General features: G+C 45.7%; 1 protein-coding gene and 1 long non-coding RNA gene across 2 annotated transcripts; one reads left to right on the plus strand and one right to left on the minus strand.

The window, feature by feature from the left end:
* The first annotated feature begins 21,182 nt into the window (after positions 1 to 21,182).
* LOC307211291 (melanin-concentrating hormone receptor 1-like) lies at positions 21,183 to 31,976 on the plus strand. Its single transcript, XM_079967778.1, has 2 exons — positions 21,183 to 21,621; positions 28,188 to 31,976. The coding sequence occupies exons 1-2, from the start codon at positions 21,549 to 21,551 to the stop codon at positions 29,228 to 29,230; spliced, it is 1,116 nt and encodes a 371-aa protein (XP_079823904.1). The 5' UTR covers positions 21,183 to 21,548; the 3' UTR covers positions 29,231 to 31,976.
* Positions 31,977 to 62,034: 30,058 nt separating this feature from the next.
* Positions 62,035 to 64,072, minus strand: LOC307209662. The gene is made up of 2 exons (XR_013835706.1): positions 64,041 to 64,072; positions 62,035 to 62,397 (listed from the first exon to the last, which is right to left on the minus strand). It is a non-coding gene; the product is annotated as an uncharacterized lncRNA (long non-coding RNA).
* Between the last annotated feature and the right edge of the window lie 8,017 nt (positions 64,073 to 72,089).

The raw sequence follows: 72,089 nt of genomic DNA on the forward strand, positions 1-72,089 counted from the left end.
GTGACAAGTTTCTCACCCCTGCTCTAAGAAGCGGGTCCCCCCCCCCAGGCAACTGCTTGGTGGGAAGCGATATTCAGGGACCACCATCGCTACCTGTCTCCCTCCATCAGCAATAAGTGAAGAAATCCAGTGGGCAGCTCAAACAGGTTCTAGTGCTGGGTCATTCAGCTTGCAACGCCCTCACTCACCTCTCCATCAGCTGTGGCCCTCTGTCTCCTTTGTTTTCCTCTGTTCACCTTTCTCTCTCTACTATTCAGGTGTCCACAGGTCTGTGCTGAAAGGCATTTCCTTCTTCCTGTAAGTATCTCTCTCTCTCTCTCTGCCTCCCTTGCTCACTCAGGAAATTAAAGATACCCCCCCTTTTTTTTTTGCTGCTGGTGGATTCCCTATTTAACATTCTCTGTATGCACCAGCCCTGATTCAAAACAGGATTAGACATTCTGTTGCTTTGATGTCAGTGGGGCTTTGCACTTGAGGCAAAGGGGTGGAGGGAAGGGGGGGGACTCTGGTAATGAGCCTTGCAAATTCCACACATCCACTTCCATCGGTTGACAAAACAAAGGTCAGAAGCATTTATCAGAAACCCAGATAATAACTTTGGCCAATTTTTCTTCCAGGTGGATTACCAGCTGGACAGGGCAGGGGGAGGGCACAGAGACTGGAGACCGCCCAGCTTGACCTCTTGTTATGGTGCTTGGTCTTACCCAAAAAATGGGAAGCTTCTGGCAAGCAAAAAAAAAAGGGGGGTACCATTTCTCTCTGCTCCCCCAAACCACAAGCCACTTTGAAAGGTTATAGGTCTGCATCTGTAAAGAGAGACAAGAAGCAATTAATCAAGTATCTAAAAGCAAGACTTGTTTGACAATCAGCAGATCTGAAACATACAACCCGCCACACAGCGGGGAGTAAACACACACACACACACACACACACACACGTGTCAAGTTCAATAGGCAAGGCTGAACTTCCAGATTCCTGTGGGGAATAAAGCACCAGAGGCTATTTGGCTGGGCTGATGGCTCAGAACAACATATGATGGAGATATATTTATGTATCGCCCACTGGGTGAAGCTGAGCTCACAGAAGACAGCAAAGAGGGATTATAAATACACCAAAAAGCAGAGGAGACTGGTCTGTTAGGGCAAATGAGTCATGGCCCCACCAAGCTGAGCCTGCCGTCAGCCAATCCCGCCTGTCTCCTTTCTTACAACCAGACCACTGGAGGCACTGCCTGTCTGCGCTTAGCCTCAGTGCTGGCCTTATAGGAGAGAGGAGGATGCTATAGGTCAGGGGTCAGCAAACTTTTTCAGCAGGGGGCCGGTCCACTGTCCCTCAGACCTTGTGGGGGGCCAGATTATATTTGGGGGGGATGAACGAATTCCTATGCCCCACAAATAACCCAGAGTTGCATTTTACATAAAAGCACACAATCTCGGGTTAAGAACTTAATTCATTCTGGAGGTCTGTTGTTAACCTGAAACTGCTCTTAACCTGAAGCACTCCTTTAGCCAATGGGGCCTCCTGCTGCCGCCGCATGATTTCTGTTCTCATCCTGAAGCAAAGTTCTTAACCCGAGGTAATATTTCTAGGTTAGCGGAGTCTATAACCTGAAGTATATGTAACCTGAAGCATATGTAACCCGAGGTACCACTGTAATGTAAAAACACCAGGCAGGCCCTACAGATAAGCCAGAGATGCATTTTAAATAAAATGACACATTCTACTCATGCAAAAACAAGTTGATTTCCAGACTGTCCACGGGCTGGATTTAGAAGGCAATTGGGCCAGATCCAGCCCCCAGGCCTTAGTTTGCCTACCCATGCTATAGGTTATAGGAAAATACATCAGAAGTTTGACCAATCTAAGTCAGTATTGTCTACACACTGACTGGCAGCAGCTCGCCAGGGTTTTAGGCAGGGAGTCTGAAAGATTGTACAGTATGGCCAATGGTCAGGAATGTTTAGTCCAGAAACATCTGGAGGGTCACAGGTTGTCCAACCCTGGTGTAAGCCTCCCCTTCATGTCTGTCCTCAGCATCTGAGGACACCACTGAACATAAAGTGCTCCATTTAGTTCAGATGGCCATGGCTGGAGTGGTCTTCTCTGAATTTGAAGCAGCTGACCAGGGGTTCCAGCAGTGGATTTGATAAGAGAAGTTGGCTGTCACCAATGGAGGCAAAAGCGTTGAAAAAACTTAATATGGAACTTAAATGGCCAAAATATTGTGAAATTTTAGAGCAAGAGGGCGACAAGTGGAAATTGCAGAGTTTTGAGAATTTAAAAGATAAAGTGCGAGATTGGCTTCACTATTACCAAATAATGGAGGTCTTTAAGTTGGACAGGAAAATTGGCTTCCAGGTGGAAAAATCAAAACTGGAAACAGAGTTGTTAGAACCCAAAACTAAGAATTTGTCAAAAATGTATAACTTGCTGTTGAAATGGAATACACAGGATGAAACAGTTAAATCAGCTATGATTAAGTGGGCACAAGATATTGGTCATAACATTATGTTTGCTGACTGGGAAAGGTTGTGGACCACCGATATGAAATTCACGGCATGTAATGCCCTGAGAGAGAATATTATGAAAATGATTTATAGGTGGTACATGACCCCAGTCAAGCTCGCAAAAATTTACCACTTATCAGATAATAAATGTTGGAAATGTAAAGAAAATGAAGGTACATTCTTTCACCTCTGGTGGACATGCCCAAGGATTAAGGCTTTCTGGGAAATGATATATAATGAAATGAAAAAGGTATTTAAATATACCTTCTTGAAGAAACCAGAGGCCTTTCTCCTGGGTGTGGTAAGCCATGTGGTGTTAAAGAAGGACAGAATTTTTTTTATGTACGCTACTACAGCAGCAAGGATCCTTATTGCAAAGTATTGGAAGACACCAGATCTACCCACTCTGGAAGAATGGCAGATGAAGATGACAGACCATATGGGACTGGCAGAGATGACTGGCAGAATCCGAGACCAGGACAAAGAGACAGTGGAAGAAGATTGGAAGAAGTTTAAAGACTACCTTAACAAACATTATAAAGTTAATGAAGGCTAAATAAGATATGGGTTTAAAAATTAGTGGTTTGCAGGGGCGTTGATTAAAAAAAAAGAATAGAATTATTAAAAACTATGGGAAATATGGGAATGGATTTGCTGACAAAAAAATGAGATTAGAATACAGAAGGGGGAGGTGTGAGGAGGTCGGTGAAAGTAGGTTATGAAAATAAGAGCTGAATTTATACTTGTTTTGTTTTTGTTTTGTCTGTTGGGTTTTGTATGTTTTTTATTGTTGTTTGTATTTGTGTTTATATGTGTTAATTTGAAACTTAATAAATATTATTATATAAAAAAAAATGATAAGAGAAGTTCTTCATGTTGATCAGGGGCGCCAGTTCCTGGGGGCTGAGCCCTATTGGGGCACTCCTATATTTGGGGAGTAGGGGCTGGGCACCCCAATGTTAAAGAAGTGTGGAGGGGAAGGAGGGCCAAAGCAGCCACCTGCCAGTGGCAGAGCCAAGAGGAGACTAAGGAGGAGCCGGTGGCCATTGAAGCCGCACGGCCACTATGCTTGGCTCCGCCCCAGCTCCTCCCAACATCCTGGCATCGCATACACAACATTGCCGCCCCCCATCGCCCTCACAAACTGGCACCTCTTTGTACAGTGCAAGTTTTAGAATTATATGAGAGAGAAAGAGAGAGAGGGAGAGAGATTGGCTGTGTATACACACCATACATTTAAAGCACAAGACTTCCCACAAAGGATCCTGGGAATTGTAGCTTGTTAAGCGTGCTGGGAATTGTAGTTCTGTGAGAGGGAAGCTACAGTATGCTATGGTAAATGTATGGTATTTACACAGCCAGAGAATTCTATATAGATCACATATTATCACACACTGGGAAAGGGATGTACCTTGAAATGCTGCCTTCTTTAAATGTGTTGCTCCAGACAGCCACCTAGGGTCATTCAGCAGTAAGATCATCCTTTGCAGACTATATGCATTTAATAAGAACCGCATTGCTGCAACTCTTCGTTTTACAAAAGTGTGCTGCACCAATGAGGCATCTAATCATAGCCTGCATTTTTAATCAAGGCTTATATTTTGATCAAGGTTGTATCTTAAAAATTAGCTTAAATTCACAAATGTTTCAAGGCAGGAAACCAGCAGGCAGCTGGCAAGCTCTTCCGCAGAGGGGCCCTCTGGTTTATTGCAGTCATAAAAAGGCTGGAAGCAAAAGGTCAAACTGACCATACAAATTACAGAATACAATCAAGCTGCAATTAAGTTGGTAAATAGTAAGAATTATTGTGCCTCCCGTTAGAGACTTGAGCCACATTTTCCTAAGGGCAAGAGCTAATGGAAATAGGGAAAGGGGGGCTTCTCTCTGAAGAAAGTGTTTTTAAGTTTTTTCTTACTTTGAAAACATCTTTGCTTATAAAAAAACTATATATGTTATGTATTAAATATATTGGCTTAAATGTAATTATGCAAAGGATTTAGAAAGTAAGAAATGTTGGATTCTTATTTCATATAGTTGTAAGAGACCACAAGGGCCATCAGCCCAACCCCCTGTCAGGCAGGAAAACACCATCAGAGCACTCTAGACATATGGTAGTCGGGCCTTTGTTTAAAGGAACCTCCAAAGAAGGAGATCTTTCATTGATGATGCGTGAGAATGTGAACACAAAGATCTCTGACATCTGTTTAAAATAAAATTAGCCACCATCTGTTTTAGCCATCTGCTCTATTTTAGAATTAAGGGGGCAAAGGTGATCTGGTAATTAAGGTGCCTTGTAGAGGTTAATGGCTACTTGTTTGCCAATTATAAATATAGCTTTTTGTTTCCCATAAAAGGCAATAGGAAATGGGTGTATCTTTTGTGATTGGTTCTAGCAAACAGCCAATAGGAATTTCAACCAGGCTGATTGGACAGAGGCAGCCAAAGGAGGAGCAAGGGGGCTGGGTTAAGGAAATATAAGTGCTGGCCATAATGGCAGGAGGCCAGGCCAGAGCTTGGTAACCATATACCACTGTGCCTCTCATTTATTTGTCTGACAAATAAATTATTATTTTAATTTATCTATTGCTGCGTTGAATATTTCATTCCAGCTAAGCGTTAACCACAAGCAGGGTGCTACACCAACACAGCTCAAATCTTAGATGTTACAGGTAGGGCCTCTGAGAGGGATTTTATCAGAAGGTGCAAAGTTTATTTGGGGCCCTTTCTGTTCTCCATCAGTCATTCTGTTTTTATCCACACTAGTTTTATGCCATGTAAGGTCGAGAGAGGGGTGGAGTGGAGCGCTTTGTTAATTGTCTGCATTTAAGGCCTTATGCTTTTATACTCCCTCCATGATAAATATAAAGAAAATAAAAGAGGATCAGAGATAACAAAGCAAATTTGAACATTTTTGTTTATGCTTGACTTAAATGTTTTCCAGGCTTCGCCATTCTTTCTGCCAGTTTCAGCTTTATTTGTAAGCAATATTATAAATAAAAATAAAAATTGCAGAATCTAGTTGTGCTAGCTTGATCAAAACAACAATGCAGCAAGAGCTCCCCTGTAAACTATGCAGCTGGTTTGTTGTGAGTTGGCCAACATAAGCTGAGTTGTAAAGGTAAAGGGACCCCTGACCATTAGGTCCAGTCGCGAACGACTCTGGCGTTGCGGCGCTCATCTTGCTTTACTGGCCGAGGGAGCTGGTGTACAGCTTCCGGGTCATGTGGCCAGCATGACTAAGTCGCTTCTGGCAAACCAGAGAAGCGCACGGAAACACTGTTTACCTTCCCTCCAGAGCGGTACCTATTTATCTACTTGCACTTTGACGTGCTTTCGAATTCCTAGGTTGGCAGGAGCTGGGACCAAGCAACAGGAGCTCACCCCGTCGCGGGCATTCGAACCACCGACCTTCTGATTGGCAATGTCTCTGTGGTTTAGACCACAGTGCCACCCGTGTCCTTAAGCTGAGTTGTGCTCAGCTGTAAAATGACTTTACAATTCTCTGTTCGTTATATCTGAGTGACATTGTTTTCTTGGGTTAACCACTAATTCCAAATTAACAACCGCTCTTGTGAGAAAAGCCCAAATTAAAATACACAGAGATGAACACTCACCCAGTCTTCTCTTCATAGCATTAATAAAGCAGAGCACCATGAAATATCTTGGGTTGGCTGAGTGGGTTTTTCGTGATGTTCATGGTGGCAATGAGCTGCTTTGACCTCCTCTGCTTGGAGGAGGCTGCTGTCAGTGCCGACACCCGCTGCCCTTCACTGGCAGATGGCAGAGGGGCAACCCCTTTTTTTTTTTACACAGCAGATCTGCAAACTCAGGTGTACATCACAGCAAGCACTCTATATCATGAAAAGTGGGAATTCCACTGAGTTGTGTGGTTGACCTGAGCAGAAGGAGACCCCAAGGAGCCCCAGAGGCATCTGGGTACCACCCTTCGGAGGAGTATTGGCCCAGGCAAGTTTCACCTCTGGTCTAAAAAAACACATGCCCACAGTCATTATCTAAAGTAATGGCTTCCTCATTTGGCCATCAGTTCTGATTAAGGGAGCTGACTCTTCTTTGCAATGTGAACTGTCACAGACACTTTGCGATGGTGTCAGACCAAGTCAGTGGCAGGCAGCTATTGAGAAACAGAATTACTTTCCCCAACAACTCCTGGGAGACGGGGCAATGGGGGGTGGGTCTCTGCAGGCTGTGTTATTAACTCACCATGTGCAGAGTCTGGTAATGTCTGAAATTATATAAACCTGGCTGTTTTTGCACACAAGGGATTCTCCCTGTTCATGTTTCTCCAGCGACTGCTTGGAAGCTGTTTCAGGAAGGGAAGCAGTCACAGTGCTACATACGAATGCCGTCTTTGCCAACCCGGTGTCCTCTAGAACAGAGCTTCCCAAACTGTGTCATGACACATTAGTAGTGTGTCGGCTGCAGAATGTGTCTTGCAAATGTTCCCCGTGCTCCTCCCAGAGCTGGAAAGGGAGGAAGGGAGCGGGTAGCCTGCCGGTTTGCTAGAAAAACGGATTGCCTGTGTTGCGATATGCAGTGGCGGAGGAAGGGGGTGGGGGTGGTCTGCCCCAGGTGCCATCTCTGAGGGGGTGACAAGAAGGCACCCCATGGGAGGCTTGCCCTGCCGCCCTAGGCGCAGTGATGTGAGCTACTGCCATCACATAGCCGCATACAAAGGATCCCTCTGCCACCACTGCAGTCGTGAGCAGAGGATCCCACTGCCGTCCGTACGGCGCACGACCGGCGCTGTCGGCAAACCTCCCAGTGGTGCATGCGCGGCGCTACTACAAACGTCACATGTGCATGTGCCATATGTACCACTGGGCAGTTTGCCCTGCCCTCCAACACCCCACACCAGGTGCTGGTTAGCCTTCCTTTGCCCCTGGCGATACGATGCATGTCTAAAAAGTGTGTCACCAACATGGAAAGTTTGGAAAGTTCTACTCTAGAGGTTTTGCACTGCAACTCCCATCAGTAACAGTGGTGCTAGCTAGGGCAGATAGGAGTTATATTATAGTATATTATCTGGATTGCACCGAGTTGGTAATAATGCATGTATGCTGGGTATGGGATAGAACAAATGATGGATTCCAGAGTTAACTACATTTCTATGATTTACAGAAATCCAGCTCAGGTTGCAAACCTATGCACAGCCGCTAAGAAATGTATCCCACTGAATTCAATGGGACTTTCTGAATGAACATGTGAAAGATCACATTCCATGCATCACTTACGAAAACAGACCCAAAATGGTAAAAAGATGGGGATGCAGTAAAGGCTGGGATGCAATAACATCTGAAGCCATAGCTGGAAGGAAAACTTTGGACTTTTCCGGGCTGGTGAAGACCCCACCCCATGAGAAGCTTTCCCCCATAAAGGAACCAGGATAGTGTAGTCATCAGAGTGTCAGACTTGAACCTGAGAGACCAGGGTTCAAATTCCCACTTGGCCTTGAATCTCACTGTGTGGCCTTGAGGGCCAGTCACTGCCTCTCAGCCTAACCAACCTTATGGGGCTCTGGTGGGCATTAAATGAGGAGTGGGAGAGAGCCATGTTTGCCACCTTGAGTTCATTGGAGATGAAAAGGTGGGGAATAAATATAAATTATGGATGTAAAAATAAAATACATATTTTTAAAATCAAGTAATTCCCCTGCCTTGCTCTGGTAACTCTGCTGCTGGAATGAATCCATTTCCTTGAGAGAGTATATGCAGACTTGATTAGGTCCTGAAATGAGCAGTATCCATCTTCCTGAGGGAAAGCAGATTGCCTCCTACGCCTCAGACACATGTGAATCCAATTTCGAAGACTTTTGATTAGCTGAGCAGTCTCCTTTATCTGCCAGTCAGGACCTGAATTATAGGCAAGTGTTAATTAAGCAGGGGTTATCTTATTTTCCTTGGCTCTTTTATTATTGGTTTGAGACAAATAGAAATGGGTCAGAGACCAACATCCTCCTGAAGAACACATACACCACTGCAAGTCAGGCCTGTCAGAGCTGTGTGTTCTGGATAGACTCCTCCTAGGGCCTGTCCCAGGAGACTGTTCATGCAGCAAGAAATGCACCTTTGTTTCTTATTCTTTACACACAGCCTTGGCTCGAGGTGGTGCTGTAGTTGTGGAGGTACAGCGGTACCTCTGGTTGAGAACTTAATTCGTTCTGGAGGTCCGTTCTTAACCTGAAACCATTCTTAACCTGAGGTACCACTTTAGCTAATGGGGCCTCCCGCTGCTGCCACGCCACCACTGCACAATTTCTGTTCTCATCCTGAGGTAAAGTTCTTAACCCGAGGTACTACTTCCGGGTTAGCGGAGTCTGTAACCTGAAATGTTTGTAACCCGAAGCATTTGTAACCGGAGGTACCATTGTAATTGCATTTCCCTAGCACTCCTGATCTACTGATGACACCTTGCTTCAAAACTCCTAATAATGCCAGCATCAGGACTCCTCCTTGTGCTGGGTCAATAGGGCGCTCTGATTCAGAGCCGTGCCCCAGAAGGCAAATAGTCATTGGCTGTGTACTTGGGGGAGGGCATGTATGCAAGCAATATGGCGGTGTTAGTACTGCTTGGTGATTGGTGCTTTCTCTGTGTCTCTTTTTGAGCAGTTGCATGGTGATTGCAGTTAGTGGGGGAATTGAATCACGCATGTGGGAATTCTGCTTGTACAGAAAGCAGATGGAAGTGTTTTTTCTCTGTTCCTCGCTAGAGCAGCTATCCTGTTAAAATGGAAATTGTTTCATTAAAGGAACAGGAGAGTCTCTTCTTATCTACCCCAAGGAGCAAGAGGCTTCATTAAAGGGAAGGTTGTAATCTTATATACCCCCTTACCTGGGAATATGTCTTACTGACTTGCGTTAGCTCACAGTGAAATAATCTCTTCTTTTCAGCCACCCTGAGTGTGGAGTTTGCAGCAATTGATGCTGTGTAAAAGCATATCTTCTTCTTCTTCTTCTTCTTCTTCTTCTTCTTCTTCTTCTTCTTCTTTTCTTCTTATCAAAATACTTGTGCAGCAAACTCATAGAGAGGCATCACAGGGAATGAAAGAAATTAAACAGAATTAAGAACAGGAATAGTTTTTGCAGCAAAGTTCCAAGGTTTCTTTCCCCAGAAGTCAGATTTAATTACCTGTTTGTCTGTTAAATTGTAAAAAAATGCTGTCTGTGATGATGCATCAAGATCTTAATTCACGTGGCTAGATTTGTTTGCCACTTGTGTGACATCATGTACACTAGAGTTCCGTAGGTGTCCCTGTAGATGATGAAAATAGTTTTCCTAGAGCTGCTAGATTTCCTTCCCATTGGTTCAAGGAGCCAAGGCATGAGTTCTCCTTGACTTATTCCTGGGTAGATTACACAGTGAGGGGTCTCGCCCACCCACTCCTATTTTCAGGGACATTATTGCTTTCACCAGTTTGACAGTACATCAGTACTACTGTATGGCCCCATTGAAATTCAAGCTTCCTCCATCCCTTCCTACCTGCCATGCTTTAATTCTACTCCAAGACACATTGCCTATATATACCTGTATTGATATTAAAAAACAAAATGTAAACTTTTTTTGTTGTTCAGCATTATCTATTGGTGTGATGTTCATGCCTTTTCTGTTTGCAAAGTGAAAGGAGACACCCCCCCAATTGAGTCACTTTTCAGGTACTCACACTTGGACACATTTGCAAATCTTTGCATGGGGCCAACACCTGGGTTGCTAAGTCTTCTTAATGAGCTCCTAAGGATGCATTAGCTTAGCTTATCTCAACTCACGAATCAGATGTAACAGGGCTACCCATGCAAAGATATCCTTTTACACTGAGACAATCTAGAAAATTAATCCCCTCCAAGTTCTCATTATCAGAGCCAAACGTCTGGTTAATTAACTCTAATAGCGCATTCAAACCGGACTCAGATAATTACCTCTTGTCTCTTGACAGCCATCATTCCAACAGCATAAGCCTGGCTGGAGAATGATGAAAGCTGACTTGGCACCTCTTGGCTAATTTGTCTCCAGTTGATCATTTGAGGCTTTCCCCTTTATCCTTCTCATCCCCCACAGTTCATTACAGCAAGCCAAAGGCCAAGAGAATTGCCTCCCATGTCTTTGTTTTCCCATGCTCAGAGCAGACAAAACAATAAGGAACCAGGGAAGTAGCTGTCTTAATTACAAGGTCATGGGAAGATGGGGTGGTTCTAATGAATTGGTTGCTATCGTCGTATCTACTTTTTAATACGAAACACACACACAATTCATATACATTGCACACTACTCTAACATATATAGACATCAAAACCCGTAGTTAAGAATCATACTTTGAATACGTGACAGTCTTGAAATATTAAATATGTGCTGCAGGGATATCTCTACGTTTTCTGTTTCAGTGTGTACAATAGTCTTCAGCCATAAATCCCAACAAATTCCATCCTCTGTCTTTTTCTCTGTTGAATGCCTCAGCTTTTCCAGTTCGGTGACCTGCCAAACTTTAAGCAGCTTCAAATCCAGGATAATAACTACCTTCTAATGCCTGGTTTGGCCTGTTTTTAGTTGCTACCAAAAAACTGATCAAACACACACTTCCTTTTGCAGTGACGCCTTGCCAAGTCCCTTCAGAATAACCTTTGCGTATGTTTTTTTCTGCTTTGTTTTACAAATCCTTTTTGAATCACAGCAGCCTGGTACCTTCAGGTGGTCCCACTCAAAATGGCAATAATCTGCATCTCTCCTGGCACACTTTAAGCAGTGAAAAGGTACCAGCGGGAGCCACAACACAATGCTGCAGAATGGAGAGCTCCTGTTCCTTGTGCCAGCCCAACCTTTTTTCAGAATACTCCACTGCATCCCCAACCCAGCTGGCAGACACTCAGAATTATGTGGCCACAGTGCATGCTCAGGTCTCATTGAGCTGTTGTGGTTGTAGGTTTTTTTGGATGGTTATCCCCTTAAGTCCCTCCTCCCTGCCTTTGCTCTATTTCTGCAAAACCTGGGGTTCCCACAAGCTTGTCTCCCCCTTGTTTCCCAGTAACCCCATTTTGGCTGCATGACCATCATCAAGCTTCTGAGTTCACAGTTAGTATACAAGACCATGGGGTCAAAGTGATGAAGCTGTGGAACTACAATTCCCATCATCCCTGACCACTGGTCCTGTTAGCTAGGATGATGGGAGTTGTAGTCCCAAAACAGCTGGAGGACCAAGTCTGGAGATGCCTGCTTTGGAAGATGCATTATCCCTTAACATGTTAAGTCAATACTTGAAGCATTCTCTTGAATGGTGCACCAGTTGCCACTGGTCAAATATGGGGAACCTGTAGCCTTCCCAATGTTGCTAGGCTCCAACTCCCATCAGTCCCCAGTCAGCATGGTCAATGGTTAGGGGTGATGGGAAGGCCACAAGTTCCCCCACCCCTGTCCAATTTGATCGGTACCGAGTGCAAAACAAGCTTCCCTCCTCTGGAGTAGTAACTTCTGCCCGTTCATGTGGAAGACAGCCCTGACTCACATAGAATTGTAGAGATGGAAGGGACCCTGAGTATCACCTGGTCCAACACTTTGCAATGCAGGAATATGCAGCTGTCCCATATGGACAGAATTTATTCCATATTTTCTCTGCAAATCTTTGCCTTTCTCTCCTTGCCTTTGAGGTCCTTCATTTTGCTTTCTTTCTCCTCCATGGATAAAGTCATCAGACTGTCAAGGTGGTAGCACTTTGCATGATGGCTAATTATTGCATTATTATTTTTTCAGTTGCAGAGAGTTTTCATCACAGTTAACAATTCAATTCTCTTTTTATAATTGTGGCAGGATTAGTTTCCACCGGTTCCAGCAGTTTCCTTAAGAGTGCTGCACTAGAAATGATTTCAATCCAGCACTTAAACTTTCATAAAAAGGTAAAGGGACCCCTGACCATTAGGTCCAGTCGTGACCGACTCTGGGGTTGCGGTGCTCATCTTGCTTTATTGGCCGAGGGAGCCGGCGTACAGCTTCTGGGTCATGTGACCAGCATGACTAAGCCGCTTCTGGCGAACCGGAGCAGTGCACAGAAACGCCGTTTACCTTCCCGCCAGAGCGGTACCTATTTATCTACTTGCACTTTGACGTGCTTTCGAACTGCTAGGTTGGGAGCCAGTGTGGTGTAGTGGTTAAGAGTGGTAGTCTCCTAATCTGGGGAACCGGGTTCGCGTCTCTGCTCCTCCACATGTAGCTGCTGGGTGACCTTGGGCCAGTCACACTTCTGTGAAGTCCCTCAGCCCCACTCACCTCACAGAGTGTTTGTTGTGGGGGAGGAAGGGAAAGGCGAATGTTAGCCGCTTTGAGACTCCTGAAGGGGAGTGAAAGGCAGGATATCAAATCCAAACTCTTCTTCTTCTTCTTCTTCTAGGTTGGCAGGGGCAGGGACCGAGCAACGAGAGCTCACCCCGTTGCAGGGATTCGAACTGCTGACCTTCTGATCGGCAAGTCCTAGGCTCTGTGGTTTAACCCACAGCACCACCCGCGTCCCAAAATTTTCATAAGACCGGCCAAATTGAAGCTCATAGTCAAATGGGCATAATGGAAGACGTTGACTCCATCGTCACATTAGGAAGGCAGAGTCCCTTGACTGTGCAAGGTTCATGGCCAGTCAATAAGCTCAGAGTGTCTGATTTGAGGAGGAACCACTCCTTTCCCAAAGGACAGCCACTGATTCCAGGGAGATTCCCTTACCCACAATAGAAACAGAACATCATTTGAGCTGGGGCTCCATGAAGAAGGACGGGGAACCTGCTTGAGATGCCTTTATTCCCACTCCTTCATAACATGCAGCAGCAGGATCTACTTTCTGTCCTTTCAAAAAGAGAGTGCCTCTGAGCATATGCAGAGTATTATCTCATCAGTCTTGATTCCCCACAGTCAACCCCCAGTTGCTTGGGACAAGAGGGTACCTGAGAAAACGATTTCTCAGCACGGTGTCCAGTTTCCTTCCAAATTAAATGCTACAAATTATCCACATTTTGGGTGGTGGGTTCTACGGCTTATTCTGGCCCCAATATGTGACTTGCAAAATTTCTGTTTTTCTTCCATGCTGCGGTTGCGTTGCACAGATGAATAAAAACTACAGGAATGTAAAGGCAAATGAGAGGTTTGGCTCAGCAATGAAGCTGAACTGCAAAGGCCAATTTTATTTTTATTTTTTCCTCCTCGGAAAATCTGGTGTCTGTTTCTAAAAATCATCCTTTTCCTCCTCCAGGGTAAAGTGAGTAAGACTTTGTAGCTGAGCCAGGACAGCTGAAATGCTGTTTGAAAACCATAACTTCTAGATTAATAAATGACACTTTTCCTTGGTTTGCTTCTGAATGATCTTTGTGTGAGCTGAGTGCCAGGTGGGCGTGTATTGTATGCTGTCCTGGACTACAGTACATCTTTCCCTTGGATCAGCATCGCATCGGTTTCCCTAGCATAGCACTGGTAGATCTGGTAGACCAGTGTGATTAGACAGAGTGAGCCAACTTTAACTCTTTCACCACTGGAATCTTTGCCATTGCCTTAGAAGGATAAGAATTATTTACGTATTTCTAGCTGTAGTATTTGTCTCGTCTTATCATGCACAGTTATCTGAAAACTGTGTTATTGCTGTTCACATTTATAGCTTCCCTTGCCTTCAGGGAGATCAAGACAGTGGACTTGGTTTCCATTTTGATCACCATTACAGCCCTGGATGAGAGATGTTGACTAGCCTGAAGTCACAGCTCAGTGGAGATTTGATCATTGGGCCTCCCTAGTCCTAGTCTGGCACTCTGACCGTGACACCACACTGGCCCAGTTAATTTTAAACTAGTTTGGAGCACTGTGGTTCTGAGAAATGGCTCAGTAACTGGACTTTGATTTGGGAAACAGCTTTTCTTTTTTTAATGCTTTTTATTAGTTTTCTTACATTTTACAAATTGTTCCATTTGTTACTAACAAATAACAGACACACACACACACAAATTAAAGATTGGAAAATAATGAAAAAGGAAGAACATACATCCATAAATCTACAAGTTCTTAAAAGAAAACTTATGCCACCATATTTTTAATTTCCAATTACTTAGCTTTCCCGACAGAATTTCATCTTCCTCAATGCAGGTCTGTCTTATCTTTTTGTTTCTTTGGTCATTTTCCAATTTTCTCTGTTATCTATATGTTATACTTGTAATCTGTCTTGTAATTTGCAAATTTTAATAAAGCATGTCCAGGTTTTGACTTGGGAACAATGTTTTTTTAAATATTCTTTGTAAGTTTCCTACTCCTTTTTGAACTTTTGGTTTGGCTGTCTCCTAATTGTCTCTATCATTTTTGCCATTTCTAGATATTCCAATAATTTCTCCTACCATTCCTCTTTTGTTGGCACTGATTCTCCTTTCCATTTTTTGGGCAATCAGTATTCTTGCTGCTGTTGTAGCAAACAACGGGAAATGGCTTTTCAACTGATTGCTGGGGAAAATCTGAGAGGAGCTGGGAAACATCTGGAGTGGCATAAATCATCTCTCAAGGGTTGGGGGGGAAAGTGCTTATGTTTGTTCAAATAGGGAAGGGGAAGAACTAGGCACTGAAAGTGCAGTGGCACAGGATGGCAATTCAAATATGCCAAAGTCCCCTAGAGAAAAGCTCACATGCCAAGGACATTTGGGGGGGGGGGGGGGGAGAGAGAGAGAGAGAGAGAGAGAGAGAGAGAGAGAGAGAGAGAAACTGTGTATAGGTATTTATATGCAACTGCTAGAGGCTTCTGAGCCAAGCTGGGGCACTTAGTTTTAAAGGAGAGCATCAATGAATTTGGCCCAATGGAAACTTGGTGGGATGGAGACAACCATTGGGACACATTTATCTTTGGATGCAAACTCTGTTAGTAGGACAGAGGAGGACATGCTGTTGATTTGACATTGTAGTGTTGGACCTGGCTCAGAAAAGGGCAAACAAAACTATCAAGAGCAACTCTGCTGTGAGGGAAGCTCACAACATAGCCACTTTTTAGTTTAGAGAAAAAACGAGTAAGAGGAAACATGACTGAGGTGTAAAAAACTATGCATGCTGTGTAAAAAACGGACCGAGAGATAAAAGGTGTTAAATTCACAGAGGAAAGGGCTATCAGCAACTGCTAGCCAGTTTTCTATATTCTACCATATTAGCCAAGATTCTATATTCTGGCTACAGTATAGTCTGCCTCCCCTGTCAGAGGCTGTATGCTTCTGATTTACATGGGTGTAGCCAAGGGAGCAGCTGCTCCCACCCCAATCAAGTGAGACAACAGAAATACATAACTAACTGACCAATCATGTTGGTTCTGCCGCTGCAACAAAAGTCCTGCCCCCATAACCAAGTCCTGCTCCCCCCTAACAATGATCCTGGCTTTGCCCATGCTTCTGAATACCAGCTGCTGCAAATTGGGGACATGAGGAGTGCTCGCGTGCTCAGTTTCTGCTTGTGGGCTTCCCATGGGTTGCCCACTGTGAGAGCAGGATGCTAAACTTGGTGGGGTTTTGGCCTACACTAGAATGACTCTTCTATAGACAGCCCCCTGCTTCCCTGTGGATCACACTGTGTGGCTAAAGTGCACATTATGCTAAATGGGTTGCTGCAAATTCTCCCCCTCTTTTTAAAATTTCAAATTGCTCTTCCCCTCCAGCCAGGACAGTTGTGCTTGGGGAGAGAAGCTTAACCCTTCCCACGCTCATGCCCCACATGAAAATTGCTCCCATAAAGCTGTCTCCTAGCCTATGGATGTTTCCTTTTGCCTGGGCAACATGGAAATTCTATGAGGGAGAGAGGGACATATATAAGACAAACCCTTGGACAGCAAAAATAAAAAGGGTCAGCTTTAAAGACCAACGCGTTTATTTATTTTAATTCATTCGTTTGTTTTCTTGCCTGCCCTTCCTCTCACAGGAGCCCAGGGCAGCAAGCAATAAAACAGGAAAGCAATTTATAAACAGGTAAAACTATGTCTTTGTTTTAAAATGCATTCATTACTATGTGTTTGTGTTTGTACACGTGGGCATGGTGCTATGCAGGGAGGCAATGCTATGCAAGATGGTGTCAAATGTGTAATGAAGCAGAGAGACCATACAGCAGCTGATCAGCTAATACAAACAAGATGTGACATCAGGGAGCTTACTTTGCATAACTCTGCATGTGAGATATATATATATATATAAAAAAAATGTCCAGTAGCACCTTAGAGACCAACTAAGTTTGTTTTTGGTATAAGCTTTCATGTGCAGACTATTTTTTAATAAATTTTGACTGTGTCAGACCAACATGGCTACCTACCTGAATCTGCATGTGAGATCATTACTGTTTGCTCTGTATCGTTAACCAAGCTAAGGCACAATTAAGGCTCAATGAAATTGTGTCAGATCTCCGGTTCAGCAGCCTGACAAAACAATTGTAGTGCAGATTCTGGTCTGTAGTTCAGAAGGTCCTCAGCGACAAGGTTGTTGTGTGCCGTATCATATAATCTCAGCTCTTCCTATGAAACAATTCCCGTTGTTACCTGCTCTGTCTCAGACACTGTGTGGCTGCTGTAGCAGGTGATGTCTTCCTTTCGTTCAGGTAGTAAGGAGCTGCGTCAGACAGGTGGCGTCACCTTATAACGTCAAGAACAGATGCTGCACTGTTGGCAACAAGAATCGTCTTGGGATTGGACAGCCAGAGTATGAGTCAGAGGCTGAAGGTAAATGTGCAGAGAAAGCCAGCACATCTGCAATTCCCAATGAGTGATTTATCCGCTGTCCTGACACCAGCAGGCGTGTTCTTTGTTACCTGACTGATGCACTTAAGGCCACGTCTGTTTTCGAATGTGCGTGTAGCAGGAGAAAAATATCCACTGCAATCCAGAAAATTAAATGATCGATTTGACCAGTATTTTCCTCAGTCCTCTCTTGTTAAACAATAAGAAAGTGATTAATTGAGACATTAAATGAAACATGGCCTCTCCCTGCAAGGAGCTCTTATCATCGAAACCTTGCCAGCAAGTGAAGTTAGCAAACCAAACACATCTTTTGCAACTGTCCTCTCTGCAGAAGGTGTTGCAGAGGTATTCCTACAGGAATACTTTTATTCAGATGAGGATGAAAAAATATATAGTGACATCTAGGCACACCAGCATATGGCTCTCCTATGTCGTTGGACTCCCAACTCCCATCAACCAGCATTGTCAATAGAGATGATGGGAGTTGTAGTCAACAATATCTAGAAAGTCACAGATTCTTCTGCAAAACACCACAATAATGAGAATACAGTGGTACCTCTGGTTAAGAACTTAATTCGTTCTGGAGGTCTGTTCTTAACCTGAAACTGTTCTTAACCTGAGGTACCACTTTAGCTAATGGGGCCTCCTGCTGCTGCCGTGCCGCCGGAGCACGATTTCTGTTCTCATCCTGAAGCAAAGTTCTTAACCCGAGGTACTATTTCTGGGTTAGTGGAGTCTGTAACCTGAAGCATCTGTATCCCGAGATACCACTGTATACACAGAACCTTCCAGAGTAACAGAAGAAGAAGATTAAGTTTTTGCTGTGAGGGGTTTATAATCTAAAACTCTTAAGTGAAGGAGGCAGTAAAGGGGTGAGAAGATAAAGGCAAGGTATAAAAGGGGTGGATGTGAGAAGATGCATTATGCAATTCAGGGCCCTTGTACTTGATTTATGTTGGGTGGGTGAAGTGAGAGGGGCCTAACAAACAAAGGCTGCTGTGGGGAACCTCTGCCCCTCCAGACATTGCTGAACAATAACTCCCATCAGCCCCAGCAAGCATGGCCAATGGCAAAGGATGATGGGATTGGTAGTTCAGCAACATCTGGCAAAGGTTCCCCACACCTAAGCTAAAAGCTTCACAGAAAAAGTGGGTTTTGAGGAAGAAATGGAAAAGATGAGAGGCATTGCACACGCTACTTTTTTTTTTTTTAAAGTGGTCTTTATTAATTTTCATACATATTATGACATTATAATGTCCTACTGAGCCAATGTCAATGCCCCTTGGCTCTAGGTGGATGTGCCAAGTATCAGAGAATGTGGTCAGGGAGCCAGTTAAGGGAGCAAGAAAGCCCTGAGCACCTGAGAGCTGAAGAGCCCCAAGAGGGAAGATGGCAAGCACAGTTATAAATCAGAAGATCTGCATCCAGTGAGGTGGCAAAGGAAGAGGCAGTGGCCTTAGAACAGTATCATAAATTATACAGGATGACATCCCTGTGAAATGAGAAGCACTTATCTACCTCCATGCCAGATGACTGCAAACTGCCCAGTGTAAACCATTCTAGAAAATGGATGAAATTCATGGGACTGCCAGTCCTTGTCCCAGGCTGCATCATTAAGGAAAGGATTCTAAAATAGGTGGACAAAATTTGCCATGCTGAAAAGCAGACAGTTCAGTAACAGCAGATGGAATAGATTCCTCACTAGCCTGTCAAAATTCATGAAAGCATCAACCAATATGGTTTATCTGGTGTTTTTGCATTTTGACAAAAGCTTTTCTCAAAGCTTTTTGAGAAAAATGGGCAAAATGTGTGGGGTTTGTGTTTTTTTAAGGGAAGCATTTGCCTGAGCCAGAGAACCATGGATGCTACTCCTAGAATCTAGAAAGGGTTTGCATAAAACCCTGCCTTACTGAGCAGGATCTAACCCCCATTTAGCAGCTGATGAATGGGGGTTAAATCCTGCTGCCTTGGCTGCACATGAACAGGTGTGCGCAGCCCATGTTGGAAATAACCCTTCTCTCACCCATCAGCAGACACCACAAGTGACATCAGTTGATGAGCAGGGGGCTGTGGTTTGGGGGAAATGGCCTCATGGGCCAAAATAGTCCCCCTGTTGGGGAATGATTGAACCGTGGACCCAAACTTCCCCATCTTTGGCCTATATAATGGCCACAATGCACCATGTCTGTGCGTGCCTACCACTGAGTTCCATTGCGCTTACCCCCAGGTAAGCGCATATAGGCTTACAGCCTCACTGTGCTCAAGCCCATTGTACAGTGGGAAACATCCTTAGCATTTGAAGCCTTGTGGCAGAGAAAAAGGAGGCCATTCATGCTTTTAAAAAATATTCAGCACACTTGAAATATTCCCAACACTTCATCCTCATCATTTCAGTAGCAGCACCCCTGTAAGGTAGGCCCGCCTCATTCTCCCATATTGCAGATGAGGGTGTTGGGGCTAAGCTAGAATAACCACTTGCCCAAAGCCCACCCCAATATGTTTGGTGACTAGGTGAGATTTGAAGGCAACACTCCCGCTCAGGCCTTCGGCTGCCTGCTCACCCATACTCATCGCCATGAGGGACAATTGTTGACATTTGTCTATCTCCAGAGACAATGGGAGAGTTAGGGTTAAAGTCAAATGGGTGGAGAGTTACAGAGCCTGCTGCGGCTGTAGAGACCCATAGGGGAGAGAAATGTTTTATTGCAGCTGTGGCAGGTGAAGGTGTCCGGCTTAGCTGTTACAGAAACACCATGGCCAGCTGATCTGTCAGAAGTGTCTTGGAAGGGCGGACCCTGCTATAGGTGAGCGCTGATGATTGGATCCTTAAGAGAAGCTCTGTGGGAAAGCAAGCCTATGGAGACCCAAAGGGGAGCCCTTTCTGACATCTATGGGGGAGATCCACTTGGACCTCCCCGAGTCCAGCTTCTGCCTTTTCCATTACTATTCCAGCTCCATCTGGTATGCAGGCTGAGACCCTATCTGCCTGCAAACTGCCTCGCCAGAGTGGTGCATGCTCTGGTTATCTCTCGCTTGGACTACTACGATGTGCTCTACGTGGGGCTACCTTTGAAGGTGACCCGGAAACTACAACTAATCCAGAATGCGGCAGCTAGACTGGTGAGTGGGAGCGGCCGCCGAGACTACATAACACCGGTCTTGAAAGACCTACATTGGCTCCCGGTACGTTTCCAAGCACAATTCAAAGTGTTGGTGCTGACCTTTAAAGCCCTAAACGGCCTCGGTCCAGTATATCTGAAGGAGCATCTCCACCCCCATCGTTCTACCCGGACACTGAGGTCCAGCACCGAGGGCCTTCTGGCGGTTCCCTCACTGCGAGAAGCCAGGTTACAGGGAACTAGGCAGAGGGCCTTCTCAGTAGTGGCACCCACCCTGTGGAACGCCCTCCCACCAGATGTCAAAAAGAACAACAACTACCAGACTTTTAGAAGACATCTGCAGGCAGCCCTGTTTAGGGAAGCTTTTAATGTTTGATGTATTACAGTATTTTAATATTTTTTTGGAAGCCAACCAGATGGGCGGGGTATAAATAAATAAATAAATTATTATTATTATTATTATTATTATTATTATTATTATTATTATTCAGGACACATTCCCCTCCCAGCTGAGCCCCCACCCCCTTTGCGTCCACCCGCTGCCTTCCCCCCAGCCCCATTGGCGCGTCGGATGCAGTCAGCTGTCAGTTGATGTCAGTCATCAGATGGAGGGAGGCAGCATCGCTAGACCGGGTACCTTGGAAAGCGCTTAAGGATCCCATCTCTCTCTCTCTCTCTCTCTCTCTCTCTCTCTCTCTCTCTCTGTGTGTGTGTGTGTGTGTGTGTGTGTGTGCACGCACGCGCGCGCGCGCGCGCGAGCGCACCAATCTGGCTTTTTCGCTGCCGGCTGCAGCCTGCGATTCAGCCTCTGCGGAGGCAGCTAGATGCCGCCCCCAACATACACACGCACACACGTGCACCCGCCTCCTAAACGCAGGCTCCGGCTTGACTTCTTAAAACGCAGGCTCCGCTCCGATCGGCAGGCGCGCAGACCGTCTCCGGCTCTGCAAGCATCCAGACAAGTCGCCCGCAGATTCCTGTGCGATCGGAAGATCGGCTCGTCGATTTCCACACCCCCCCAACTTCTCCCAAGTTACTTCGCCCCCCAAAAGCGAGCTCGCTCTGCAGAAGGAAGTGGCCAGACGCCCAGGTGGCTCCGCTGAGCCGTGGCTCAAAGTGGTCAGAGGGCGATGTTGGAGGCTTGAAAAAACACCAGCAAAGCCCATCAAGGAAGCGGGCAGGTGTTGGGTTGTCTTCTTGGGGGAAGAAATGGCCGTAGAGAACTGCTCCGGAGCCTCCTTCCCAATGAATTCTTCTGACTTCCCCGCCAGGAACAGATCAAGTAAGTCAAGGATGGTGGAGGTTTCAAGCGGGATAACTTTTCTTGAGAAAGGTTTCCCCCCCTTCTTGTTGCAGGGACAGGTAGCAAAAACCAAATTGGTTCTCTTGCCTGTTCAAAACCTGTCCAAATCCAGCATCTCGCTGCTCTCGGGTCCTTTCCCATTTAGTGTCTCGGTAATGATGGGTGAGCACTTTTTTTTAAAAGGCAAAACAGATAAATAAAAATGGAAGCGAGTCACTATCAAAGCTTGCCTTACAGAATGGATCGTGGGGTTTAGAGCCTCACTTTTAGGAATGATGTCTGTGCTGCCTCAGCCGCCCACTCCTGCCTCGCTTCACCCCTACAGTACTTTAGAAAGTTCAACAGGTTGGGGAAATGGCTTCGCTTCAGCACCAGAGGCGGCGGACAACTCCCTCGTTGTGCTTCTTGGTCTTTTTGTTCCCGAGGGCGCAGTATTTGCCCCTGCAGAAGTGCCTCAACGGGGAGGGGGTGGTGGTGGTGGAGATCATCCAGATGTGGTTGGACCACAACTCCCATCACTATTGGCCATGCTGAGGAGAGTTGTACTTTAGCAACATCTGGGGGGTGGCAGAGGTTAGCTGCCCCTGATGTTGGCAACATTCCCTTTTCTAAGTTAATGGGAAATGGCTGGGCAGCATAGGCTGGGGCCGAAGGGATGTTTAATCCAACAACATGTGGAGGGCACCACATAGGCTACCCCTGGTGTGAATGGAATAAAGTGGGAGGGGAGCATGGGGTGCCACCTCTTTTTACGGCTTCGGAGGGTTTGTGTCTCCGCTGAACACATGGAGAGCAATAACAGCTCCTTGCAGACTGACAGGAAACAGTCTTAATGAAAAGCATTCATGTCCTGGATTACTCCCTTCAAGCAACCCCCAAACCTTTCCGCTGTAGACGCCATCCTCTATGTTTCATATTAAGAAAAATTAGCAGGGTTTTCAGCCTAATAATAAAGGCTCCTAATCCATTTACTGGCTTGCTTTCAATAGGATCTTTTAAGATGCAGCAGGTAATGCTTCTGAGGTCATTCAGTTGAAAGTAATTTGTTTTGACTGTACAACACAGACCATTCATTTATTGCTCACAAAAGAAATCTCAAGCATACTGACTGATCCAGCTATGTGCATAAATTATCTGCAACAAAACAGCAAACCCATAAGCCCTTTCACTTCATGGAGGAGCTCACATTAAAATGAATTTTTAAAATGTTTTTTTTTAAATGAGTGGTTTAGGAATTGAATGACTCACACATATTAATCTCAATAATGCTTTAAGATGTTTATGATGTTTTAAAAACCCATGCAGTTTTCTACTCCTCCTGCTGCTAACTCTGTTGCTGACAACAAACACTCAAGGCACCAGTGACTTATCTTATCTGTAGTGGGGAATGAATATTGTGTCTGATTTAAAGATAGGTAAGCTGAGTGCAAAAGGTTGCAATCTGACTAGGGGGTAAGGTTGTATTCACCAGGAAACAAGTCCCATTGAAACCACCATACTAAATTCTGAGCTTGCTTAAGATTGGATGTTAAGTCCTACTTTCACTTGACTTCTGAGTAAACATCCTTAGCTTCATGCTACAGATTATATATGGTACTTGATAGCAATAACAGGGTAAAATGGTGTGTGTCGATTTGGCAGGAGAAGAGATTAGCAGTGGTGTGCACACCTTAGACCAGGGCACCACTTGGACTGCCTAAGCAAGCCTGCTGGTATTCAGATACTGAAGCTGATACTGTCTTGCTGCCACAGTTGAAGTAAAATTCAATGGCCAATCTGCTTGACTTGGGGTAGAGTGTTGGCAAAAGTGGGAATCTTTCCTTCACAGGCAGCAAAATGCCTTAGGCCAGCCTTGGAGTTGGAAGAGAAACCATGTATGCCATGTTGAATTCAATTAAAAATTAGGGCTGGCACTTGAGGAAAAAGAAAGAAATCTTAGGCTCTGTTCACACTCCTGGTTGCTGTGCACTCATTGCATTTCCAGCACTGGGTTTCTAATCCAAAATGCACATGTAACCTGGACTTCGTTATAAGATGCTAGTCTGATGCCCGGTTTTGCAAAGCAGCTTCTCACTGATTGGAGTAAAGACGTTCCTGTCCCATCAATGGAAGTGACTGAGTGTGGTAGAAGAATGACCGAACTTAGGGGTGTAGTGCTGTCATCCACAAGGACCTCTGACCCCCAAGTGTGCCTCATCCCATGCATGGGGTGGTGGGTGGGAGTGGGGTGCAGAGGGTAAAGAACACCCTCTTTGCTCACACAGGGGACTCATGCACTGGGTGCAAGCATGGGGCACCTGGTTCATGCCCCCCAAGATTCTGTGCCCAAGGCCACACACACACACACCCTGGCCACCCAAGCTATGGTACTGGTCAAGCTTCATATACAGACACACCAGTGGAGGATGGTGGTCCTCAGAACTGGTGGGGCAGAAGGAAGGGAGGTCAACAGGAGATGGAGCCAGAACCAGTGATAGGCAGAGCCAAATGATTCCACTTCTGTCCATATTCATCTCCCTCTTGATTCCTACCAAGGCAACACTGAGACTAAGGAGGACGAGGCTGAAAGCTGGGGCCACTCCCTAGCCTGGTTGTCCTAAGGCAGGCAGGTGGGTGCTGGCTGAAGACACAGTGACCTTGGTGGGACAGTGCCCCCCTTGTCCTAATGCCTCCACTGCTACTCGGAGAAGCCCCCTAACCACAACATTTCTTTTCAAATGCTATATATTTTAATTCATGCGTAAACTGTGTTAAACACGTTAAGGAAAACCTCCCCAAAATATGATCTCTACCAAAGCAGATTTATACCCAAACAAATAACAATGCACTGTTCCTTCCAAGACCTGGTAAACAGTGGAAACGTTATCCGTGAAACTGATGCCAGAGGTCCTTTTCTCCTTTGTATGGTTTCTATATTTTCTTACACCATGCGGCTGCTGTTTCCTCTGCTGTCGCTTGACTCTGTGCCCAGCTCCACCAGCCTTTGGGCTAAACACTCTCTCTGCACGCCAGATGGCACTGTGGGAAGATGAGGTGACTATCTACAGTGACTATGTACCTTGCCTTGTGTCATCTGACGAGAGTCACGGGTGCAAAACCCAAGACACTCTCTGTGTCTTTTGCATCAAGCTGTCACACATGAGCAGTGCAGAAGTTTGGTAGCTTGTTCCCTGGAAGGGCTCCTTTGCCTTCAAGAAGTGCTTCACGTTCAGAAAATTAGCAGTTGTTGAAACCAGGGGCCTCTGGAAAACCCACAAGATGACATGAGGGCAACAGCCCTCTTCTGCTGTTCCATGCAAACCAGGATTCAGAGGTATAATGTCTCTCATTCATCTTAAAACAGATTTCTCACATCCAAAGCTCTGTAATGTATTGACTCATTGTAGAAGAGTGAATTTCAGTTGATCCAGGTTTTCTCAGGAGAAGTTGCACATGTATGATTCTACGAGCTGCACCTCACATTTTTGGGTTTCTTTTCATTTATTGCACTGGAAGCAAGATAAGGCTCCCTTACAGAAGCGCCTGTCCCAATGAGCAGGTCAAGGAGGTTTAAGGAGTTCTTGGAGCATGAATTCCTATTGTGTAATTTTAGACAGGTGGCCCCCAGACAGTCTTCTTCTTTTTTGGCGAGGATGGGTATAAGAATGTCTATTTCACAAAGCTCGCACAATGCTTAGAAAAGAAAACCTCAAGAACTTGTCTGGCCTTGAGCACTGAGTGCCTTGAATTGGGAAAGGAGGAAAGTATTTGCTGCTCAGTCTCTGCAAAATATCTCCAGCTAGACCTGCTTTGCAAATCCAGGCTCTTCAGGCAGAAAGATCTTAAATGAACGGCTGAGGTTTGAACATCTCTCTGCTTCCTTAGACTCCATTTCGAGGGCTTCCAGACTGGGACCAAATATTGCACAGTTTGTGCTGTGTTCCTGAAGTTGTTCAGGTTTCCAGCTGATGAACTGTTCCCAATAATCTCTGGTATTCTTGGAAAACAAGGTAGGGGAGCCACAGAACTATGCTGTCACCCAGTAGGTGAGAAGGTGATTGAATATGGGTGGGTCGAGTACAAAAAGGTGGCTGTGAATTAATCCCTCCTGACTTCAGGCAATAAAAAAGCTAGGAAACAGTGTTGGGTATGACTGGAGAGTTAATCATACCATCAAACTGCAGTAATGAGCCCTGGGGCACTTCCCCTGGATTAGCTGGGAAAGAGTGACTGCAGTTCACGCACAACTGAAATGAGGCCCCATTACTGTAAGTCTGAGAAGGCAATTAAGCCTCCTAGAAATGAACTGTGCCAATGTTTGTCTTTTGTTTATGCCTTGAATTTGACAAGGGAGGGAAATGCCTACAAGGGGAAATGGGGGTGTACTGTTTCATTTTGGATGGATGACTCATCATATAAACATCTGGATAGCTAGAAATATCCATTCAAAAATTAACACTCAGATACACTCTGTCTGGTCCCCTTCATCTTAAAATCAATAAGTGATAAAACACAGAGCTCTTTCCCCCCTTTTTTTCTTTTGCAGAGTGTCTTAATCTTTAGCAAAGGCTCAGGTTTTCCTGCTTTGACACAAGGCAGGCGGGCAACAGGCTATTAGAATTGCCAACTTCCTCTCTCTCTCCAGATTCTGCGACTTTGACAACGGGTGCGACTGGAAGAAATTCACCAAGGCAATGCTTTCCCCATCGCTGCATCTCCAGGCTGGGGAAAGCTTAACCTAATCAAATTTCTGTTTATCATGAAACTTTTAAAAACACAGGAGCCACAGGAAAAGTGGGCAACTACTTTCTATGAAATGTTTAGGAAGAGAAAGACTCTATCTGTAAATTCCATGTGTGGTATCTAAAGAAGGAAAGGTCCGCACAATGAGGTTCCTGGCAAAGTCCCTGGCAGGGAAGTCACTTAAGCACCATTATACCCATTGCAGGCTAGATTCTGCTCCCTTGACAGCAGTTATTTGCATAAAATTTGCTGCTTGAGCATATTCTTCTACGCCAGAGATGGGGAACCTGTGACTCTCCTGATATTGTTGGATCCCCAGCTTCCATCAGCAACCATGGCCAATCTTATCATCTTATTTTATCTTAGCATCTAATCTTATCTTATCATCTTATTGTTGCATCTATAACTCACCTTCTTCTCGAAGGAGCTCAGAGTGGTATAATGGCTCCCCCACCCTCATTTAATCCCCACAACAACCCTGTGAGGTAGGTTAGGCTGAGAGGAAGTGACTGGCTTCATGAGTGGGGATTCCAACCCTCATCTCCCAGGTCCTAGCACAATACTCTGACCATTACACCACACTGGCCAATGGTTTGGGATGATGGGAGTTGTAGTCCAGCAACATCTGGAAGGCAGCAGGTTTCCCATCACTGTCCATTCCCTATCCCATTGGTACTCACCACAGCTGCCATTTTCAGTGAATGACCAGATCATGTGGAAAGGATGGCAGAGTTGTAGCCCGCTGGTAGAGCATCTGAGGTCCCGGGTCCAATCCCCAACATCTCTAGGTATGGCTGGGAGGGATCCTTGTCCGGAATCCTGGAGAGCTGCTGCCTATCAGTTTAGAGTAGACAACATTGAGGAAGATAGACCAATGGTCTGACTTGGAGTTCCCTGTGTTCCTGCTCCTTCCATAGCTGTGTAGAGCTGTCTTTTCATGACAGATTTGGTGGGGGAGAGGGAGGGAAGAGATAATAAACTGCACTCATTTGTAATTGCCTCTTCACAACTAGTAATGCTACAGGAGTGCTTCCTCCTTTGCATCCGGCTGCCTGAGTCATGAATAGAGCTGAGGCGATTTGGAAACATTAGGTGCCAAAGCCCTGCCGCCCTTGACAGTGCATATACTGAGCAGTGATATTTTTAGAAGTCACGTGGAGTTAACAAGCTAGCGTCACATCATGTGACACGGGGGACAACAATGTGAAGAGACTGTTGCCCTCACATCCTGCTTGTGGACTTCCCAAAAGATATCTGGTTGTGGGAAACAAGATGGCGGACTAGATTAACTTGTAGTCTGATGAAGTGGGTCTGCTCTTGTGTTGTAACACGTGTAACTTAGGTCTTAAATGTATGGTGCTCACAAATTGGCCCTTCCAGTTGGGAAACTGAATGCTGGCTGTCCAAACAAATATAGCCTCAGAGGGATACAAAGTGCAAGGACACTCGCTATTCTTTTTATATATATATAATTTTTATTAATTTCAACATACCAATTATTATACATTCCACAGAACTTCACATCTTATACAATCTTTTTGGACTTCCATCAGCACCTCTGATGATCCACCATTTTTATCATTTCTTCTGCATTTCTTAAATTCCTATTGCCTTTAATTATCTTAACTCACATTCCACCTCTTTAACCATTTTTGCAATAATTCAAATAATTTACCTCACAAAACTTCTTGCAAACCTACAAACGTAATCTGGTCATCACAATTACTTTTCAAATAGTCCGTAAATTTACACCAGTTTTCTGTGAATCTCTGGTAGGACATTCACTATTCTCTCTCTCTCTTTCTCTGGCTTGTTTTTGGCAGTGGTGGAAAGGCCGACTCCCTACACCAATGTGATCATGCCGAGTTTGTTCGGCATCATTTGCTTCCTCGGCATCGTCGGGAACCTCATTGTGATCTACACCATTATCAAGAAGAAGAAGCTGAGGTGCAAACAGACAGTGCCCGACATCTTCATCTTCAACCTCTCCATTGTGGACCTGCTTTTCCTGCTGGGCATGCCTTTCCTCATCCACCAACTCCTTGGCAACGGGGCCTGGTATTTTGGAGCTCCTTTATGTACCATCATCACCGCTCTGGACACCAACAGCCAGATCACCAGCACCAACATCCTGACAGTCATGACCTTGGACCGTTACCTGGCCACCGTCTATCCTCTGAAGTCCACTTACGTCCGGACACCGTGTGTGGCAGCCTTAGTGATTGGTCTGGTGTGGCTCCTCTCTCTCCTGACTATCATCCCAGTGTGGATGTATGCGGGGCTGATGCCTTTGGAGGATGGGAGTGCCCGCTGTGCCCTTTTGCTTCCCAACCCGGAGACTGATATTTACTGGTTCACCATCTACCAGTTCATGCTGGCTTTTGCCATCCCACTGTTCATCATCTGCGTGGTCTACTTTAAGATCCTCCAGCATATGGCTACCACTGTGGTGCCCTTGCCCCAGAGGAGCCTCCGGGTACGTACCAAGAAGGTCACCCGAATGGCAGTCGCCATCTGCTCTGCCTTCTTCATTTGCTGGGCGCCCTTCTACATCCTTCAGCTGGTGCATCTTGGCATAGACACCCCTTCCGTGGCCTTCTTCTATGCCTACAACTTTGCCATCAGCTTGGGCTATGCCAACAGTTGCCTCAATCCCTTCCTCTACATTGCCCTGAGCGAGACCTTCAAGCGCCAATTCATGGTGGCCATTCGTCCGGCCAAGGAACAGTTCCGGGTCAACAACAACAACAACAGCACAACAGAAGCCAGCGTGTGCCTGAAGCTTGCCGCAGAATCCACCCAGCAGACTCAGTTTCTGGAGGACTTTTCTCCGCACTCGTTGCCTGTGACGGTTGCCGTTCACTGAGGACTCCGTTAGTCCTGCAGCTATGAGACCATGAAAAGCTTTCCTTCACAGTGCTGCAAGGGATGGTGGGCAGGTGGACTGATTAGGGCCGGTACTGTCATTAGGCAAGCTGAGAAGGTGATGGAGGCTTTCTGTGTAGGTGAACTTTCCTCTGATACTTGGTGAGAGATTGCCAGTAACTGCAAAGTATGCAAAAGCAACCACCCCAGTTTGCAAGAAACCTAGGGATGAGTCAGAAGAAGGCATGATGATGAAGCTAAAATGATCAGTTGAACAGCAAATGGACAAGGGTATGCAAATAGTATGAAAGCACAACAACTTCCTGCCTTCTATGGAGCTGAGTAACTTCTGTCTAATGCAGGATAACCAGCATAAAAAAATACATTGGCCATAACCAAAGAGTCAAGCAAGTAGAGATTCATTTTCTGTGTCCATGGCAGTATAAACCACAAACAAATAATGGCCCATCTCCTGCATTGTAACACCTCATACAATGCCCATTGTCTGGAGAAGTGCCAAGAAAGACTTGGATGAGCATAAGGAAGGATCACAGCTTGCCCAAGGATGGAGTAAGGAAAGGCATTAAGGACCTGTCAGTAATTCCTGGCGTCACTCACTGAAGCAGGTGAATGGCAGCAGGCTTCAACTTCGGAGTCTTCTTAGGAGTCATTCAGTCATGTGACCACTGGAGGCTGCTCCTGAATCTCAACAGTAGTGGGGATGCAGTTATGGGGAAATCTCAGCCTCTTGGTTTCTCCCTTTGACACGGCTGCTGCAGAGCTTCTGACCACAAAAAGTGGGACAGTCCTGCTCTTTGCTATGTATACTAATAAAGGAGTGTTGCCACTTCTGTGTAGAAGGGATGGATAACTTGCCAGCATTAGGGCTGTTGTACCTTGAACAGTCAAAAGGTACAAGACCCCAAATGCTTCAACATATGCCATTTGTTTTGTCACAGTGCTGAACGACTTTGAAGAATTGTTTCTGGCAAAATTCCCTCATTGTCTTTGTAACTATTATGCTGTCCCTGCATCGTCCCAACACAAACCATCGCCTATGGTTCTGTGATGAGTAGAAAGACAATGAAACTCATCTAAGCTCTTTTTCTTTCCTTTGCAAAGGTTTAACAGCTTCTTGAAGTCAAGTTGGGGTCTGTTGAATAAAAATAACAACAAACTCTCTAGATTTGGTGTGCATAAAAGTGCTTACAGAGAAAGGGGTCTTTTGAGGAGGTGGAATCAGAAAGAATGATTGCATGCATCTGACCAACATTGCCAGTTTTTCAACCAGCATCTGGAGCTGTGTGTTTTGAAAGAGCTCGAGATTGTTCAGAAATTGGCAGGTGAAGTTTTTCACAGTGTGGAGGAGCTCATTTTATAAGGTGCTAGTGGCTGCAGGTCAAGTAGCCATTAAAAGTACAGGAACAGCAGCTGGTCAGGAAAAGTGGCAATCCCATGCCCAAGATTCACAAGCTACAAGGATGCTGGAGACAACTAGTCCAACTGGAAGTTCAATCCTAACCATGTCTATAGGTGCAAACCAGGAAGCCAGAGGCGGGTGCCCCTTTTCCCAATGCTCCCCATCATTCATCGTTTTATTCCCTTTCAATTAAATCATGCAGTCAGCAGTGAAGAAAAAGCTACCACTTGCAAGCAACTTCAAAGAGGGCTTTGGGAACTATTTAATTGCCTTTTCTCGACTTTTCTCAAATCTCAGGTGGCTAAATGCAGCTCTGATAAGTCGCATCACACTGAACCAGACAGTTTATTGTTAAGGCTCAATCCAGGACTCATTAGCAGCTCTGGCAAAGCTTGTGTGGAGCCAGTGTGGTGTAGTGGTTAAGAGCGGTAGTCTCGTAATCTGGGGAACCGGGTTCGCGTCTCCGCTCCTCCACATGCAGCTGCTGGGTGACCTTGGGCCAGTCACACTTCTCTGAAGTCTCTCAGCCCCACTCACCTCACAGAGTGTTTGTTGTGGGGGAGGAAGGGAAAGGAGAATGTTAGCCACTTTGAGACTCCTTCAGGTAGTGATAAAGTGGGATATCAAATCCAAACACTTCTTCTTCTTGTCTGGATGGTTTGTGCAGCGGCGGAGCATATTCCTGCACTGGCCAGGGCAGGCATGCTCCAGAGGAGGATGGAGCATGGAGGGTGCCCTCCGATGAACCACATTTCAGGGTAGGAGAGGGGTGGGGAAGCTGCTGTCACTCTCCTCTTGCTCTCTGTAGCTGGGTCAGACATTACCCGGCAACAAAGCTCCTGCGGTCAGGTGTGCCTCACCATGGCTGAGGAAGGCTGCTCTCTGCTGCTGGGTCAGAAGAGGTGCCACCGACGGATGCGAGGTGTGCCGCCCACTTGTCTGCCATTTTGTCACCCCCTCAGTCATGACACCCGGGGCAAACCGCACCCCCCGCCCTACGCCTCTGGGTTTGTGCTACAGTCTTTTTTTCCTGTCTGATCAGAAATGAGGGAAGAAATGAGATGATGAACGCAGGAAAAGTACTGTGCAGTTATGTAAATATAAAGTGTTAAGTGTCGTTTGCTGATGTAACACGCTGAAAATGGGAGCTTACATGAGCAACATTATGTTTTGAGCATGTATTTGAAGAATAAAGGAATTCAGAAATTCTGCTTTGTTCAAAAATCCCAATTCTTTTTCGGAACTGCCCTGTTTAGGGAAGCTTTAAATGTTTTATACATTACTGTATTTTAATATTTTGTTGGAAGCCACCCAGAGTGGCTGGGGAAGCCCAGCCAGATGGGCGGGGTATAAATAATAAAACATTATTATTATTATTATTATTATTATTATTATTATTCCCAATATATATATTGAGGGGTTTATACACTGTCCTTCAATAAAATTGCCAAAGCAGCTTACAAAACACATGAATAACATTTACTGCACAGTGCAAGATAACAGAATTTATACAACCTTTCATAAAGGAATCACTACTCACTATTTTAGTGTGTGTTCTTGCATTACAAAAGGTATAAAAAACACACACACAAATATAAAACACGCATAAATAAATAAATACTAAAACAATAAAAGAACATGGAACAGCATCAAGCAACAATAATCCAAGTCATGATAAAACACAACTGAGGTAAAAGGCCCGAGAAAATTAAAAAAGGCCTTTAAAAAGGTCAAAATGGCATCAGGGGAGGTGGCAGGTGAGCCTCCCTTGGCAGACCATTCCACAACCATGGTGCCACCACTGACAAGACTCTTCCCTCAGTCGCTCTTTACTGAACCAGAGTTCTTGCAACCATACAAACATTACCAAAACAAAACAAAACAAAAAAGAAAGGAAGGAAAACCCTGAAGCGTGCGGACAGAACTGAGGGGAAAAAGATTGCTTTTCAAAAATGTGAATACTGCCCCACATTAATTAAAGGTGCATCCTGTGGTGTTAGCGACATCTCAACTCAGTGCCTACAAGGCATTTTCACTTAATGAAGAAAGCACAGAAGAGACAACATAAGCAGTGGATTACGCTCCTCCACTGCTGTGAAGGAATCCCATGAGAGAGATTCAGAAGTCTAAAGCAGCTTGTTAAACAACGATCTGCGGATGCTAGGATGGATTTGTTGTACTGGAACATTAATGTCATGTCCCCATGTCCCCAAGCACACACCTGCAGCAGCCACAGCAACTGAGCACGGCCAGAGACTGGTTGGGAACCAGTTGTATCCCTCACTTGATTAAAAGTGGGGTTCAACTATATTCCGCTATTAAGATTCAAAAGCCTTTACTGAAGCTTGCTGTCCTAGTGATCATTGGTTTGCAGCTTTGTTGATGAGATTGCCAATAGATCTGGGCCTGGGTATACAACAGAGTGAGGCATCAGGGTGCTACAAGAGTTTGTTTGTTTGTTTGTTTGTTTGTTTGTTTGTTTGTTTGTTTGTTTGTTTTAAGATCAAGCCCTCCTTGATGAAACAATTCTCAGTTCTTACAGAATTGTGCTACGTGCGAAAAATTGCCTCAGAAATAAAGTAAAAGCAAACCAGTACCGAAAGCTGCATTACACTTCGATTTTTGACAATGCAACCCAAGACACAGTTTTCCAGGAAATAAGAAAAATGCATATCGATCATTTAAAATAGAAAAGAAGTTTGGTACATTGGGTACTACCTAAGTTCTTCCCAACCCACAGCCTGGTTATTTTATAATTAATTGATTAATTTGCAACATTTCAGGCTCACAAAAGACACCCCTCCCCCCAAAAAAAACTAGCTCAGAAAGCATGATTTAAACATGAAGAACCAAAATAAAACCATCAGCTATTGATTGATGTCTCGTAATGTGTTTCTTCTAATGTTGTACTGAGACCTTTCGATAAAGGGTGGTATATAAATTTAATAAACAACATCAACATCAACTTAAAAAATAACCGAGACACCATAACAGCATCATCATAAGGCAGTTACTCTGAGGATCAAACCATTTCAGAAAGCATATTTAAAATAAAAGCTTTGACGGCGTTTCTGAAGGTGTGTTGGAAAGGGGATGAACGGGCTTCTTGAGGGAGAGCACTTCAGAGTGAAGGTGCCACCACTGAGAAATCCTTGCCTCGACATACTCACCAAGATGGTAGTGGGGCATGGAGCAGTTACACCAGAGCTGGTGAACCTGTGGCCCTACAAATGTTCCTGGGCTACCTCTCCCATCATCTCTGATGGTTGACTGTCCTGGCTGAGTCTGATAGGACTTATGAGTCCAGCAACATCTGGGTATATTTAAATAAGAGATGTGTAAAGAGCCTCTCTCCTATTTAACAGTGGAGGGAGTGCTGTTACAGTCATGTCTTGCTTGTGGGCTTCCCACAGGCATCTGGTTGGTCCCTGTGAGAATAGGATGCTGAAGTTGATGGGCCATTGGCCTGATTCAGAAGTTCTCTTCTGGGATAGCTCAGCTGGTAGAACATGAGACTCATGATCTCAGGGTCGTGGGTTCAAGCCCCATGTTGGGCAAAAGATTCCTGCATTGCAGAGGGTTGCAGTAGATTACGCTTGTAAAGGTAAAGGGACCCCTGACCATTAGGTCCAGTCGTGGCTGACTCTTGTGTTGCAGCGCTCATCTCGCTTTATTGGCCAAGGAAGCCGGCGTACAGCTTCCAGGTCATGTGGCCAGCATGACTAAGCCACTTCTGGCGAACCAGAGCAGCACACGGAAACGCCATTTACCTTCCCGCCGGAGTGGTACCTAGTTATCTACTTGCACTTTGACGTGCTTCCAAACTGCTAGGTTGGCAGGAGCAGGGACCAAGCAATGAGAGCTCACCCCGTGGCAGGGATTCGAACCACCGACCTTCTGATTGGCAAGTCCTAGGCTCTGTGGTTTAACCCACAGCACCACCCATGTCCCAATGACCTTTGTAGTCCCTTCCAACTCTACAATTCTATGCATCTATGAGCATTTCAGCAGGAGTGCCTACACTGGTGACGAGCGTCCCTCTATTAAAGGTACAGAAGCCCAGACTTCTTTCAACCTACAATCAGCTCTTGTGCTTAACTGTCCTGAGCCAATTATTGTTCTGAAACCCTCCCTATGTTGGTGTCTACAGTCTTGTTCCGGGTGCAGCCAACATGCTGTCCCCATTCACTTCTGAAGATTGTGACTGATGGGGAACTCTTGACAGTGCCAGCAATAACAAGCTCCTTGTTTGGTGTGATGGATATTCCATTTCTCCCTGGGTCTGGGGGCATTATTCACACTAAAGTATATTACTCATCCTTCTGGCAGGCTGGTAATGAGAGGCATCCTTCTACTTCTTGCCTCCGCCCACTGTGGATTTCAGATGGTAGGTGAAAAGCCTGCTGCTGACTCCAGTGAATGCTGCATCATAATGCCCCAATCAAAATAATCATTGCTCTTACGCAAAACTGTGCCTAATCAGTGGCGTAGCGTGGGGGGTGCAGGGGGGGCCGGCGGCACCGGGCGCAACATCTGGGGGGGCGCGCTCGCACTCGAGTGCTAAAATCCACGGGTTAGGGGGCGCAAATTACTTGCCTTGCCCCGGGTGCTGACAACCCACGCTACGCCACTGTGCCTAATCAGATATGCATTGTGTTACTACAGCGAATGTACATCCCCCCTCCCAACAAAAGGGAAAGGGGATATCAGGACCACAAATGCTTTCAGCAAGAGAATCTGTAGCCAGTCAAGCTCAGCATAAGCAATAAAATACCACATTTCCCTGCTTCCATATCCTCCAGCATTTCTCCAATGAAAATAGGGATGTCCTACTCAACAACAACAATAATTTTATTATTTATAGCCCACCCATCTGACTGGATTGCCTCAGCCATATTAGGTGGCTTCCAACATACACAAAAACATAATAAAACATTAAACATTAAAAAAAGACTTCTCTATACAGGGCTGCCTCCAGATATCTTTTAAAGGTTGTATAGTTACTTCTCATTTGCTTGGGGGTTGCATAACTCCATACCCTCTGATGAAAATAGGGGCATCCTAAGTTAAAGCGGGGCATTCAAGGATCAAATCAGAAACTGGGGTGGCTTATGTAAATCTGTCCCTGGAAAATAGAGACACTTGGGGGGGGGCTGCGCTTCTCATTCTAGTTTTGAGAAAAATGGAGTTTCTGAGAGGATTCGGGCACTAAGAAAGCTCAGTGTGGGAAAGTGTGCAAACTGTGTACAGGTGTCATGCATGGTGACAGCCCCCCCCCCCCGGTATCACTACATGAACACATCTTGTGCATTAGGGTTGCCAACTTTAAAACTAGCATTTGTAGCTGTGCCTTTTAACAGCAGCCGGGTCAACGGCAATGAGCAGGTGATAATGCCTGTCTCAGAGGGGAGTGCTAGAAAAGGTGCAGAAAAGGGTAACCAAAATTAGAGGGGAGTGAGGCCTGAACCAACTTCCTTTGAGAAAAGATTACACTTAGTGATTGCAGCAGGATGCAATATGTTTACAAAACTATACATGGTGGGGAGAAGGTGAACAGAGGAGAGTATTTCTCCCTTTTTTGTAACAATAACATGTCAGCCGCATCCTCAGTGCCCAGAAGGCAGTCAGACAGCGAATCTGTCCGTTCCCCCAATTTGTACTGCGTATTTTCCCCAAACCCACAGCGATCTCAAATGCTCACTCGCTGTGACTCACAGCTGTTCTCCGCCCATCATTTAGGGGGTACAGTCTATAATAAACTGTCTCCACAATGTTTGATTACAATGTAATGCCTGTGGTCTCGGTTTGTAGCTTAGATTGCCTCGGGCAATTGCTTCCATACTCGGGAAGCTTCCAGCAAGTCTGACATCCCTCTTGCTCCCTTGCCAACTTGTGTACATCCACGCATAACTAACATGCTAATGAAAAGCCACTTTGCAATCATTAATTTGGTAAAGGAAAACAGCGTATATGCACTCATACCCCCTGCTTGCAGAATTGCAAAACAAAACACAGCGGTCCTGTAAATAAATTGAGCTGCCAAGTCATTTGCTAATCCTAAATGCTGAAGGGTCCAAATGCACCAACAGGACTGCATTCCCACCATTCAGTTCTAGCAGGTCTGCTATGGCAGCCAAACCTCACTTAACATGCAAGCTCTTGAGTTTTTCCTGCTGGGTTCAAGGATTTTGAGCTGAGAATTATCAACAGGCACCAACCACTCCAGGGACGCGGGTGGCACTGTGGGTTAAATCACAGAGCCTAGGGCTTGCCAATCAGAAGGTCGGCAGTTCGAATCCCCATAATGGGGTGAGCTCCTGCCCACCTAGCAGTTCGAAAGCATGTCAAAGTGCAAGTAGATAAATAGGTACCGCTCTGGCGAGAAGGTAAACGGTGTTTCCGTGTGCTGCTCTGGTTCGCCAGAAGCAGCTTAGTCATGCTGGCCACATGACCCGGAAGCTGTACACCTGCTCCCTCAGCCAATGAAGCGAGAGGAACGCCGCAACCCCAGAGTCGTCCACAAATGGACCTAACAGTCAGGGGTCCCTTTACCTTTACTTTACCAACCACTCTAGGCAAACCTACACCAGTGCATTCAAAACACATTACATCCTCCAAAGAGTCCTGGGAACCGTAGTTTATGGAAGGTGCTGGGGATTGTAGTTTTATGAATGGAAACTACCAGTTCCCATGATGTGTCAGGGCTGGAGTCAGGCCACCATTAATAACACGCTGTAAAGAAAGAGCACTAATTGAATCACTCACTGCAAGGGAGAATTCAGCAGCTGAGACTCAATGCAGCAGTGTGATGCTGTAGGTCCTGGTCTTTGTCATCTGTTGCTGTGAATTCTGTAAGGTGCGGATGAGCAAATTACACAGGAAGAGCGAATACTGCAACTCCAAATCAGACACGGCGGCAGAGAAAGGGGTAAAGTGGGAATGATTCATTGGCAAACCCCCACGCTAGTGAAAGTTGTTTAGGTTTGGTGATGGAGGCATTGATTTGTTTTGTATTGAGGCAGATAATGTGCCTGTCTAGTCCAGCAGGGAACTGCATCTTAAAACTGCATCATCCAGCTATACTTATTTAATAATCTCTGTGCCCATTTTCTCAAGACGTGTACCATCTGTTGATGTGAAGCATGAGTCTCCTATTACTGATTCAGAGAACTGGCTCCCTTCCTGACCCAGTAACTCTTGCTTAAGGAGGACCTCAGTAACTGGCTCTCCTCTCCCCATGTGGTTCTGAAACACCAGATGTGAACATAGAGGCAACACAGAACCACGTGGGTGGAGCTAGCTTGTCAGCTGACCATTGCTGAGACGGGAGGGAGAGTGATGATTGGGTGGGATGAAAGACCCACACAGTTGAGCCAACCCATGTAGTTTCTAGCTTCCAAACATGATTGCAATGGCATAGGAAGAAATGTTTGAAGGGGCATTAAGACCATCTTGGCTGTGGTGGGGTACATGCATTGCCTTCCAAAAGCCCCAGGTTCCTGCCTGAAACCTTGCTAGTTAGTGACAACAATACTGACCTAGATCAGACTCAGTACAGTGGTACCTCGGGTTACAGACGCTTCAGGTTACAGACTCCGCTAACCCAGAAATTGTACCTCAGGTTAAGAACTTGCTTCAGGATGAGAACAGAAATCGCGTGGCGGCAGTGGGAGGCTCCATTAGCTAAAAAGTGGTACCTCAGGTTAAGAACAGTTTCAGGTTAAGAATGGACCTCCAGAACAAATTATGTTCTTAACCCGAGGTACCACTGTATAAGGACGCTTCCTATGCTCATGTCATCACTGACTGATCTTTCCTCTGTGTGGGGGTGTTTTGTCTTGTTTTTTAAATCCACTGCTTATCTGAAGTTAGAGCAATCAAAGCTAGTGGTCCACTTCCCCAGAGTAACCATCTCCGGAAGCCCAGAGGGTGCACATTAACCTGAACCGCACCAATTGCTATATAACAGGCATGTCCAACTCCCAAGAGACTGTGATCTACTCTCAGTATAAAAAAACTGGCAGTCATCTACCCATTGTCATTGGAGGGAGGAGGTGTTGGAATGCGTCCAGTGAGAGGGGGGCAATTGGCAGGCTCCCAGGTGGCTCCAACCCACCAGCCAGCAGCCGGGTGAACTCTGGTTCTCAGAACAGCAACAAAACTGCGACTCAAGCCTCAGAAACCTTTAGAGACTGAGCACGCAAGCCAGCAGAGATAAGAACTCTTCGCAACAGAAGTGGCAGACAGAGGCTGTGTAAAGCGTATTTATAAGCATTTTATTCAGCAACAGGACAAAGGAAAAACATGTCTGCTCCCCTTCGTGTCCAAGCAAAACAGCATAAGCAAATGTTATACACAACGGAAGTTCCCAGCAGGCTGTGCTGGAAGTAAACAGACATGTGACATACAACAATCCACACATCATAGCTGTCAACGTTTCCCTTTTTTAAAGAGAAAGTCCCTTATTCCGAATAGGATTCCTCGCAAGAAAAGGGAAAAGTTGACAGCTATGCCACACATCTGTTTTAAGGTGGAACATCATAATCCGAACAGGAGGAGCATGCATGGGGTGGGTGGATTGCCCAGAGTTGTTGAGCTTTTTTGGGGAATATTGCACAGAGTTTTTTAGCTTTCCCCCCTTAACTTTTTGTACATGTTAAGGATCGCGTGATCTACCAGGATCAGCCAGGGATCTACTGGTTGGACATCCCTGCTATATAGGAAATAACCTGACCGACCAATAACACTGCAGGGAGGCAGCCACCTTTGCACCCAGCTGATAATGTCTGTCTGGATTAGGTTTGTTTTTGGAGAGACATTTGGGTCTATTTAAAGAAGAGCGTCTGCTCGAGGATCCGTGTTCTTTTATCTTTCTGCCTTTTCGTGTAATAGAAGCAAGTGCATGTATCTCTTCTGACAAATCTTGAAGAAGTGCATGCAAACAGGAGCCAGGCCTTCTTCTTTCTCCACAGGAGATGCTGAGCAGTGAATGGGAGACTCAGACACACAAAAAATATGCACTCTGAGCCAGCAGTACTTTACATAATAATGGGGAAATGGCAGGGGGGAAGCTTTTACTTTAATACCCTTTACTATATTTTTTAATATACTGCAGATATTTTAAAATTAATAAAGTAACGTTTTGACCTTTTAATACTTGATCGTTTATATCTGGCTGAGGTGGAGATGCTTTCCAGCCAGTCCAGACCTAGAAATCTGTTTTAGGGGCCATTGTGCAAACAATAATAGGCACATCCCAGCCATAGTTAAGCACTTTCACTGGCTTTCAATGGAAAGAGAGTGAAGCATGTGCCCCATTCTTCTGCGTTGAAACCGAGGGATGCTGAGCTTGGGCTGGACCACATCTAATCTTGTGCAGTGTGGTGGTTAAAGTGGTGTCTTGTTCCTATTCCTGCTACATTTGGAAACAAAGGCTCAGTGTGCACCAGAGATGTTCTGGTGAGTCATAGGATACTGCACTGCACTGCTGTTTTTGGGTCTTTTCTCTCCAGGTTTCTCTTCATAGACAAACACAGTGTGATGGCCTGGGATTCGGACTCGGATGCTGAACCTGAGGGATCCCAGCCTGCACAGGATTCCCCGCCTCCGGAACCAGCTCAGCCGGGGCTGGGGCCTGAGCCTGAAGGGTCCTCACCTGTGCAGGAACCTCAGGTGCAGGCATCAGCTGAGTCTGCTCTGGCTCCTGAGGTGATGGAGGACCCATTGCCTGCAGGTGCTCCACTCTCAGCCCCGTCAGGGGAAGCTGAGGTTGCCTCTGGGTCTGGTAACCCTCCAGCCTCTCCTGAGCTGCAGAGGCTCAGGGCAGAGAGGTGGAGGGAACTAAGTTCCCGCAGGAGGAGTGCTCACCTCCAGGCCAGGAGAGGCGAGTCACCAGAGGATCGGGGCCGCCCTATGCCTCGGGGCAGATAAAAGCCGGCCAGCCCCAGTCCCAAGTTGCGGGAGTAACATTGTTGGTTGCTAGTTCCTGCCTGAACCCTGTCTTGAGTTCCCGCCTGAGTTCCTGACCCACCCTGGCTCCCTGCTTGCATGCCTGTTCCTGACTTCACCTGACTCCCTGCCCTGCACACAGCTTCAGCTACTACAGACTGCCCCCATGCTGCACCTTTGACCACGGACCGGACTTGGACCTCGCCTCTTGGGTAACCCACGGGACCAGCACACACAGAAGCACTGTTGCTAAGCTAGGCCACAGCAGGGGTAAGAGGAATGCATTCATGCCAAAACCCGTGTGTGTGTGTGTGTATGTGTGTGTGTAACCCAGCACTGGATCCTTGGTGTCAGGGACTGGACTGAGGGGGACGTGACTGAGGAGGAATGGTGGAAGCCGCCTCCCCTCCTCTTCTCCCTTCCAGAGAAGAGGAAGGCAGTATTGAATTACAGCAGTGGTTTGAGGAAGGTCACACCTCAGAGACAGGTGAACAGAAGAGTTGGGAGGTGTTGGGAGAAGAGAAGGGGGAGACAGAACTAGAGCAGCCAGCTGACATGTTATCACTGTAAAACATTCCCGATCCCGCTTCTCCCAGAACCCGGCATGCACTGAAAGTGGAAGAGCAAAGGACTCAGAGACAATTGGCCCCTGGCGGCCACCGTAAGGGGAAGTGCTGTTGCTAGGAAGGGAGGGGGGAGGAACTCAGTTGGAGTAACGCCATTAATCTAAGAAGCAGTGTACATGAGCCTCTCACTGTGAATACTAAATAAAGACTCGGTAATTATTATTATTATTATTATTATTATTATTATTATAAGAGCTTTCTTGTCTACTTCCTTGGCTGTCTGCTGTGAGGGGAGGTGGGGAGGATAGGAATTCACTGAAGCCTGGCACTTGGGACTGAATTGTACTTTTCTGCTGGTTCTGGGACTCTCTCAGTGTAGTGGTTAAGCGCGGTGGACTCGTAATCTGGTGAACCGGGTTCGATTCCCCGCTCCTCCACATGCAGCGGCTGGGTGACCTTGGGCTAGTCACACTTCTCTGAAGTCTCTCAGCCTCACTCACCTCACTGAGTGTTTGTTGTGGGGGAGGAAGGGAAAGGAGAATGTTAGCCGTTGGAGACTCCTTCGGGTAGTGATAAAGTGGGATATCAAATCCAAACTACTCTTCTTCTTCCTCTTCTTCTTCCTCTTCTTCTTCCTCTTCTTCTTCCTCTTCTTCTTCCTCTTCTTCTTCCTCTTCTTCTTCCTCTTCTTCCTCTTCTTCCTCTCCTCCTCCCCCTCCTCCTCCTCCTCGTCCTCTCTCTCTCTCTCTGCCTTTTAAGCTGAAATCCTCACAAGACAGCTTCCAGCATATAATATATAATCAACACCTCTAAGTCAGTGATGGAATGAACAATACCGTGTCATTAAAAACAGCAGCATCCGTAACATAGACACACAACAATAATAAAATCAATGAAAAATAGATCACAACAATTTCCACATCAGATCAAGCCAGCGGCATCATAGAGTTGGAAGGGATCATGAGGGCCAGCCACCCAGTCCAACCCTTGCAATGCAGAAATCTTTTGCCCAATGTGGGGCTTGAACCCACGACCCTCAGATTAAAACCCTCATGATCTACTGACTGAGCTGCCCCAACTTTCCCAGGTGGTATATAGCTTTCGAAGCTATATATCATGTACTTGTCCCATTGGTACCCCTCTCCAAACTGCTCGGCACAGTACCTTTCTGTTTTGGCAAGCCTACTCAGGCATGTTAGCAAGATGTCCATAGCCATTCTTAATTTCACCTCCCCAATTTCAATTATATGTTGTTTTAAATTGTCTTATGTACACCATGCCCAGATGGGGGGCTGGGGGGGGGCTGTTGAAGTCCAAACCACCTACAGTGCACCAGGTTGGCAAAAGGCTGTGATGCAACATTCCAGCTTCTAACATGAAGCAGGTATTTCATGGCTTCATCATGCACCTCATGAGATGTTTCCCTCTATGCAACTGAGGTCCGAGGCAATAAATGTGGAAATCCCATCATCTCTCTAGGAGGAGAGGGAAACTGCTGAAGTGTGAAATCGGCAGGTCAAAGCTGGCAAGAGGAAAAGATCAAGGATTCCATCATCTCCTATTCGGTAATGAAATGCTCTTATTAAATCCCTTGGAATTAGTCTATTTTCATGTCTCTTGCTTAAATCCTTTGCTCTTGTGCCGAAAACCTATTTGCAATTTGCTCAAGTCAGTCCCTTACTTTTCCTTGTCCTTTCAAATTTATAAATATGTGGGAGAATGGAACAGTTATCCTTCCCTGCGCTGTGAATATTTACAGTGGGGTATGTGGGGGGGGGGGAGCTTGAGCCCATTGGGAACAGATAAACAAATTGAGAAGCCTGTTCAAACTCAGCCATGCCAGAAATGCAGGCAGATGCTACAAAGTGGGATAAGTGCTTTGCATTGAACTATGCCATTTCCTACTGCCTTGATAACAGGGTGAGAATTTAACCCATTGAACAAAAGGACCACATAACCCCATGGCTGAGACTGGTAGCTATGTGGTTTTAGAGAAGAAATTCAGGGCACGTACTTTACAAGGAGAGCAATTAGCTGTCCGAAAAATGTGAAGGATTCTCAAGTTCTCCTTGGCAAGCCCCACATGGAAGTTCTCTTGGGCAAACCCTACTAAAATGAATGGGACTTGCTGTTGGGATACTGCCGGGGAGACAGGGGCATTTGGCAGGCCCCCAGCTGGCTCCAGCCACTGGCCAGCAGCTGGGTGATCTCCAGTCCTCGGAACAGCATCAAACAGCGACACAAGCCTCAGAAGCCTTCAGAAGCTGTGCACGCTCTTATCAGCAGAGTGAATAACTTCTCACAATGGAAGTGGCGGACAGAGACATGTGTAAGCATTACTATTTACAAGCGTTTATTCAGCATAGTTCAGGAACAAAGGAAAAACATGTCTGCTTCTCTTCGTCTCCAAGCAAATAGCAAGATAGCAAAAGCAATATACAGACAGAACTTCCCAGCAAGCCTGTGCTGGAAGTAAACAGGCATGTGACACACAACAGTCATGCCTGTTCCTTTTAAGGTGGAACAGAACTATATCCTAACACTTGCGTGAGTGAGCACTTATGCTCTTCCACAAATCCCATTCAGCTGAGTGGAGCCCGAGTAGGAGAACTTCCCGGTGGATCGAGCCCTGGATCTGCATTTCTTTCCAAAGGAAGCCCAGTGATAGAAGGAGACATTGCCAGGCAGGGTCAGGAGCAGTGAGGTGAACCTGTATTGCCAAGGTTAGTATTATCCGGCAAGACTTCTTAGATATTACGTACGCAATGAGGCATTCTGAGATTTGTACCAGCTACCAACAGGTAGGTAATCTCATGCATGTTAGTGTCTCGAACACACCCAGACCAAGGAGGACAAACCAGCAGGTAGTTTAATTCTTTACTGACAAAGCACAAACTTACAGTAGCTCCCGAGGTGCGCTAAACATGTGTGCGCAAGCTTCTGATGGCTAGGTAGCTGGTGGTGCTCCAAGCTGGACGTTTGGAGCAGCAGTATGGCCACATGAACACCCAAACGTAAATACCCTCATCTGACAGCTCAAGTGCAAGCTCTCAGAGTCCTGACAGACCCTGACAGTTAAGTCCAAACCACCCGTTTAAAGGTGGTTTAGGAAAAGGTAAAGGACCCCTGACAGTTAAGTCCAGTCGTGAACGACTCTGGGGTTGCAGCGCTCATCTCGTTTTACTGGCAGAGGGAGCCAACGTTTGTCCGCAGACAGCTTCTGGGTCATGTGGCCAACATGACTAAGCCGCTTCTGGCGAAACCAGAGCAGCGCACGGAAACGCTGTTTACCTTCCCGCTGGAGCGGTACCTATTTATCTACTTGCACTTTTTTGGCATGCTTTCGAACTGCTAGGTTGGCAGGAGCTGGGATCAAGCAATGGGAGCTCACCCCGTCATGGGGATTCGAACTGCCGACCTTCTGATCGGCAGGCCCTAGGCTCTGTGGTTTAGACCACAGCGCCACCCGCGTCCCGAGAACCACCTGTTTAGATCAGGGCAATTCAGTACCACTGATTGGATCCAACATGGACACATATGCATACCTGCCATCTCCTCTAAAACTAATAGTCAGGAGGTCTACTGCATAGAGAATAAGGTTTTCAACAGCCATGATGACTGTGCTCTTCTTCCTCCATGTTTGGAGGCTGTAATGCTTCTGCCTCAGAAGGGGAGAGGGCTCTTGTGCTTGGGTGCTGCTTGGGTGTTTCCCATAGGCATATGGTTGGCCACAGTGTGAACAGGATGCTGGACTAGATGGGCCGTTAGCCTGATCTAGAAGGCCCTTCTTACCTTCTTATGCTGAGGACCTCTCACCTTACCACATTGTCTGACCCTGAGCCTCACTTGTATATCCACTTTCTCAGACCGTTTGCTCACTGTGTGCTTTCTGTAAATTATGAGTTTGTCCCATCCCCACCAGCTGGTACTGTCTTCCCTCCTAGCTTGTATCAATGTGAAATAGTACAGAAATTGCCTCTGGTTATTCAGGAGTTCTTTACTTTGTTTTGAATAAGCTTCAACGTTGGATTAATCCTTTGCGTAACCAAATGTAATTTTGAAGCATATTAATACTGCTGGATGCTTATGTAAGCATGTTTTTAAGCTGCATATATATAATATATATAATTTTAAGCTGCATGTATATAATACGCTGTAGAATTGCCTAGGTGGCATCTTTGGGGTAGGAGGCTCCAAGCCTGTAGTTTTTATATCTGTAAGACAACTTTCTGCAGGAAAAGAAATGGCTAAAGTAGTCAGACCATTACCTTTGCTGAGTTAGTGCTCTAGCCAAGCCTGTTAAGTATCTATTTGCATGTTTAAAGAGTCCAGGTTACTGGTTGCCAGAGAAACTACTACAGTGGTACCTCGGGTTACATACTGTAATGGTTGTAAGGGGTTACTTGTGCGTAAGTTGCCTTCCGTTTTGGTTAGATTGCCTGGCCAACCATGCTTTGGCTGACAGCTCACACTCTGTGGCCGGTCAGTCACTTGCAGAATCTGTCAGTGGGCGTTTCCTGAACCTCTTCCAGCATAAGAGCTGTTTGACGCCAAGTCTCCTCCTACTCTCCCTGCGCAGAACTCTCCTGCACAAGTAAGGGGAAGGCAGAGGCGTGTCCGCGCTCTCCCCACTAGTCTCGGGTGAAGGGTCTTGGAGACCTCTCTCCGAATCCTCCATTTCCCTCCCTTCCCTACCGGTGTTACGCTGAAAACCTTCCGCCCTGCTGGTCCCCTCTCCTGCATCGCTGTGGAGCCTTGCCTCCACCTCTCCTTCTGATGTCAGTTCCCTGAAACATACGTTTCAGGTTACATACACTTCAGGTTACAGAAATTGTGCTCCGGCGGCACAGCAGTAGCAGCAGGAGGCCCCATTAGCTAAAGTGGTGCTTCAGGTTAAGAACAGTTTCAGGTTAAGTACGGACCTCCGGAACGAATTAAGTACTTAACCCGAGGTACCACTGTATCTGGAAATACTTTCCAAGCTAAGTAGGCCTTCTGCTCTCCACTTACTGAAGATGACATCACTGGTAAGTGTAAGACTGGGCCGAGGAACCTGTGGCCCTTCAAGTGTTGCTGGACTACAACTCCCATCACCCCGACTCTTAACTATGCTGCCAGGGGCTGATGGGAGTTGGAGTCAAGCAGCAGCTGGAGATCACAGGTTCTTCACTCTTCGTGTAAGAGAATAATAGGCTTGGAGGCACTCTTGACTTGGATTAGGCTAGGAAGACACACAGAGGCTTGACTTGCTCTCTATGCTGAATCCAAAGCTATAGCTTTGTGGTGGCCCCTGGAAACCCCATGGAGGGGAGCAAGATCTGTTCATGTATCAATTATGTGTGTCTTTCAGTCTTATGCTTGGCCCATATGTATGTGTGTATAAATAAAACCATGCATCCCATAGACACTACAGTCTCCACTGACTTTCATTCTAAGGAAACCAAACATGAGTATGCCCTGGGACTCCTAGGCACTCTCAGTACTCAGTCATTGGGTCACACATAACAATAATCACTGCAGCAGTGGTGTAGCAGGGGCTGCCAGCGTCCAGAGCTGCGTGGAGGTGTGGGTGGGAGAGAGGGAAACAGGCAGAGTACACATGCACATTCAACTGCCTTAAAGAAGAGCCATTCCGTTGTCTGGAGAGGTCATTTTCTGTTTCGCATGGAGAAGCCATTTTCAATGGAGCCCAGCGATGGAAGCGTGCAGCTGTATTGAGGCAGCACCAGGTGTTGAAATTTTGTGCCCCTAATAATTTTGCGCCTGGGGCAACTGCCCTTGTGACACCCCCCCCCCATGCTACATCACAGCAGCACTTGCCACCTACCCCTGTGCATGTTCTGTGGATCATGCTCCCAAGTCAATGTACACAGTCTTGCAGCCTGAAAATGTAATCCTATGTGATCCTGCTCAAAAGTAAGTTCTATTAAATTCTATGGGCTTTATGCCCAGGAAAGTGGGCATAGGGTTATAGCTTTCATTATTCTTTGGCAGGTGAGAATCTGAGTCTGAAAAGCGGTACAGTAACTAGGCAATGATCCCAGAAAGGAATGTCTGACACTCCAACTGGCACAGCACGTTGCCTCTTGCGACAGCATCATATTATGTGAGGGGTCCAGTCATGTCATTTATTCAGAGATGTGAAACACTGAAGATGAAAGCATTTGTCAAAAAACATGCTCCAGAAGATGGGCAGTGTAGCATTTGGAACTTAACATGGCAGCTATGTACACAACTTTAACCATAGCATGAATGCCCAACAGCTTTTACAAATACACCAAAATTACAGGGGACTTTGAAAACTTAGGTGGTAGGTGTTGCATCTGAAGAGAGTTCACCTTCTGTGCCATGTCAGATAACAGCAATAATGGTGTGTTTATAGATTAGCTGGAAAAAACATCACAGTAACAAATCTTGTTATGATTCCCCAGCGGGGGATTGAGAAAGCAAGCAAGGAAGATGTGGCCAGTGAGGAAAACTTGATAAAAACGTTTGTAGAATCAGGTATTGAAGAAAAGTTTTTGTAGAACAACAAGTCATATAAGGTAGTGGTTAACCCACAGTGGAAATGAACCAGTAGTGGGTTGTACTTGAAGGCAACTGTTCCCGATATGTATTTGGCTTTGAATCTTCACTATTGGAGACCTAAGCCTTGAGATTACAAATTCATGTTGCTATCCTGTTGCTGTTTAGCCCTCACTCACTGGAAGAAGCAAAGATCACCACTGTCGAAGCAATGATTCTTCAACATCAACTTTGTTGGACTGGTCATGTTGTGGGGATGCCTGATTATCATCTTCCAAAGCAACTACTCTATTCCAAACTTGAAACCGGAATGCTGGTGGTCAACAAAAGTGGTTTAAAGACTCTCTCAAGGCAAATCTAAAAAAATGTAGTATAAACAATGACAAATGGGAAATACTGGCCTGCGAGTGCTCCAGTTGGAGAACAGCCTTTACCAAAGGTGTTGTGGACTTTGAAGACGCATGAACTCGGGACGAAAGAGAGAAACGTGCTAAGAGGAAGGCACACTTGGCAAATGCTCACCATGATCAACTCCCACGTGGAAATCTGTGTCCCCACTGTGGAAGGACGTGTGGATCCAGAATTGCCCTCCACAGTCACTTACGAACTCGCTGTTAAGACTGTGTTCATGGAAGACAATCTTACTCTGCTATGAGTGATCGCCAGAGAAGAAGAAAAGAAGAAGCTGTTTAGCTGCAAACAGCCTCCTAAGGAGAAAACATTGTGGGCAGTGCCTGGCAGCAGGCTAGTAAATTATGTGAACTGTGCGAGGCCACATCATCATGGTTGCAGCATTTGCTGATTGGTGCCTTCCCTACCTGGTGAATGTGCATCATCAATGTGCATCATCGTGGTTGGTAGGTAAGGGCAGAATTTGGAGGGTGCTATGGGAGTGGCTGTCGGTGCTGCTATGTCCCGACAGCTGTTGCTGTCTGCATTTGGATTACAACTTTTTACACCAGTGTAAACCCTGGTGTAGCAGAAGCCCAGAATAGCAGCAAATAAAATCCGCACATATATCAGCGACTGATAAGACTTGTCAACCAGTTCTTCCAAAGTCTTCCTAAATTATAAAGCGCCAAAATACAGGCCTACCTACCTACCTGGTTGATGTGAGGATAAAATGAGGAGGAAGATTGGCTGGGGAGCGAAAGGGAGAGGGTATCAGAAAGCATTAAACTATAGGTAACAGCCTTAGTCTTCACGTATGTCAGCATGCGTACATGAGCTGCTGCCTGTTCCAGTTATGTCATCTGCTAGAAAATCCCATTGCCCGGTCTGTGCCCTTGACACAATGAAGCATGGGGGGGAACTCATTCTGAACCAGGTCTATTCAGAACACAGACTGCAAAGTTACATCTGTTTACAAAATTTGCATTTCGGTTGCCATACAGTGGTACCTTGGGTTAAGAACTTAATTCGTTCTGGAGGTCCATTCTTAACCTGAAACTGTTCTTAACCTGAGGTACCACTTTAGCTAATGGGGCCTCCCGCTGCCACTGTGCTGCCGCCCCACGATTTCTGTTCTCATCCTGAAGCAAATTTCTTAACCCGAGGTACTATTTCTGGGTTAGCGGAGTCTGTAACCTGAAGCGTCTGTAACCTGAAGCGTCTGTAACCCGAGGTACCACTGTATTTGTCTTCTTTTGGATGAGAAGTCCTGAAAAAGAGGACTTGTGAAAGGTTTACAAGGAAACAAGTGGTGGCGCTGTGGGTTAAAGCCTCAGTGCCTAGGGCTTGCCGATCGAAAGGTCGGCGGTTCGAATCCCTGCGGCGGGGTGCGCTCCCGCTGCTCGGTCCCAGCGCCTGCCAACCTAGCAGTTCGAAAGCACCTCCGGGTGCAAGTAGATAAATAGGGACCGCTTACCAGCGGGAAGGTAAACGGCGTTTCCGTGTGCGGCTCTGGCTCTGGCTCTGGCTCTGGCCAGAGCAGCGATGTCACGCTGGCCACGTGACCCGGAAGTGTCTCCGGACAGCGCTGGCCCCTGGCCTCTTAAGTGAGATGGGCGCACAACCCCAGAGTCTGTCAAGACTGGCCCGTACGGGCAGGGGTACCTTTACCTTTACCTTTACCTTTAAGTAGTGAGATTCTGTGGAATAAAACTGAACACTGGGCTTCACCATTTATGCCTGTTACCAGCATGAGTCTGACCAAGCTGCGGGGGGCAGTGGAGGACAGGAGTGCCTGGCGTTCTCTGGTCCATGGGGTCACGAAGAGTCGGACACGACTAAACGACTAAACAACAACAACAACAAACACACATTGAGCAGACACATTTCTGCTTCCCTCCCTTGTATTTTATTTTCAATTGTAGGTTTTCACAATTCGATTTTCTTTCTGTACGAGTAATACTTAGGCAATTACATTGCCATGTTAAAGGTAAATTACCATGTTAGGTTACAACAAACCCCCCTAAGTGTAAGACTGCCAACAGCAGACTTCTTGTCTTTAACATCTTCAAAGCTGCCAAGAACCAGAGATGCATCAATAAATAAATCAATGTCTGGAGAAATGGGGGGTGGAGGAGATTGATGCCGAGAAAGTTCTGAAATGATTTCACAAGTGAGACAATAAACGCCAGCTCTTCTGAAAAATGCACCAGAGTATTCACGCACTTAGGGCACAGCTCTGCATCCAATGCTAAAAGATTGCCAAACCCTTGAAGGCAAGGAAAGAGAGCCTCTGGCAATTCCCATCATCCCTGTCCATGGATCATTCTAGTTGGGACCAAGTGGACCTGCAGTCCAACATCTGGAGGGCTATAGCTTACCCACCCCTTAAGGGACTTATCTCTTGAGCAGGTATAGCAATTGCTGGAGGCTGCAGTCAGACAGATGTCTCTCAATAACCATTGCTCTTCTACTGTGAGCTACAAGTGAAACGGCAAATGACTACTGTTAGGCATCATTTTCCACACTCTTGTTGTGTTCCATCAGCACCACTGGGACATGCTTTTGCTGCCAGTAGAAATGCCCTATTCATTTAAGCAGCCACATTCTTTATAATATTTGTATGTGCCCCATTATAACTCCTCGTTTATTTTTTAAAAATATATCTTTTAAAAAGATTTTTAAAACCTTTACAAAAGTGACTGGAACACCCACCCACGCTTATCTTTCCAAATAGAATTATAGTGTAATAGTACTATAACAGTCTTCCATTTAAGTGGCATTTCGATAATATTTTAATTTAAGCAAAAGGGTAATCAGAAAAGCATTTTATCACTAATTGAAAGATGAGGGTTTTGGAACAGTAATAAATAGGGTGATAAAATGAACACTTTTTCAAGTTATTGTGGATGTGTGCCAAGCTTCAAATGGCTGCTTGGATGAACAGAAGCTTCCCCATCCACAACAACTTTGTCATATCCACAGCTGTGGGTGGAGCATAGCAGGATGAACAAAAACAAGATAAAAATAAAAATAAAACACAAATATTTTTAAAATCCATTTTAAAACCTGCAGGGAAAAAAGAATTTGCCTGACACTGAAAAGTGACCATATTGGCCCCAAGCAGGCAGCCCTGGGGAAGAAATTATGCAAACAGGGTGCCACCACTGAGAAGTCTCCCTATCTCTTTCTCTGATCAGCAACCACCTTGTTTCAGATTGCAAAGGATGTTATCCACCCTTGGAAGAAACCAGGTTTTCTTTTTGCATGTGTTGTTGTTCTGGGCATGCCTTCTCTGAGGACAAGTGAATTCTGCTGCCTCTTTGCAGCGAGAATGGCTGAATGGTGCAATCGTACACCACAGGGAGATGGAAAAAATTATCCACCCTGCTAAAAAGCTGATGGGATGGAAGGAAAGCCAGAATTGTCTATCAGGAGGGGACACGGCAAAGTAGTCTTCTCTGTGGGTGGGGAGTTTGGGTTCACAAGATCTTCTAATTGCTGAGTTAAGTGCTGCCATTAGAACAAGACTTTGACAAAGAAGTCTCCCTTGGTAAGGCTATAAAGCCCAGAGTCTAAATTGACCTACAGGTAAGTGCAACACGAGTGGAATTCATTGATTTCTTACAGCATGTTAGCAGTTATCTCTCACTCTCACACACTGGGATATGTGAAAGTATATCTTGTTTTACCAGTGAATGACGTATTCTGTGTCTCTCAGTCTACGGGACAATGTAACATACTGCGGAAGCCCAACTAGCTAAAACCTGCATCATTTGTCACAGATAAATGCACTGTTTGTAGCAAGCTGATGGGGCATGTCAGTTGCCAGCATCTCTAACATCAATGAGGACTGAACTCCTGAGCGAAAAGGTGACAGATACAGCAACATACTATTGCCCCAAGACTAGCTAGGCAGTGTGTGTGTGTGTGTGTGTGTGTGCGCACGCGCACGCGCTAAACATCTAAGTAAAGGTAAAAGGTAAAGTATCCCTGGATGGTTAAGTCCAGTCAAAAGCAACTACAGTGGTACCTCGGGTTAAGTACTTAATTTGTTCCGGAGGTCCGTTTTTAACCTGAAAGTGTTCTTAACCTGAAGCACCACTTTAGCTAATAGGGCCTCCTGCTGCTGCCGCGCCGCTGGAGCACGATTTCAGTTCGCACCCTGAAACAAAGTTCTTAACGCAAGGTACTATCTCTGGGTTAGCGGAGTCTGTAACCTGAAGCGTATGTAATCCGAGGTATGGGGTTGTGGCGCTCATCTCGCTTTCAGCCGAGGTGCCGGCATTGGTCCACAGACAGCTTTCCGGGTCATTTGGCACGCTTCTGGTACAACGGAACACTAGAGCGCACGGAAACGGTGTTTACCTTCCTGCCACAGCAGTACCTATTTATCTACTTGCATTATCATGCTTTCAAACTGCTAGGCTGGCAGGAGCCGGGACAGAGCAACAGGAGCTCACTCCATCATGGGGATTCGAACCGCCTACCTTCCGATAAGCAAGCCCAAGAGGCTCAGTGTGGTAAACATCTAACACTTGGCTGAGGACCTTAAGAGAAGTAAACTGGACAGACAGTTGAATGCGATCTCGCTGTGCACTAATGAGCCAACAGAAGTCTGAACAAGAAGCATTAGGCAGCAAAACTGTGTGTGTGCATTGATTCCTAGCTCCTTGTCTCCACATCTCTTAAGCTCATGCTGTGTGGCAAAGAAAAAGTTTGGTTCTTCCTTTGGTGAACACACACAGCTGCTGTGAACTATAGTTGCCAGATGTCCCTTAAACAGTCATCCCCCACAGCATTATAATAGCAGATTTTGGGTGATGAGAAAAAGGGAGCAATCTTCTGAAAAGCCAACCAAAGGCCACCTAGCTCCAAATTAGGATGAGCAGAAAGAGGGCAGAACGGTGAGCCCTCTGTGACACAGCACTGTTTTATTCCCCCTAAAGTGTGGTTTTTGGGGGAGGTGAAGGGGATTTTAAATTTTATAATGACTATGAGCATGGGGTATAGGAGATAAACTGCAGAAGTTATTTCTTTAAGGAAGGTGTTGATTAAAAATGGGAAAAAGGCTCCTTGACCCAGAAGATAGCTGTTCTTATTTGAGATCACAGTTTCTGAAGCTAAATTCATTTGTTTAAATCATTTTTAGTTTTAATAGTTAAAAATAAATAAATCTCAAAGCGGTTTGCAACCAATCTTGAAACAGCAAATATAACATGGCAAAACAAATGAGTGTCAAGTAGAGAAGACACATTTAAATCAGCATAATTAACAGGAGACCAAATGTTTTCTTAAAGAATTACAAAAACAAATGAAAAGCATATAAAAATACAGTAAAACTCCGCATATAAGGCATCAGTTAGCAACTAAACAAAACAAATGAAAAAGTTATAACAGAGTGTCTGAGAGTGCTATAGAAGTTCCTATAAGCCAGGGATGGAGAAACCTGGGGCCTTACAGATGTCGTTGGACTCCATATCCCATCAGCCTTGGCCAAGATTACCAATGGTCAAGGATGATAGGTAGGAACAGAGACATAGCTGGGGGAGGGGGCAGGCAGTGTTAGAATTCCTGCTCCATGACTGCAGTCATGGGATTGTTGTCTATCACATGACGGTATATGTTTTGACTCCACAGAGTGGGAAGTGACGGAAACAGGATGCTTGTGTTACTGTGTTCCATGAAGTGGGACTATTGTCCTTTGTTCTTCTTTTCTTTGCTGTCTGATGCTGGAGAGAGAGGGAGCCATGTTGCAGTGCTCTGTGTGTGTCTATATGTAAATAAAGTAGATTAGCCAAAATGCTGAGTTGCTGAGGTCTGTCACGCATGACACGCAAACTCTGCGGATCCCTAAGTGTGCTGGTGTCTGTTGGCATCAGTCACTGTGATGTTTGGGCTGAAGAAAGCTCATGAAGTTCCCGAATGATCGACCAGGAGGGAGGGAACATGCCAGTCGCGCATGTGTCTCTGCCAGGGTCCCACTCGAGTGTAGGCTGAACTCCTGACAGGGTGGGTGAGGCGTATTGAGTGCCACACCGTGCGGGGGGGGCACTTACTGTGGAGCCTGCAGTGAGCCCAAGCCACATGTCTCTCCTGGGAATGATGAGGTGGCTCGGGCTCCTGCAGGCTCCATGCTGCCCAAAACAGCAGTGTGGGACTTGTGTCTGTTCACTGCCTCCCCCTCAGCCACCCTATAGCTGAGGGGGAGGTGACAGGCAGACTCTTTGGAGGCTCCGCAGCACACCTGGCCCCGGGCACCCGAGTGGCTACCTATGCCGCTGGATAGGAGATGCAGCTCCACACAATCTGGAAGGCCACAGGTTTGTCACCCTGGCTGCAAGCTAGGAAGAAATCAATGGTTATCCATTCATTTCTTTAAAACCCCACCTAGAAATCTGACAGCACCAACTAGCAATGAAGGTTGTCAATGAGTATGGTTACACACCTGATGACTCCTTTTCTGGAACTGTAGACAGAGGGATGCCTTTTATTTCTGACTCAGTAGTCAGAAATAAAGCTTCCTAATAAGTCAAAATTTCAGATTATACTGCTGATTGAATCTGTTTGTTCAGCCTACCCAAGGGTCAAAGAAATTGGTAGCCCTGTTATGAGAATTCCACCCCATTCTAAACTTCCTACCCTTTGTTCCCTAGGCCCTCGTAGACCCTAGAGCAGATAGAATTTCTCCACTGGAAGCAATGGATGCAAATGAATTATATCATTGAGTGGTGAAAGTTTCATGTTTGCTGCAGTGTGCCATTGATTAATAAATGGGACCTCTTTTAGCTACTTATATCATGGGTGCCTGAAAATGCTCCTAAGTAGCCCTACGAAACAAAAACAGAAGCTTGAATGGCACTTGCCTGATCCATCAGCGGAGAGGTGGAAGGAAACCAGATTTGCTTTTATACACCGTGTGGCTAGGCATGGAAGCAGAATCATCACCACATTGATTTCTTCACTGTGACCTTTACTCAGCGAAAAGGTCCCATCGATACACGTAAAACACAGCAAGCAGTGCTGCGTGCATCACTCATAGCAAAGAGAATGAACTTCTCTCATATTTTTTATTTGATATTTCGGGCAGCGTCCCTCTGTTTGCTCCAGTGGCTTCAACATATGGAGTGGCTGCCATACAACCGAATGCTTTATGAATACATCTGAACATGGACACAGGGGTTGCAGTCCCCACTCGGTTGCAAGCAAGGCCTACTGAACTCAACGGGGCTCACTTTTGAGTATGCATACTGTTGCTCACTACCCCAATCTCTGAGTAGCGAGAGACTCCAGGGTGCAATCACTTACCCAGGGTTTGGTTTCCTGGGAAGGAAAGTCAATGAAGACACTGGTGTTTTTAGGATATACTGTTTTATTTACACATATATGCAACCTGAGCATAGGATGGAGGGGTCACAGCATTAACACCCCCAACAGATCTGGTTTCTAGGGGAGCCCCAAGTCCAACATGGAGCCAGACATGCTTCAGTTTCTCCAGCTTCCAGCATCAGTCCAACTCTGGCACACAACTCTGGCTACTGTTCTTCATCCTACATGAGATGATGTGGCATTCAGCCAGGTGAGGTGGGAAAAGGCCCACCCATTTATCTCCATGGCAATAGAACTTCTCCTTTTAGATGCTGATGAGAACAGTTAACTGGTCAGCCAAGGACATTACCTTAACCAAGGGAGTGGTTTGGCTGGTGTCCTCTTATAGACTCTTCCCCACTGATCCAGACTGATGCTCCTCTGTGTTGTTGGCATCTATCTGTCTTGAGAGACAATGGAGTGTGCCTGCAGAGGTGAAGTTCAACTCCTGGAGAACCACAGCATATGCTGTGGCTGCAGAGACCAGTAACTCATAACTGCTGCCTCCTGTGTTGTTTTTGTGGTGTTAACAGCACCGAAGTGTCCTCCTCGGGGCACAAGTCTGAGATGTATGGAGGTCCTGGGCTGACTAGACGAGAACAACAACAAAAACCCTCTCAGCCACGCTGATGTGGTCCGAAGGAAAGCTGAGTAATACATTTGGCACCAGCCTGGCAGAAGGAATTGCCAGAAGGAGGCATACAAGACACCATCCAACCGTCTTAGGGACTCCACTCTAGATTTGTGTAGTAAGGTTATTCCATCGCCTTTTCTTCTCCCAAAGATGTCCCATAAGGCAGCAGGTTCCTCTTGGTTTACTCCTAAAGCCTCTTGCTTCAAACATACCCAAATCAATCTTTTGTTTTAGTCTTAACCTCTCTTATAAGCCTGAGCTCATTCTGAGCTTTGGCCCATCTGACATTCAGCCTGCAACTGTTAGCTACTTGCGTATTCTCTTCCTTCATGATTTCCCCTTTCTTCCATTTCTTATACATGCCCTTGTTAAGTCTCAGCTCATCTGTAAGCTCTTTATGCAGCCACACCAGTGTCTTTAGACACCACTCACTTTTCTTTCTTGTTGGAATTGTCTGCATTTGTGCCTTCAATATTTCACCTTTAAGGAATTCCCATCCATCTTGGACTCCTTTCTCTTTTAATGCTTCTGACCATGGGATCTCACCCAGTAGCTCCTTAAACTTTCTGAAACTGGCCTTCTTAAAGTCCAGAGTGCAGGTCCGAAGGCACTCAGCTTTCCCTTGCTTCTACATCATGGATCCCAGGAGGACATGATCACTTCCTCCCAGGTTTCCCAGTACTTCAACTTCAATGTTAAATTCTTCTCTGCTGGTGAGGACCAGGTGCCAAGATAGATGATCCCCTTGTTGCTTCTTCCACCTTCTAAGAAATGAAATTGCCAGTGAGGAAATGAAGGAATTTGTTGGATTTTGTTGTCCATGGGCTTTATAAGACTTGGCAACTTCTCTGCCACATTATGAATCTTAGCACCCAGAAGATAACACACCTCTGGAGACATTGTGGTTTTTTGGGTTTTTAAAAACTTTGCTGCTGTAGTTATTACGCACTGTTGAATTTGCCCACTAAATGCTTATATCTGTAATTGGTGCATAATTATTATAATCATTTGACAAGATGAGCTGCTAATAAATTAGCTTGGTGTGAAATTGCTTGGAACTGACATCCTGAGAAGACAAGGCCTCAAAATGCTGCCTGGCCCCTTCCCTATTGAAGTTAAATTGGCCCTCTACCATATTACGTAATCTGGAAGTCACACCCTTTGTTATTGTTCAGGAGCTGAGCATCACAAAAGCCTAAAGATCACAAGATGAAAGCTAAGGAAAGATCAAAGCACCCACTTCCATTCAAGAACTGGCTTCTCTCTCCTTACTAAATGAAAAGGGCAAGGTTTTCTTTTTAATTTTCCTTGTAATGAAGCCCCATGTATGAATTCAGAGCTGATTAGAATGGGTCTCCACTGGTGACCCTGTCCTGAAAAAGCAGTTTGTGTGTGTGGAGTTGAGAGGAGATTGATCCACCGTCATGAACAGGACACCATGCTTGGAGCGGTATAGCCATGTCAAACATCAGAGAGGACATCACCGCTAGAGTTTCCTGTTCTTTACTTAGTGCCTCATTGGGAAGTTCATTTCCTCAGTTCTGGCAGCTGCTTCATCAGTTTAGTTCTGTCCATGGAGTTCTTTGTTTGTATTGTGTCTCTTTGAATAAAGAATCAACTTTACTGTTCTTCTCTGAGTCTCTGTGCTGACTCGCAGCTGAACCAGCCCTAAAACCCAGACTCCATTGACTCTACAGGCAGTGGCAGAGCGTAATGTACCACTGCCTGGGGCACCTCCCCGAGGGGGGCAGGGGGCAGAGGGAGCCTGCTGCAGCTTACCTCACACAGTGGCATGCAGGGCACACTTGTGCACAACAGCCCAGTGGAGTAGAAGGGTGGCTACGCTGTCACGAACTCCCCTCCCCTTCACCCCCAGGTCAGGTTTGACCCAAGAGTGGAGCTGCTGTGGCCAGGTGCAAGAAAGCTGCCTGGTTGTGCCCCCTCTAAGAAATGTGCCTGTCTGGGGCAACTGCCCCCCCCCCTGGTCCCCCACACTAAGCCACTGTCTCCTGGAAAGTTGTGCATGCACAGGGAGAACAGTGATCAGAAATGTGCTCCCCTTTGGAAGTGGCTGAAGTTAGAGTGGAGATGGAAGAGATCCCCTCCTTCTGCACCATTCAGTCCCCCCTCAGTCTGTTTCTTCCTCCTCCTGCATCAGAGCCTGCCAATCCGAACTCGATCCCGACAGCACTGCAGGGCTTACGTCGCTGCCAAGCTTTTGGCAGAAACGAAGCCAGGAAAAGTTAAATGAATTTATTCTGCCTCGCTTCTTTTCTCAGAATGTTGTTGTTGGGGCGGGGGGGGGGGGGAGAATAACTTCAGTTCACACCTCAGGGTTTGTTTTGACTCTGAATGTTTCTTAACTTGCTTCAAACAAGTAAAGGAAATTTCCTGTTCTCTTCTTGAGTTTTTCCAGCTTTTTGTCAGACCTAAACTGAATGCCTTCAGGGAAGGGTGGGCTGGAGTCAGAGCCGGATTTAGGGTGGTGCAGGCATTTCCACCGCACAGGGCGCCGTGCTGAGGGGGTGCAAAATACTACTACTAAACCTATACAGTGGTACCTTGGGTTAAGTACTTAATTTGTTCCGGAGGTCCGTTCTTAACCTGAAACTGTTCTTAACCTGAAACAGCACTTTAGCTAATGGGGCCTCCTGCTGCCGCTGCACCGCCGGAGCCCGATTTCTATTCTTATCCTGAAGCAAAGTTCTTAACCTGAAGCAGTATTTCTGGGTTAGCAGAGTGTGTAACTGAAGCATATGTAACCCGAGGTACCTACTGAGAAGATCCATAAAAAAGCAACAGTACCAAGGGAACTAGAACAGGGCCAGGAAAGGATGTGGAAGCCTGACTTTGGCAGTGGCTGAAATGAGCACCCCTTAAGTATGGTAGCTAATAGATGCTGCTTGGGAAGAACTGACCGCATGGCCCCAGAGAGCCTTTCCGATCCTTGCAGTGGCCTAACTGCTGACTTCCCTTCTTCCCTTCCCTCCTCAAGCTTCTCAGCCCTCACTTCTGAGGGGACTGGGCCCCAAATCCAGTTCACTCTGTAGAAGTGACCAGTTTCTAAGGGTGTGTAAACACTATACAGTGGTACCTCGGGTTAAGAACTTAATTCGTTCTGGGGATCCATTCTTAACCTGGAACTGTTCTTTACCTGAGGTACCACTTTAGCTAATGGGGCCTCCCACTGCCGCCGCGCTGCTGCCGCACGATTTCTGTTCTCATCCTGAAGCAAAGTTCTTAACCTGAGATACTATTTCTGGGTTAGTGGAGTCTGTATCTGTAACCTGAAGCAGTGGTGTAGCGTGGGGGTGCAGGGGGGGCCGGCCGCACCGGGCGCAACATCTGGGCAGGGGGGGGGGCGTGCTCGCACTAACTAATCTAGTGGAAGAGACTCGAGTGCTAAAATCCATGGGTTAGGGGGCGCAAATTACTTGCCTTGCCCCGGGTCCTGACAACCCACGCTACGCCACTGACCTGAAGCATCTGTAACCTGAAGCGTCTGTAACCCGAGGTACCACTGTACCTTTAAAACACATTCAGAGCACACATACCCCCAACAATTATGGGCACTGTTGTTTACCCCTCACAGAGTTTCAGTTCCCAGCAACCCTCAACAAACCACCGTGGCCAGAATTCTTTGCGGGAAAGAATGTGCTTTGAATATGCATTAAAGGAAGGGTGTGTGCACACTGACTGTTTTGATGGTTGCCTAGGGTTGTATCCAAGGTCTTAGGTGCCATCTTGTGCCGAAGATTGTGGGTGCCCTCAACAAAGGGCTTCAACTCTGCCCATTCACTTGGGTGGGGGCAGCTCCCACAAATATATTATTGTGGCTGCCCAAGCCCCTGTGGTCCCATGGAGTTGGTTCCAGTGTGCAAGGATGTTGCTTAGACATCATACTTATTTTCGGCAAAAATAATGTGTGAAGGGTTTGCTAGCCACAGCCTCCCCAACAGCCAAAGCATGCATTGGGCATGATCCCTGTCACCCACAACATTCAATGAGTGAAGAGCTCCTGACTGTCTTTTTATGGAATGCACATTTAAAGCACATGACTTCTCCCAAAGAATCCTGGGAACTGTAGTTCATTAAGGGTGCTTGTGTTGCTGTGAGGGGTGCAGGTCCTAGGATTCTTTTGAGGAAGGCATGTGCTCTAAACATAGGGTGTGGGTGTGACTTCAGTCTCCAGCGACATTCAAGCTTTGCCTCTCTGCATCCCTCACAATTTCTGTCAGGTGGCAGAGGAACCAACCTCCATGGCAGGTTGCCAGGAACGGATAAGACACGGAAAAGTCCTTACCATCTGCTTTTTATTCAATATTTACAGAGAGAGACTTGGGAATGCAGCCTCTAGGAATAATGGCATTGTCCCGAGTAAATTTCCACCCCACTTTTCTCCCACTTCCTCATTCGTCAACAACACACACACACCCTTACGTTTGCTGCTTAGGACCATCTGTCTTTGAGCTCTTTGCTCTCCTACTTTTAAGGCTCACCGGGTTCTGGGAGATGGTGGGTCAGGAATGCTTTCTAGTGATAATGTGTTAGCCAGCTGCTCCGGCTCTGCCCTTCCTCCTCCTCTCCCATTATTTCCCAACTTTCCCCCTCATCTTCCTCTGAGTTGTGACCTCCCTCAAACCCCTGTTGTAATTCTGAACTGTCTTCTCCTCCTCCGGAAGGGTCAAGCTGGGGAGGCAGTCTCCACCATTCCTCCTCTGCCCAGCCCCTAAACTCTTCCCACTGGTCACAGTTTGATTTTTTTCTTCTACCCCATACTGTTATTGGCTAGGCAGCTGCAGTGGCGAAGGAAGGGGGCGGGGGCGCAATCCACCCCAGGTGCCATCTTGGGGGGGGGGAGATAAGAAGGCACCCCACGGGGAGCTCACCACCAGGCGCAGCAGCACGAGCCGCCGCCATTGTGAATTTTGAATTTTGAATTTATTGTTATTCATGTTTTATACTGTATTTTATGCTGTTTTTTGTTGCATCAACTAAGTGTTTTAAATTTGTTGTTAGCCACCCTTAGCCTGGTTTTCTGAACCAGGAAGGGCGGGGTATAAATAAAAAATTATTATTTATTATTTATTATTGTGCCACCACGCGGTTTGCCCCGCCTCCCCGCCCTGGATGCCGGTTCTCCTTCCTTCGCCCCTGGGCAGCTGCTGAGTCACAGACAGTCTTTGCCACCTGGGAGATAACCTAGAATTGGGTAGATTTAACTGCAGTTTAATTAGATGTTGCAGGGCTCAACGACTGGCTGAATCGGGTAGCTCTAATTTACTGAGTCTGGCTTGTGTGGAGGCACACCAAGTGCAGTTGAGCTACAAATCTCTGCAGCAAACAGACCAGCAGAAAAAAATAATAATCATCATCACTCATTTACCACAAGTTAGTGCTGGAGCAAAGCAGATTTATAGCTCTCCATGCCGCTGTGAGTTAAGATCAGCCAAACAAAGATTGCTCAACCAGAAGCAGGAGGCAGTTGCATTAATCCTCCAAGCCACTGATGAAATGAGCTTGCCAGTGGCCGGGAGAATCTCCTTGTCTGAAATCCTGGAGAGCCACTGCCAATCAGTGTAGGCAATATTGAGATTAATGGACCACTGGTCTGATTAAAGATATAATCCTGTCTCTCTGTGTATTTTAGTGGGAGGGCTGTAGCCCATCTGCTTTGCAATCCCTGGCACCTCCCAGTGGACTGGGAGAGACTGCCACCTGAGACCTTGGACAGCTGCTGCCAGTCTGTGTGGATAGACCAATGATCTGACTCCGTATATGGCAACTTCTCACATTCAAAACCCCTGTTTGCCAGGACACAGGCTTCCTTCCCATTCACCCACAGCAGGGAAGGATCTGCTTCCTCTTGGTAGCATTTCACATAGCCTTATGTCAAGGAGCTGTCAGGCCAGCACAGGTCATCCATAGGGCTGGAAAGAACTTGAGAGACGAAATGCAATTAGCTTTTATTCACAGAAAGTGACAATACAGCAGAGTTCCTGTGGCTTGCCTCCTATAGCTGGAGATGTTACTGAAACTGACCACTGGCCTCCTAAGCATTTGGAGACCGCGGTGAGGGGGTGGGCTCTTCCTCTGGGCCTGTCTGACCCATTGCTCAGCAACGTGCAGGACTCTCCATGAGCGTGGCGTGAGGCAGGGAGGAAAGCCAGCAGGACTGGGACTCTCCTGCTGGGTAGGAAGGGCAACCTCTGACTCCTTTATATCTAAGTCTGGGATCTAAGTCATCTTTTTCTGTGTCCTCACTGAGGGGCTCTTCAGCGGGCGGCACCCACCACTCTTCCTCATCCAGCCAGTCCCTGACCTTGCAGGAAACATATATGAGTACCAAAACTATAGGTTGCCTTGCAAAATAATAATAATTCATTTTTTGTTCAAATAATAAAACAGAAAATCGAGAGAAAGAGATGTTGGGTGTGTTATGTATTGAAGTTCTCACCCTGGCCACCAGGAGTATTGTGTATGTAGTTTTCACTCAGGTCCATGTCAGTTATTTTAGGCGGGAAACCCTGGGTTGTTGTTGCTACATTGTTGACAGCCGGCTGCCTATAAAAGCAGGCCGGCTGAGCTGTTTGCTGTTCAGTTCTGTTCCAGCTTACAAATAAAGAGTTGCTTTGGAGAAATTGCTGTGTCGTCTGCTATGTCTACCCACTATTCAACAGGGTGGATATTTTGTTTTGGCTCAAGACACACTCCTCTTTCCTAAGTCATTTTGGAGTGCCACCTTTCTGTCCTCCAGTTGCTCTGCTTCAGAGCATTCTTGGTAAAAATATTAAATAGCAAAGTTCTCAATACATTAGAGAGCTGGTGTAAGCGAGAGAGAAGGCAGCCATTGCATACTGTGAAGAAAACAGCGGCACATTGTGTTTAATGCATGCAGAACTACCATGCCATTTTCCTGGCACTTAGGGTAAGTTAAAATTAAGAAACAAAGGTTTTCAGCATTTAATGTAAGATCACATGCCTCATTCATGCACATTTTAATCTGGGCCTGCATGACCCAGTTATTCTTCCTGTGTTTTCCCTGTGATCCTTGATAAGCCAGTTTAACAGTGCAGTCCTATACATGCCTACTTAAAAGGACACCCCAGTGAACTCAACAGGGCTTTCTCCCAGGTAAGAGAGTATAGGATTGCGGCCTGAATCTGCCCAGTTGGCACTATTAGGTTACCGGTAATTCATCTTACAGACATTCCAAGTGTCCCTATTTTCCAGGGATGGTTTCAGATTTACAGAAACCGTCCCGGTTTCTGATTTGATCTGTTAGGACATCCCTATTTTCTCTGAGAAATGTTGGAGGGTATGATCTTATGCCAGGTGGGAACTGTTAAATGTTAATGCAGGGGCCACGCTGAGCGAAATGCGTCCTTTCCTAGTAAGCAAGTTAATTAAAATCGGTTTTAAAAGGTGAATTGCATGAGGTGTGTTAAACAAGAAGACTGGCAGTCACACAGACCATCAGCAAGAAAGCAGCAGACTACCCTCTCCCAAATTAGATTCTCTCAGCAGTTTTGGAGCTATTAAAGGCTGGTTCACTAAACCATTTTTGCAATGCACCACATGTAGAGATGCCATTTAGAGCATTTCGTATATTCTCATTCCAATTGTGTAGGCCAATTTCCCTACAAAACTATGCTGTGACAACCTTTTTGAATACTTTATATCCTATGGGCTGACCATTGCAGACATTTCAGTGGCCACAGTGGACCCTCCCTAGGGGTGTGGCAATGTTTCTGCATTACATTTCACAGCTGCATTATTATACCAAAGCAGCCACCAGTTCTCATTGTTTTTAAACAATGTTTAGGGAAGTTTTTTTAATGTATTTTTAATCTTTGTTGGAAGCCACCCAGAGTGGCTGGGGAGACCCAGCCAGATGGGCAGGGTAAAAATAAATTATTATTATTATTATTATTATTATTATTATTATTATATGAAAGACTCTTACTGCAGACAGACAGCCCATGTGAAATGTGCCTTGGTCATCAAGGAGGAAAAGGGGCAGCCAATTAACTAGATCAGTGGTTTTCAGCCAGTGAGCTGTAGCACCCTGGCATGCCTTGAAGGATGGCCAGGGGTGCTGTGGGCAACACTGGCCTCTGTCCCTCTCTCCTTCCCTCCCTCCTCTGAAGCTCCCTTGATCCAGTGGCTTCTGTGCTAGCTACAGAGGCCACATTCACATGACATTAGTCACAATCCGTATTTATTGTGTAGCTTCTTGTCAAATATTTCCTTTTGATGTGTTTTCCCCTCCCAAACAAGCTTCAATCCGACTAGAAAACTTAAGCCTCATTTGCTTCGTCCTTAAGACTGGTGGTACACCTATGCACACCAACCACATTTCTTAACACATTTCTTCTTCATCCAGAAGAAAGTTGTGTTCTCTATACAGGCCACAGTCACACCATATATTTTAAGCACTATGGTGCCACTTTGAGCAGTTCCTTTTGGACTAAGACATCGCATCTTTGTTTGTGCATGTGTAATTTGAAGTAAGAGCATTTCCTCTGTTATTAACAAATGGAGGCTCTCTACTTTTGACAGGCTGTTTTTAAGAGCAGTATTTGAAACCCAACCTACTTTTCTTTGGTATGTTTACATGTACTTCTAAGATGCTTTAGAGCAATACAGATTTCTTATCCAAGTTCTGTGAGCAGGGGTGTCAGTCCGGGTTGCCCTGAGGCAATACAGTGGTACCTCTGGTTAACAACATAATTCATTCTGGAGCTCCGTTCTTAACCTGAAACTGTTCTTAACCTGAGGTACCACTTTAGCGTGCCACCGCCGCGCGATTTCTGTTCTCATCCTGAAGCAAAGTTCTTAACCCGAGGTACTATTTCTGGGTTAGCGGAGTCTGTAACCTGAAGCGTCTGTAACCCGAGGTACCACTGTACCTGGGCTAAGCCTCATACTTCACAAAAGTGTGTTAATAGCCTGGTGATGCGTTTCCATGGGAACTGATTGTTAGATCATTTTCTTTATATTTTCTGAATGGTACTTGAAAAGGGGCTAATGGCAGATCTTCACTCCCCTCTCCCCTCAGTTAAGGATGTTTTAATCTAGGTGTCCCTGTGTTAAAACAGATACAACAGCCCAAGAGAAGCTAAGGAAGAGATGGGAAGAGCAGAGTTTTGGCTCTGTAAGCATCTTAGGGTTCTGGTTGTCTTCCTGGAGATCTGATGCAGGAGCAATTAATACTGGCTGGCTGTTAGAACATTCACGCTGTTCCTCCACCCACGTTCAGTGTATATGTTTGCAAAATAAACTCTGATATTACAGAACACCAATGAACCGTGAGTTGCCTCCTTCCAAAGAGAACTAAACCTGGGCAAGCTCGACACAAGAATTACCCACACTGGAAGAATGGCAGACGAAAGTGATCGACTTTATGGGACTGGCAGAAATGACTGGCAGAATCCGTGACCAAGAGAAAGAGACGGTGGAGGAAGACTGGAAGAAGTATAAAGTATATCTTAAGGACTGTTACAAAATTGAGGAGTGCTAAAATGTCAAGGGGAAGGAAGACGCAGAATTACAGCTGAAACTGTTTGATGATTTAAGGTGAAATTGAGAAAGATAATAAGTTTAAATTTAATTGGCAAAAAGGGTTGCTGAAAAACTGTAAAATAAGGATGCAAAAAGGGTGAGGTATGGGGAAGTCCGAGAAAGGAGGTTTATGAAAATGAGGTTAAGAAATTATATTTGTATGTTTGTTTGTATTTGTTGATGTTTGTATGTTGTTGTTGACTTGTCTTAAAATTGGAAAACTAATAAAAATTAAAAAAAAAAAAAAACCTGGGCAAGCTCTGTATTTCTGGAACTCCTCACTGCCTGGAGAACTGGGGTGAGAGTAACTGTATCTGCAAGCAATGGAAAGCCGCCAACATGATGTGTGTTGGCAGATTTCGACCCCCATCATCTCCTCCCAACAATGGGGATACCTGGGCAAAGAGTGTATATCACACAGAGATCTGATTTGGCCCGTGAAAGTTGTTCTTTCCCACCCACAGCAACCCCTTGTAATATGTAGAACCCCCACACACAGCTCAGTGCTTGATAATGGCAGGCATTTTGCTAGTTATGCGGGTGGTGCTGTGGGTTAAACCATAGAGCCTAGGACTTGCCAATCAGAAGGTCACCGGTTCGAATCCCCGCAACAAGGTGAGCTCCCGTTGCTCAGTCCCTGCTTCTGCCAACCTAGCAGTTCAAAAGCACGTCAAAGTGTAAGTAGATAAATAGGTACCGCTCTGGCGGGAAGGTAAACAGCGTTTCCATGTGCTGTTCTGGTTCGCCAGATGCGGCTTAGTCATGCTGGCCACATGACCTGGAAGCTGTCTGCAGACAAACGCCGGCTCCCTCGGCCAATAAAGCGAGATGAGCGCCGCAACCCCAGAGTCGGTCACGACTGGACCTAATGGTCAGGGGTCCCCTTTGCCTTTTTTAATATTGGTAAAATAAAAGCTTTGGGGTCTGCAAATCCTTTGCACCAGCAGTTTTCTGACTAGCACACATAATATCAAGATTTCCCTCTGCGTCTTCCTCTTCCTGAAAATATGTTTTGTGCACCAACAGTACCGTGCTTTACAAGAGGTGTGGCAGCACCTGCATCCATCTCCACTGTCACTCCTGCGTCTTAATTTCCTGCAGATGAAAAGCAAGCAAATATAATGCTCTCTCTTGCTCTCTCTCTCTCTCTCTCTCTCTCTCCAGGGTCTAAAACTGGCCGCTCACTTTGTTTCCATCTCTGCAGTTCAGACTTTACAGAGAGATATTTTATTAAAGACAAAAGACCGTTCATTCCCCAAGGAAGAGACAATATTGGGGCAGTGTCTCAATGAAGCAGGATTCTCCCTCTCGCAGATGTGATCAGAATTCAAAACCAAGCTGCCCTGGTTGTTGAACATGAGGAATTCTTAAACATTTGTGCTTTGTCATAATTAGCAGCTTGGGAGTCTGCCTAGCCTTGCCTGTGATAGACAGGTAATGAAAGAGAAAATACTGCTCCTAAGACCCATCCAGCTTACCTCGGTTTCTATTTAAGAAGTCCAACATGGCAAAAATATGAGCACAAGAACTTGCTGGGTCTAAACAAAGCTCACAAGATGAGAAGGGAGTCAACAGATGTTCCTTCTTACCAGCTCCAATTCTCTTAAGTACCGTATTTTTTTGCTAAAAAGTAAGGGGAAAGGGACGCGGGTGGCGCTGTGGGTAAAAGCCTCAGCGCCTAGGGCTTGCCGATCGAAAGGTCGGCGGTTCGAATCCCCGCGGCGGGGTGCGCTCCCGCTGCTCAGTCCCAGCGCCTGCCAACCTAGCAGTTCGAAAGCACCCCCGGGTGCAAGTAGATAAATAGGGACCGCTTACCAGCGGGAAGGTAAACGGCGTTTCCGTGTGCGGCTCTGGCTCGCCAGAGCAGCAATGTCACGCTGGCCACGTGACCCGGAAGTGTCTCCGGACAGCGCTGGCCCCTGGCCTCTTAAGTGAGATGGGCGCACAACCCCAGAGTCTGTCAAGACTGGCCCGTACGGGCAGGGGTACCTTTACCTTTACCTTTTAAGGGGAAATGTGTGTGCATCTTATGGAGCAAATGCAGGCTGCGCAGCTATCCCAGAAGCCAGAACAGCAAGAGGGATTGCTGCTTTCACTGAGCAGTGATCCCTCTTACTGTTCTGGCTTCTGAGATTCAGAATATTTTCTTTCTTGTTTTCCTCCTCCAAAAACTAGGTGTGTCTTGTGGTCTGATGCGTCTTATAGAGTGAAAAATACGGTATCTTGTTTCTGAACACAAAGGATCCTTTTGGGCAGTCTTCCCCACCTTGATACCCTTTAGATGTTTTGAGCTGCAACTCCCATCAACCTGGGCATCACACAATCATGATGACTTGGACTGATGGGTGTTGTGGTCCATAACAGCTGGCAGTCACAAGTTTGGGCAAAGGCTGTGCATTGAGCTATCATGACTAAGCCATTGACAGACCTGTCATCCAATTCCTTTATGCTAAGGTCTTATAAATGGATGGTGGGTGACAAATTGAAATTGCAGAGTTTCGAGAAACTAAAGGATAAAGTGCGAGATTGGCTTCATTATTTTCAAATAAGGGAGGCCTACAATTTAGATAAAAAAATTGGCTTCCAGGTGGAAAAATCAAAATTAGAAACAGAACTGTTAGAACCCAAAGCTAAGATACTATCAAGAATGTATAACTTGCTGTTGAAATGGAATACTGAGGATGAAACGGTAAAATCTGCTATGATAAAATGGGCACAAGATATCGGACATGACATTATGTTTGCTGACTGGGAACAGTTGTGGACCACAGGTATGAAATTTACGGCATGTAATGCCTTAAGAGAGAATATTATGAAAATGATATACAGGTGGTACATGACTCCAGTCCAGCTTGCAAAAATCTATCATTTGCCTGATAATAAATGTTGGAAATGTAAAGAGACTGAAGGTACATTCTTTCATCTTTGGTGGACGTGGCCAAGGATTAAGGCTTTCTGGGAGATGATCTATAATGAAATGAAAAAGGTATTTAAATATACTTTCCTGAAGAAACCAGAGGCCTTTCTCCTGGGCATGGTCGGCCAATTGGTGCCAAAGAAGGATAGAACTTTTTTTATGTACGCTACAGCAGCAAGAATACTTATTGCAAAGCATTGGAAGACACAAGACCTACCCACCTTGGAAGAATGGCAGATGCAAGTAATGGACTACATGGAATTGGCAGAAATGACTGGCAGAATCCGAGACCAGGGAGAAGAGTCGGTGGAAGAAGATTGGAAGAAATTTAAAATCTATTTACAGAAACACTGTAAAATTATTGAATGTTAATGACGTTGGAATGAAACGAAGTGGTTCTAGCAATAAGGCAAACTAAGATTATACAAGAATGGATTGATATTAGATGAAAATATGAAATTATAATATGTGAGGATAAACATTTAAGGGTAAATTAAGAGGGTATGGATTTGCTGAACAAATTTTTAAATGGAATACAAAAAAGGGAGGTGTGAGGAAGCTTTATGCCAGGTGGCAAATGGGTGGGCCTTCCTCCCTCCTCACCTGTCTGGTAGATAGAAAGCCAGGAGTATACTTGTAGAAGAGCTGGGCTGCAAGGTTGAGACAGATCCATTCTTGTTTTGGGCTGGAATCTAAGCCTGTGATGAAGGGAGAAGCAAGATCTGTAGGGGTGCTAATGCTATGAGCCCCTCCATCTTAGGCGCAGACTAAGATGTGTAATTAAACCATATATCCTAAAGACACCACAGTCTCTGCAGTCCCTCATTGCAAGGAAACTGAACCCTGGGTGATTTGGGTGGCGTGTAACAGTGTATTGCTTTCATGAAATTCAGGCTGCACATGCACCATACATTTCAAGCAAATTCTTCCTGCTCCCCCACCCCAAAAAATTATAATCATGGAAACTGTATTTTACCCCTCACAGAGCTACAATTCCCAGGACCCTTAACAGTTCCCAGGTTTCTTGACAAAGGGGAATGTGTTTTTAAATGTATGAGGTGTATATAGGCTCAATCTATGTACGTTTGGCACGCTGGACCAGAAGCAAATGAACCCAAGAACACAATAAGCAGCATTCTGCTCCTGCATTGTGTTTCCCGTTTCAAACAATTCTGGCTACTTTGCAACCACCTCACATTTCTCTTATTTGAGCTGGCTGCTAGCAATCATAAGGCAAAATCGCAGCTCAGACAAGTATCCACTGTGGGCTAGGCAGAAATACCATGTTTGAGACAAGGCAGATTAGAAGTCAGGCACCCTGACTTCTAGCAAGTTTTCACAAAGGAAGGGCACCATTCACTGCAGGCGATGCGGCAATCAGACAAAATAACCTTTTTTAAAAAAGGGGGAAATTCACAGTGGAAATTGGGTTTTTTGCGTGTGCCCGCTTCTGTTTTGCAAAATGTTTACAAAGCTCACACTGACTAGGAATGGATTCCACTACCACCCCAAAGAGCTAGACTTAAAGCTAATATTCTTCTTGGGAAGATTTATTTATATGATGAAATAGCTATTGCAGACTTGAACATTATCCTTGGGAATCGTATTATCTTGATGGCATGCCAAACTTTTTCCTACATTCAACATCTCTGGGTGGCCTCAGGTTCTAGTACTGTATTATGAAAGAAGGAGGGAAAATGTCTGCCTATCTGCTTTCTCCAACTGATGTTTATATCCTTCTATCATGTCCCCACTCCCTTGCTCTTTTTCTAACTTAAAAAGGCCAAAATTTTATAGCTTTCCTTGGGGAGGTATTGATCCAGCCCCCAACCCCTTTTCAACTGTTTATCTGATAGTGGATACCGTATTTTTCGCTTCATAGGGCACACCGGACCATAGGGCGCGCCTAGTTTTTAGGGGAGGAAATAAAGAAAAAAATTATTCCCCCCCCCAGCCCCCAGAACACGTCCAGGAGTGGCGGCAAGATTGCGTGCAACCTCGCCGCCGCTCCCAGAGCTTGCAGGGCTGGGGACGGGGGAAACCCGAGCTTCCCCCGACCCAGCCCCCAGAACAGGCTGCTATCCGTAAGCCTTCGGAGCCCGGCAGGAACTCCCACCACGCTCAGAAGGCTTGCGGATAGCTGCCTGAAGCCTGTGCACCGACCCCTCTCGCTCTCCAGGCTTCAGCGAAAGCCTGCATTTGCTGCATAGGACGCACACACAATTCCCCTTCATTTTTGGAGGGGAAAAAGTGTGTCCTATAGAGCGAAAAATACGGTATATATCATTATACACTGTTCATATATAATTTGTTACAGAGAATTACTAGATCCAGGCCCTTGATCATTTTGGTTTCCATTTTCTGAACCATTTCTAATTCAACAATATCCTTTCTAAGGGGAGGACGATCAGAACTATACATAGTATTCCAAGTGTGATTGTACCATGGAGTTGCTTAACAATATTAGGGTGCAGTCTTGGGCTGAAGCTACTCATAGATTGTACTGTACACCAGTCCAATGTTTTCAATAACACCACTACTTTGTTGGTGCGGTTATAATCAACGGGGCACGTACTTTCACTAGCGGTGGGTTTGTGTTTTAGTTTAGGAATTTCGTTCATCATGAAATTTGTAGTATTAGTAAAGATCAGATTGCATGGTGCCCTAAATTGATGTGGTTGTTTTTGTTTTTATTTTTTTATGAAGACAGTGCCACTATATGACCAAAATAAATGGTTGCCTCCATGTTATTGGCAGCCTATTTTGTCATTGAAACCCATTGGAAAGATGCAGAAGAACTTATATTAGACAAGTACAGTTGTACCTTGGTTTTCGAACAGCTCAGTTCCTGAAATGTTTGGCTCCCGAATGCTGCAAAACTGGAAGTGACTGTTCTGGTTTGCGAACTATTTTTGGAAGCCTAATGTCCGACGGGGCTTCCGATTGGCTACAGGAGCTTTACGACTGTAGTACCCTTCCTTATGGAACATTGTATGTGATCCCCCCTTCCCCCACATAATCACATACAATCTGAAATTCAGACAAGGGCTATCAGCACCAGATTCTTTCTATATGGTTTGGCACTCTTTTGTTTCTTATACAGTGAGTGAAACTTTATCTCAATGACCATCTGCTCAAGCTGGTTATATTTGCAGTTGCACCCAATTGTCACATACCTTGACTTAATTATTAAATTTCTATGCCACCCTTCATCGGAGGATCACAGGGTGGTTTACAATACAGTTTTAAAATGCAAAAATACCTAAAGTATTAATAAACAAAAACAATAGCCCTCCACATATTCATCCATCCATTCATTCATTCATTTGCTGCCTGGGATAGCTCAGTTAGGAGAGGATGAGACTCTTAATCTCAAGGTTGTGGGTTTGAGCCCCATGTTAGGCAAAAGATTCCTACACTGCAGGGGGTTAGACTAGATTATTATTATTATTATTATTATTATTATTATCATTTATTTGTACCCCGCCCATCTGGCTGGGTTTCCCCAGCCACTCTGGGCAGCTTCCA

This window comes from Podarcis cretensis, assembly GCF_951804945.1.
Source record: "Podarcis cretensis genome assembly, chromosome: 2".
NCBI lineage: Eukaryota > Metazoa > Chordata > Lepidosauria > Squamata > Lacertidae > Podarcis > Podarcis cretensis.

What these genes read in the sequence shown, in the direction of transcription:
- LOC307211291 (XM_079967778.1), top strand. Translation starts at nt 21,549, where the DNA reads ATGGCCGTAGAGAACTGCTCCGGAGCCTCCTTCCCAATGAATTCTTCT. An exon ending in CCCCGCCAGGAACAGATCAA is followed by an intron (nt 21,622 to 28,187) that starts GTAAGTCAAGGA and finishes TGTTTTTGGCAG; the next exon opens with TGGTGGAAAGGCCGACTCCC.